At 38.2% G+C, this 72,089-nt stretch overlaps 1 protein-coding gene across 1 annotated transcript; it reads left to right on the forward strand.

The window, feature by feature from the left end:
- The first annotated feature begins 3,718 nt into the window (after positions 1–3,718).
- On the forward strand, positions 3,719–40,579 carry LOC126365833 (aldehyde dehydrogenase 1A1-like). Its single transcript, XM_050008464.1, has 12 exons — positions 3,719–3,927; positions 4,946–5,050; positions 5,147–5,248; positions 20,086–20,251; positions 21,999–22,189; positions 29,030–29,143; positions 32,620–32,722; positions 33,456–33,640; positions 36,041–36,205; positions 36,446–36,603; positions 40,220–40,294; positions 40,381–40,579. The coding sequence occupies exons 1-12, from the start codon at positions 3,895–3,897 to the stop codon at positions 40,448–40,450; spliced, it is 1,467 nt and encodes a 488-aa protein (XP_049864421.1). The 5' UTR covers positions 3,719–3,894; the 3' UTR covers positions 40,451–40,579.
- Positions 40,580–72,089: the final 31,510 nt, after the last annotated feature.

The following is a 72,089-nucleotide window of genomic DNA, read 5'->3' on the forward strand; positions in this document are numbered from 1 at the left end:
CCGTGATTCGTCACTCCACACAACGTTTTCCCACTGTTCAGTCGTCCAATGTTTACGCTCCTTACACCGAGCGAGGCGTCGTTTGGCATTTACCGGCGTGATGCGTGGCTTACGAGCAGCTGCTCGACCATGAAATCCAAGTTCTTTCACCTGCCGCTACTTGCAGTGGAATCTGATACATTTGGAATTCCTGTGTGATGATCTGGATAGATGTTACACATTACGACCCTCTTCAAATGTCGGCAGTCTCTGTCAGTCAACAGACGAGGTCGGACTGTACGTGTCCCTTCAAGCTTCCACTTCACTATCACATCGGAAACAGTGGATCTAGGGATGTTTAGGAGTGGAAATCTCGCGTACAGGCGTATGACACAAGTGACACCCCATCACCTGACAACGTTCTTGGTCCATGAGTTTCGCGGAGCGGACCCATTCTGCTTTCTCACGATGTCTAATGAATACTGAGGTCGCTTATATGGGGTACCTGGCAGTAGGTGGCAGCACGATGCACCTAATATGAAAAACATATGATTTTGGGAGTGTCCGTATACTTTTGATGACATAGTGTACATCTGGAAGCAACGCGCAGTGGATAAGTGGCTTAGGAGTAGACTATGTCCCTACGTGTAGAAAGTTTTGGCTCCCTTCTTTTCACTGTAGGGACGGATTCCTGACCCAACTAAGAAATATAAGGATCTTCCCATAAAAAAGAAAAAATACAAAATAAGTAACTAAAATGCTGTGTTGTATAAATTCTAACCGCCATTAACCACGGCTGTAAAATCAATACTCGGTCTCTTACAGCAATGGTAGTTCCCTGGTTTCATTCATTTACGTGAGATAAATTGCATTCGCATATTTGATTTAGCACTGTATGGTCATCATCCGGTTAGAATAAAACAGCAGTGTTATGATTCAGCACCGCCGAAGCAGTACTGGAGAGAACAATAATTGCGGCCCGAGACCACATGTAGCAACCAGCCATGTGAGACCTGTATTGCCGATAGTATCATCGGCGCCTCTGCTATACCAAGTGGAAGGTCACACGACAGCGATTGATTTACGTGTAAATGCTTTATTTGTTGAAAAAGGTGTATAAATCATCACTGCCTATTTAGTGTGTAGCTAGTATGCAAAGCAAGTCGGATATCGATTAAGCGTGCTTTCCGACGTATTACGACCACGATTTATGACTTAAGACAAGCAGTTTTGAAATATTTTCATTTCTTTTAGCGAAAAGTAACAGTTAAATCCTCAATGAAGTTGTTGGGACGCAAACGATGTAAAATACGACGGAACTGCATAAACAGTTCGTGTAGCACAATTTAGCTGCTTCAGCTCCAAAATAAAAATTGATAGGTTTTTCCCTTATGATTTAATATTATCTACTGATTATGGCTTCAATCTGAGAAATAAAAGGGAATGAGGGAGAACTTAAAATATGTTACAGAAAAAACAGAAGAAATTAATTGGGAGGTGCGTGGCATAGTATTAATGGTAGACGCACAGCACATAGAAGGATGTCATGCAGCTTTCCACGTGTAAACGCCACTTAATCACAATGTCAGGGTTCAAACGACTATGGCATGAGTCGGGCAGTGCTTATTTTACTTATTCTTTATTTATTACAAAGTGTTTTTATCAGCGATATTGTTATAGGAATTTAAGGTTGAATATCTTTAACATTTCGCGGCCCTGTCAGCAACTGTACAAATATTAATTTTGCACCGTTTACCTAGAATTTACCTAGGTTTCAGTCGAGATAACCCAGCTTTCTTCAGAATAACAGTATCTATTGTTTGTCCCTAGTGGACATCGTGACGCAAAAGCTACAAAACCATAAATTACCGTCAAACTGTAAATCTTATCTGGCACTTTCTAGTGCGGTACTCGTGGCTGCCGCATCGCGGTCGCGGAGTGTGGCCGAGGCAATGCCAGATAAGTTTAACACTTTGACGATAATTTATGGGTTTGTAGTTATAGCTTGATGATGTCCACTACGGACAAACAGTAGATACTGTTATTCTGAAGAAGTTTGGGTTATCCCGACTCAAACCTAGGTAAATTCTAGGTAAACGGTGCAACTGAGGTTGTTCATAATTAAAATTAAGTTTAAGGTTGCTTTATAGGAACTGTCAGGCCATCATAATACCGACATTTATCTTTATTTTCTTATTAAAAGTTTTTTCACATCTGTAGGGGCTTTCAAGCTGACGTAGGTACATTTCAAGTGGTTTGTAGGCGCACATGATATAAATTAAACTGTCAACACTGCCACTACAATCTTCGCTATTTTGAAGGACGCACCAAAGGGATCTGTTTCACAATATTGTAGATAATTTCCAGTACCGTAAGAAACTATATTTCATCAGGGATTTGTATTTCCAAATTATTTCCACACTTTCTCATTTAAGGAAAAATTTTATTGTGTTGTATAATTCATCCTTTGGGAACCATTTTAAAATTTAAGATTTTTTCGCCTCCCAAAAACCTACCACTCTGGATCGTGACAACCCCCCCCCCCCTTTTCTATCCCTAGATCATAGCATTGGCATTTTTTTTCCACGCTCTATAAACGGAAGAAGCCCGCGTAATTGTTACAATGGGATGTACCTTCTGCTATGCACTTAACAGTGGTTCGTAGAGTGTGGATATAAATGTAGAAACTTACTGGAGATCGTGAGGAAACGCGCCTGTACGATAGGGGTTGCCGAGGAAAAAGTTTGAGAAGCCGTGATCCACAGCGATAGTAGCCTACGTACTGAACAACAAAAAACTCGGGAGGGGGTTTAGGAGTCATTCTCACCCGTTGTCAGAGACGGCGAAGACGAAACGTATTTTGAGAATCCTCTGAAATTACAAACAGATTGTGACGCCTTCTTACCTCTACTCCCAAAGAGCCGAACCCTGGACCCGAGCCTGACTGCAAAGAACAAAATAATGTTTTGAAACTTCCTGGCAGATTAAAACTGTGTGCCCGACCGAGACTCGAACTCGGGCATGTGCTCTAACATCTTTTTTTTTTTTTTTTTAATTCTCATTTTGTTCGTTGTATGTGCTGGGGGCGGACGTCGTAGACATCCGTTTAAGTTCGTCTTTGATTGGTTAACTCAGTTTTTTTTTTTTTTTTTATTACAGAGCTGAGCTACCGTGTCGGCTTGCCATCTGAGCTTCCGAAGCACGACTCACGCCCGTTACCCACAGCTTTACTTCTGCCAGTACCTCGTCTCCTACCTTGCAAACTTTACAGAAGTTCTCCTGCGAACCTTGCAAAACTAGCACTCCTGAAAGAAAGGATACTGCCGAGACATAGCTTAGCCACAGCCTGGGGGATGTTTCCAGAATGAGATTTTCACTCTGCAGCGGAGTGTGCGCTGATATGAAACTTCCTGGCAGATTAAAACTGTGTGCCCGACCGAGACTCGAACTCGGGGTCCCGAAGTTTCATATCAGCGCACACTCCGCTGCAGAGTGAAAATCTCATCCTGAAATAAATGTTTACCTCTTCGCTTCCGGGTATACGGCCGAGTTGTTTCCATTGTATGCATACTGCGGAAACAACAGCTCAGCTGTATATCCTTACAGATCACACAAAATTATGGGAGTGGAAAAACAGACAATACGGTAACATTGTTACAGAAGGTTGCACAATGAAGCATACAGAGTGACTTGCAGTTTGATACAGCGTCACATTAGGACTCAAGGCTGCTAGCGAAGAGGGGAAGGTGCGTCTGCCTGGTATGGGAAGACGAAGGAGTGGGGGGCGTGCGAGTAGCGCAGGGGAAGAAGGCGGGTCCATGATAAATACTATGTTACGCCGCACGCCCTGTTTACATTGTGTCATCTGCTGGAGGCGGCCGGTACTGGAGAGAAGAGGACCAAGTTCTCAACATCATGGCGAAAAAAGTGGACATCAAGTACACACAGGTTAGTGCTCGATGTACGAAGTGTCAAGATCATAGTTGTCGCCAACAGTGCTTTCTTTTAACGTAGAAAATACCGCAAGAATGGACTACACAGAAGTTTGTATTGTCTGTAGGGAACTGTATTAATAATGATGTTATACTCTGGAACCCACTGTATGGTGCATGGCCGAGGGTACTTCGTACCAGTATTAGCGACAGTCATATACTATTTCATACGCGTATGGAACTAGGAAAGTTAACTGTCTTTATGCCGCTTTAAGTGCCTGATCTCTTTTGTTTTATTCTATTAGGCCCCACGCGATGTTGGCGACGGTGGAGTAGAATAAGTGATGCCTTCTTCGGGTACTATTTCTCTAAATTCGTCCCTAGACAGTTTCGCAAAAGCCTCATCTTTTATCCAAAAAATTCCCCTCGTTCCCTGGGCATCCGTTAAACTATCACATGGGTTGTACGGACTCGTTACAATTACATAATCACATCTCTGAATTCGTTTGATGTTTGCTTTGTTGACTCCCAGCGAATAGTGACCACTCCGAATCCGAAAACCGGTTTTTACAGATCTAGGAGATGTGGAAAAACGACGGCCAGGGGGTTGATACAGACGGCTAACTATGATGAAATTAGGAACGACTGGAAACATGTTGGCTGAAACAGAGAAACTGAAATAAGCCGCTGCACTTAGAGCAAGACAGATTTCGATTCGTTCCCGTAGATTGTTAACTAATAAACCATTGTTTGCACTCCTACAGTTGGTCGGATGAAGCGAAATAATTGCAGACTTAAAGCAATCTGGACATCGCTCATAGACACACAGCGTCAGTATGCTGTACGGTAGATCTGATTGTGGAACGAGAAAATGGGAAAGTGTGATACTTGTCATTCCCCATACTAAAAAAAAGTGTGCGTGTGTGTGCAATACCAGAGTGAATCCTTGAACAATTTTTGATTTTAGTTTTCATATTTTGTTGTTTTCTGTATTTTAGTCTGAAGGCAACGTAACAGACAATCCTTTTTTTCAGATATTCATCAACAATGAATTTGTTGATTCAGTTTCCGGGAAGAAATTTCCTGTTTACAACCCCACAAATGGAGAAAAAATAGCTGATGTTTCAGAGGGTGACAAGGTACAGAAATTTTATTTTTCTCATTCTTATTAATATGTGCTTAATCAACTCGTAAACACAGCTTTCTTTGATTGGTGATGGAATTGAATCTTACAGGCAGATGTAGACAAAGCAGTTGCTGCAGCCAAAGCAGCATTCAAGAGGGGTTCAGAATGGAGGACAATGGATGCTTCAAAGCGAGCAGTACTGATGCACAAGGTAAACATTACAATTCAGAACTATTGACATTTTCTACAACTCCTCTCCCAACATCAAGGTTTTGATTGTATAGCTGCCTTCAGCACAGTTCAAAAGCTGGTATTATACTGTGTAGTCCATAACTATGTCATACTGATTCACAAAGTGATAAACATCAGTTTTCCCCCTTCTTAATCTTCTTCTTCCCCAGTTCAACACTCAACTCAAATTGGTTGAGCAATTTTGTTTTAGTTGGTTCTCAACTGCACAGGAATAGAATCTTGTCATTAGGCCATTACAGCAATAGACAATGTCACACAGTAGGTACTATAATACAATTGATAAATCCTTCATTTTGTAGGATGGATGTGGGGATAATTAGTCATGAAGTGTTTGAATGCTTATTCAGATAAATCTGGTACAGTTTGTGGAAGCTTATTTAATAATTTGTGCTCCATGAGTTTATAAGTATTAGTTGTTTTTAAAAGTCTGCAGAAGGGATTATAATTTATCATTGTTGTAACATTGTAGATTCTCTCTGCATTTTGCTTTTGGAAACTGCTACTTCATATAAATTAAAACAAAAAACTGTTTTTGCCATGATTTTTTGTTCAAAAAGCAAAGATATACAGCGTGCCATTTTTTGTGTAACTATTACTCTAATTACATTTTCTGTAATGTTAGAGATGTCTTGCAAACAAACAGCTTCAGCACAGAATAATACCATATGATATTATGTTTTGGAAAAATAAAAAAAAGGAAGTGGTAACATAATTTCAGGGACAGCCCATAATGTGATTAGATCCTATTTGACATATAGGAGCAGGTTAGTGACTATTAGTACTACAGAGGGAGCATATAAATCAAACACTACTGGCATTAATTTTGCTCAATATTAGGACCATTTATTTTTATTATTTATGTTAATGATATTATTCAGTCTATAACAAATGTCACTGCAGCTATCTTATAAACAGATGATACCACACTAATATGCCATAATACTAGCTGTTCACAACTTGAAGTGGAATCCAATATTGCAGCAGGCATTACTCTGCAGTATTTTAATGAAAACAGACTAAAATTAAATATAAATAAATCAGACTATATTGAATTTTTTCTTGGAAGGCAAAAAACTCGTGGAAACCAAATTTTAATGGATGATGAATAGATTAAGAAAGACCTGACACTTGATGCAGAGTTAAATTGGTATAATCAAGTATATGATATTTGCAAGAAGCTATCTCATACCATGTATGCTGTAAGAAAACTAACCTTTTGCAGTGCTACCACTCTGAGGCAAACATATTTTGCTCTATTTGAATCCCATCTAAGCTATGGGATAGAGGTATGGGGATCTAAGATAATATGAAAAGAATACTTATCCTACAGAAGAAGGCATTTAGAATTATAGGAAAGAAATGTGCCAGGGAACCCTTCAGAAATTTGTTTAAAGAATCTAAAACACTGTATGATTATGGCAGTAACCAGTAAGAAAATACTTATAGAGAAATACCTGACCACAACAGTAGAGGTTGAGATAAACACCACAATATCTCTCATAGAACCACACTTTACAAGAAAAGCCTTCACTATGCAGGCATTAAATTACTGAATTGCTTCCACCATAATATCCACAAATTACCCATAACAGAATTAAAGAAGAAATTAAAATTGTGGCTCCCAATCAGTTATGTGTATTCAATAGATTAGTTTCTAGACTTAGTACAGTCGTACGATAGAAGCCTTTTTTTCTAAAAATATGTGAATCACATATCTGAAGACTGTGTCAGAAACTGTAAATTTCTTAATCTATGTATTGCAATAGCAAATTGTTTTTATGTATAGTTCATAAATGTAACATTATTCTCTTGACTAAACTGAGAAAAATTTGTGTAGATAATAATGCCAGGCATATAATATGTAACTCTAGTAAATAAGGCTCTGACTAATCCAGAAGGTGGAACATAAAAAAATTTGTAAAATGTAACATTATTCTCTTGACTAAACTGAGAAAAATTTGTGTAGATAATAATGCCAGGCATATAATATGTAACTCCAGTAAATAAGGCTCTCACTAATCCAGAAGGTGGAACATAAAAAAATTTGTTAACAGTTGATGCTGGATGAAAATAAAATAAATAAATAAATAAATAAGATACACAACCCAGAAGTTGCCTAAATGAATAAATCACTCTCAATAACTTGCCACTAACATATTTTATGTGCAGATCCCAAGATAATTCATAAACTAAAAATAACCTCAAAAATTTAACATAACTTAGATAATCTGATGGAAACCTGTCTTTGAGAGTAGAAAACCATCTTCAGAGTTTAGTTTTCTTTCAGCAAGATACCATTTCCTCCAAACCAGTAGAATGTTTGAGTGATGATCTTTACAACACAAGTTTTAAGTCTACTGATATTATTACTTACTCCTGCTCCTTCTCGTCACATGCCGATAATGACCATATAAATGAAGTGCAGTGCCTCAGCAGGGTGTACTGCTGTTGGGCTTATGCCACATTCTCTTGTGTTATGATGCCCGAGGAGATGGTGTATGCAGGGCAGTGAAGGAAATGGCTAACCATCTTCTCATCTTGGTTATCACAGAGTCCCCATTTTAACACGGCAGTTTTACTTCAGCCATTTCCCATTTGAAGACAACAGAGTGACGAGCAGACATTTCCTGGGGGTAGCTACTCGAGCAGTGGTATCCAATCACTTTTAGCTCTGATCTGCTGCAAAGACACTGAGAAACAGGTTCTAGTGCATGACGTGAGTGTTTTATCATAGGTGTGGATTTTGCTCCTTTTAGATTTTGCTGTTGCTATGTGTCTAATGTTTGGTGGTGCTCTTCCAGCCAGAATTTTGATCTTCTCAATTGGAACTGGTGTCAAGCATCCTGTCAGCTGGTGGCTAGTTTGATTAAGAGCAATGTCAACCTGTTTTGGGTGGCAGGATTGGTATTTTCCAGGGGAAGCCTAGTCTTCTGCCGAGTAACACAAGGCTAGAGCCAACATCTAAAGCACATGTCGGCTGGCTCCCCAAATTGTGCCTTTTATTTTTCTTAATACATTGTTTTGTGCTGTGTCCTTCATTCTGGTACTGTCACATTGCTACTTGAATGTCGATCTGCCATTAAGGGTAGAGCTGTGTTTGAGAGGAGTTCCGAGCTGTAGGACTTCTAACTGGTAGTTGGCTTGTTTGTTGCGGAGGTGGAAAGTGCTGACTACTGTTTTGGTTGGATTTGGCTTCAGGATGTTGACTTCCTAATACTGTCTCAGTTAGTTAAGAGCAGACAAAAGTTGTCTTTCGATGCCTCAAATGTCTTAGGTCGAGAGGGGTAGATTGCATGAATAAATGAGATGCAATCCTTATTACATGGCTGGTTACTGGTATAAAGGCTAAATGATGTGGGAGAAAGAAAGATTCCTTGGGAAAGACCATTTTTTTGCTTTCTACCACTAAATTTTGATGTTTTGAAAGCTAACATAGAAGTTACTGTTGCTCAGCAGCTCTGCAGTGATCTACATAAAGCTGTAATCTTTTGCTGTATTGTACACCTTTGGAAGCAGTCTCCCAATATTTACTGTGTCATAAGCTGCACTCAGATCAACTAAGGTGACACCATTAACAAGACCTTTCTCAAAGCCGGGCAAGCTGGGTACACCCACCCTGTGCAAAACCACCCTAGTCAAAAGCCAGCTTGTTCTCTAATGAACTTTTGTTTAATGAGTGGTATAAGCAAAGACAAAATAATTTGTTCAAATAGCCTGAATGAATGGCAATGTGAAGATATTGGCCAAAAATTTCTCAGGTCACCTGATGATTTTATGGGCTTGAGCAATACCCTTTCTCGGATGTAATAAGGAAGTTGGGTGAGGGACTAATGAAGAGAATAGGGTACACTCACAGAAGTGAGGATGTAATCTGATGATAGATCTTGACTCACTCACAATAGCAAGGAGGCCAGATCCACAGTAAAGAAATTGTATGATGACCTGCATGAATGTGTGCTGTTGTGCAACAGCACTGCAGAACAAACTGCTAATGGTATCTGAGCTCTGAAATAATGCAAAGCTGTTGGGGAACACAATGTACATTTAAAGTTGCTAAAACACATTGGCGAAGGAGGTACTGACTAGCACCACCAAATGTCCAACTACTTAGAAACATTTAACATTCCAGAGCTCTGGAGTCAAGCTCATGGTATCATTCTGATCATTGCCACTGTGAAGAAAAGTTGTCATCGGCATCAGAATGTTTGCACCAGTGCATTGTGCAGTGCAAAGTGCAGGAGATGGCTTTACTATGTTGATGAGAGCGCAAACTTCCACTCCTTGACTTTGCGCAATAGTGCTGACTCTCTCTTTCTTTATACTTGTCTCCCTCATTCCACCTATCCTACCATTACCAAAACTTTTTTTTATCTGCCGTTTTGCTGTTAAGATCTGGAATAGGGGATTGACTGACAGAAATTCTTGGAGCATTTTTTATATTACTATCAAAAATACTTGCTTGAAATCAAATTAAAAAAAAGCTTTCACGTACACATGTGGGTATAAAAATAAAAATAATCTTTATTTCACTGTGCAGATTAGGAAATTCGTCCTTCTCCAAATTCTGATAGAATTCGACCAAATCTTTGATATTGTAAAGTAAATTCTTTCTGCTATCGTCAGTTTGCAAATTGATTAGTTCAAAATGTATTCAAGAGGTGGTTTTTAAATTGCTTTCGAAAAGAGTGTTACAAACGCATCAAGTATTGGCTGCAAGTTAGTAATTTCCGGTAACACAAACAATACCAAATGTTAACAAATGAAAGTAATGTATAAAGTTGAAGTACTAAAAGAAGGTACGTTCTAAATACACAGGTAATGTGGACTATTGTTTTTCATGTATGTTACACATGTAAATTTAACAAAATCGACTTTACTTTGCTGTTGTCAATATACCGGTACATTATCTGGAATCTGTCATTAAATTAATTTTCAAGGGACTGTAGCACCACAATGTATTTATTAAAGTGTGCTCCTTCCCACTTACATAGCTCAGGAAAGTGTTGTGTACTTTTCTCTGAAAGGTTGTCTTCAAGGAGCTGAAGTTTATATTGCAAAGCTTTTATTTTGCCAACCATATCCTTGATGAGACTATTTTCATTTTGGAGTTTTTCAAATTTAAATATTTAGAAGAGCTGTAATGTCTGATAAAAATCCTAAATCAGTTACCTATTCAGGGACAGGCAAAAGTGGCTCCAGACATCGTTTGTCCTCCAAAAATGAGTCATGGTGTAGTAACTGAAAAATTTGGGAAATCTTTTTTGTTTGCTCAACCAGTGCACCTCAGCATGTTAGGGGATACCTGGATACTCCTCTTCAAATTAAGTAAAAAGATTCTTTGAACTGGTGAATGAGCATATGAGAATGAATATAGCCCATGATACACACCATTGCATTCATCACATATTAAGGATGTACAACTTTTGTACAAAGATCCTCTTCGTGTGCAAAACAATGAACATAAGGTAAATTTGGCATGTTAAGTTTTTTTCTGCATTAGGCCAATAAACCCTTTTACTTTACCGCACATTGCGGGCACTTCATACGCAGTTACAGAAAACAGTTTTTCCCAAGTGAGTCCTATTCCTTCAGCTGCCATTTCAATCACTTCTAAAATATCTGGTCCTGTGGCACTATCCTCATCAAAATCATAGAAATGTAGGAACTCTTCCATTACATGTAAGTCATCATACACAACATGGGGGAAAAGACACTGCTCACAGAAGCACAAAACACTTAAGAAATATCGAAAAGAGGAAAAAAAGCCTACAATATGTGAAAGCCACTTAGGATCTCAACAGCAATCACTGTCTTGGTCATCTGGCCATACTAACAGGAAAACCATAATCTGATGAGGGAAGAGACCAGTGAGAGTGCACACCACATGTGATGCAAAGAAAGTTGTGTGCAGCTGTGGTTGGTGGAAGGTTTAAAACCAGGAGTGGGGAAAGCAAATAAGAGTAAGCATGCCATTAAACACTAGGAGGAAGATAACCTGTACATCTAGATATAAAACACAAATATGTGTAACCAGCACATTAACAAATTTTGTAGAAAAAAATCAGATCTATTAACAAAAGTACAAATGGAAGAGGATATGTTCCATCACAGGCTAAACATAAGAAACAAAACTTAAGTGTATGTTGTAGGAAACATGTAAATGAAAGAGCAATGGTAGGTCCTGTAGGATTTGTTACACCTCTCAGGAGATGGGAAGAGAAATTTTGATAGCCAATATTGTTTTGATATTTTGTACCTTGAAGTTCAGGCACTAGGTTAATAAATTGTGAAGCATATAAGAAGGATCTGCTGTTTATCGTGTTGATTGTAATGCAGGACAAATGCAATGGTCATACACGAAGGAACTGTCATATTAGATTTCAAGAACATAAAGATGTTGCTAACTCCAGGTCGTCTCTGACTATGCATTTGATTAATAGCCAGGATGAATTACAACAGTTTAATGGTGACTTGGTAGTCTTGCACACTAGGTATAGGTTCCACACTTAATGTACTTACAGAGTCAGATATTCTAAGAAGCCCCCACTCTCACCCCTGTCAAACCATTAATAAGTGTATAATGGGGGAAACATTCCACGTGGGAAAAATATATCTAAAAACAAAGTTGATGTGACTTACGCTGGCAGGTCGATAGATACACAAACAAACACAAACATACACACAAAATTCAAGCTTTCGCAACCAACGGTTGCTTCTTCAGGAAAGAGGGAAGGAGAGGGAAAGATGAAAGGACGTGGGTTTTAAGGGAGAGGGTAAGGAGTCATTCCAATCCTGGGAGCGGAAAGACTTACCTTAAGGGGAAAAAAGGTCAGGTATACACTCGCACACACACACACACATATATCCATGCGCACATACACAGACACGAGCAGACATTTGCAAAGGCAAAGAGTTTGGGCAGAGATCAGCCCAAACTCTTTGCCTTTAAAAATGTCTGCTTGTATATATATATATATATATGCGTGTGTGTGTACCTGTCCTTTTTCCCCCTTAAGGTAAGTCTTTCCGCTCCCGGGATTGGAATAACTCCTTACCCTCTCCCTTAAAACCCACATCCTTTCGCCTTTCCCTCTCCTTCCCTCTTTCCTGAAGAAGCAACCATTGGTTGTGAAAGCTGGAATTTTGTGTTGTTGTTTGTGTTTGTTTGTGTATCTATCGACCTGCCAGCGCTTTTGTTTGGTAAGTCACATCAACTTTGTTTGTATATTAAAAACAAAGATTCCAAGACTTACCAAGCGGGAATGTGCCGGCAGACAGGCACAATGAACAAAACACACAAACACACACACAGAATTACTAGCTTTCGCAACCGATGGTTGCTTCTTCAGGAAGGAGAGGGAAAGACGAAAGGATGTGGGTTTTAAGGGAGAGGGTAAGGAGTCATTCCAATCCCGGGAGCGGAAAGACTTCCCTTAGGGGAAAAAAAGGACAGGTGTACACTCGCGCGCGCGCGCACACACACACACACACACACACACACACACACACACACACACATATCCATCTGCACATACACAGACACAACTGCTGAGGCACATGCTCTCACTGGTCTGTCCCATCAGCTGTTCAGTTTTCCTGTTAGTAAGAAAGACAAGCATGAGTGTGGTTGCTGTTGGGATCCTGTGTAAGTTTGACTCCCATATTGTGTGGTCCTTTTTCTACTCTTAATATTTCTTAGGTGTTTCATCATTCTGCAGATTGTGGCTTTTCAATGTTTGTTTTGGCAACTTATTAGGAACATTGTTTTATCCTGTGGGACAAAGAATTTTTGTTTGACAACTGCTTATCCAGAATTGTAATACATTGTTTCTAACATTACATTGTATGTCAGAAGATGGAATTATTTTGAAACCATCATAAACAACAAAATATTATTGGTTCAGCAACTATTGTGGTTTTTAATTGTTGTCCTGATACAATCTTCAAACCCTTCCACATTTGAAATTAGCTAACTCATGCAAGTAACTGGGTGTAACACTTTGTGGCGATATGAAACTGAATGAATGCATGGGCTCCTTCATGGCTAAAGCAGGTGGTAGACTTCAGTTTATTGGTAGAATAATGGAGAAGTGCAATCAGTCTACAAAGGAGATTGCTTACAAATCACTTGTGCGACCAGTTCTAGAATAATGCTCAAGTGTGTGGAACCCATGCCAAATAGGACTAACTGGGGATATTGAATATATACATAGAAGGGCAGCACAAATGGTTACAGGTTTGTTTGATCCATGTGAGTGTCACAGAGATACAGAAGAGATTGAACTGGCAGACTCTTGAAAATAGATGTAAACTATCCTGAGAAAGTTTACTAAGAAAGTTTACATCAACTGATTTTAAATGATGATTGTAGGAATATATTACAACCCCATATGTATCGTTCACAGCAGCTGCTTCGGGCGGCTACTTTGTCAGGTATAGGTTTTGATTCTTATTGATGGTATTGGTAGGTGGGAACTCACAAGACATGGCCTGCATCTCAATAGGAAAGGGAAGGGTAAACTGGCTGGGAAGATAGCAAAATCTTTAGGGGGGCACTGAAACACATGGGAGTACCATTATAGACTAAGATCAGTATCCGATCTTCCTACACTTATTGAAATAAAAATGAAAAGTTCAGAGAAGCAGGTACTAGAGATGTGAAAATATCATAAAACTCTCCTAACAGTACAGTGAAAAATAATGTTAGTATGTCACAAGATTCACATAAAAGCACAGTAAAAAAATAATGTTAGTATATTGCATCAAAATATCAGGGGATTAAAAAACAAAGTAGATGAGCTTCTTCTTTGTATAGAAGATTTAGAAACTGAGGGTGGAATAGATGTACTATGCCTGTCTGAACATCATATAGTCATAGGTATGGAAATGGTAAATGTAGGTGGATATAAGCTTTCAGCTCGTGTAAGTAGAGACGCTATTGAGAGAGGAGGCGTTGCCATAAAATCTGTTGTAGTGTGAAAAATTTGGAAACTAAAAAAAATTGTGTAGAGCAACACATAGAAGCATGTGATGTGACCTTAAACCAAATACAGGCACTTTTATAATTGCAGCCTCGTGTAAGTCACCATTGGGAAATTTTCAACTAGTTTTGAACAAAACTTGGATGCTTTTTTGTGCTACCTGTCAGGCAAAGGAAAACAAATTATTGTTTATGGGGATTTCATTGTAGATTTTCTGAGAGTGTCAGATAGAAAGCTTGACCTTGAAGTGTTACTTGGTTCTTTCAATTTGACATCAGTTATTCATTTTCCTACTCAGGTGGTACAGGAAAGCAGCACACCGATAGATAACGTTTTCATAGACCAAGATAAATTAAATCAAATGAAAACTTTTCCTGTTAAGAATGGTCTGTCTGATCATGCTGCACAGCTAGTTACAATATATGATATAGCTCCATACAGTAATACAAAACAGTCCTCCAAAATAGTGCATTCCATTAACAATTTAACACTTTAAAATTTTAGGGAAAGCTTGCAACAGTTAGACTGGGAAGAGGTGTACAGGGAACATGATGCTAATTTAAAATTTAACCTATTTCATGATACTCTTGTGAGTATATTTGAAAACAGTTTCCCTAAGAAAACAGTGAAATATAATTGTAAAAAAACCGTGTAAAAAGCCATGGCTTACTAAAGGGATAGATATCTTGTTAACAAAAAAGGGAAACATATCTTATAGCTAGGAGGACTAATGATCGCGAAACAATGAAACATTATAAAAACTACTGCACTGTATTAAGAAAATTTATTAAAAAGTCCAGAAGTATGTGCATTATGTCTGAGATTAACGCATCTGATAATAAAATTTCAACAATTTGTAATATTGTGAAAAGGGAAACAGGGCAACCGAGAGCTCAGGAAGACTGTATTTCTATCAAAAACAATGAAAAGTTTGTTAACAAGGAGTCAGAAGTAGAAAACATTTTTAATAATCATTTTTAAGTGTTGTAGAGAAAATAGGATCTAGCTATTCATTAGAAAATGCTAGGCACTATATGGAAGAGGCATTACGTACACAATTTGATAAAACTGAAATTCAACCCACCTCTCCTCCTCAAATTACGAAAATAATAAATTCACTCAAATGTAAAAGCTCACATGGAATTTATGGCATTTCTGACAGAGTACTAAAAGCTTGTACCCAACAAATAAGTAGGATTCTCAGTCACATACATAGTAACTCTTAGTTGCCCTGTTTCCAGATAGACTGAAATATGCTATTGTTAAACCATTGCATAAAAAGGGGGATAGATCTGATGCTGCCGGCCGGTGTGGCCGTGCGGTTCTAGGCGCTTCAGTCTGGAACCATGTGACGGCTACGGTCACAGTTTCGAATCCTGCCTTGGGCAGGGATGTGTGTGATGTCCTTAGGTTAGTTAGGTTTAAGTAGTTCTAAGTCCTATGGGACTGATGACCACAGATGTTAAGTGCCATGTGCTCAGAGCCATTTGAACCCATTTTTAGATCTGATGCTAACAACTACTGCCCAATCTCAATTCTGACAGCTTTATCCAAAACTCTTGAAAAAGTAATGTATTCAAGAGTAGCGTCATTTATTTGTAAAAGTGAAGTACTAACAAAATATCAATTTGGTTTTCGGAAAGACCTTTCAACAGAAAATGCTATATATGCTTTCACTGATCTAATATTAAACGCAGTGAATAGCTGAACATCACCCATTGGGATAGTTTGCGATCTTTCAAAGGCTTTTGATTGTGTGAATCATGAAATTCTTCTAGATAAGCTTAAGTTTTGTGGTATGAGTGGGACAGTGCACAAATGGTTTAATTCCTACTTAACTGGAAGAATGCAGAAGGTTGAAATTAACAGTACAGATAGTCTACAAAAACCAGCAGAGTCCTCTAACTGGGGCGGTATCAAGAATGGCGTCCCACAGGGTTCGGTCTTGGGTCCCTTTTGTTCTTAATATATCGTATTTACTCGAATCCAAGCCGCACTTCTTTTCCGGTTTTTGTAATACAAAAAACTGCCTGCGGCTTAGAATCGAGTGCAAAGTAAGCGGAAGTTATGAAAAATGTTGGTAGGTGCTGCCACAACTAACTTCTGCCATCGAATATATGTAGTGCTACACAGCCATGCTTTGCAAGCAAAATGATAAATACTGGCACCAAAACCTCTGCATCAGTAAATAAATTTAAAAAAAAAAAGGGTGGCAGACGAGCTTTTTTCTCCGCCTCGAGTTTCGACCACTGCATTTCCCTACATTATCCAACGAAGTAAATACAAATTCCTTATTGTTCATCTTCGAATGTCGCAGCATTTCAATGAACTACGAAAATCTGATGAGCAAGACTGTTTGGCATGTTCGTCAATATGGCCAACTCTACGTTCTGAAATTTTTCCTACCTGTGAGAAGAGATGGTTGCTAATAGGAACTTTTATGAATTGTGAATCACATGCAGTATTCTCTTCATCATAAGTATAACATAAATATACAATTTTGCCATGTATTCTTTCGTGTTTGGTGCTATCTCATTTAAATCCTGTCTGCCTAATAAACTACGAAATTCGAGTGAGACAACAGCAAACGCGGGAGAATATACATAACATGTCATGTTTATATTCGTATTATTCTTATGCCTAATAGTGATGCAGTCAGAAATGAAGCACAGCATTGACTACATTTTTAAATCTAAGATGACTCTAATTTCTGTGCAGAATGTAATGTACTAAAGAAGCGTCTGCAAAGATTTTCAGGCAGAGAAAATTTTTCGCTAAACTCTCGTCAGAATATCTTCTATCATACGCAGTCTATTATTTGGTTCTTGTTGATCATTATCAAAGAAAGCAGCAGTGTAAATAACAACAAATAGCAATCTCTTACCATTGTTTTGCTTATGAGACAATTCCTCTCTCTCTCTCTCTCTCTCTCTCTCTCTCTCTCTTTTTAATTGTAAGCGGCGGTAGCGCGCATAAAAGCAAGCCATGCCACAAGCGGCGACAAGCCATAAACACTCATTATCACACAATGCGACAAACGATGCATGACACAGTAGAGTAATGCATTTTGAGCTTAGAGTGACGTAAGCACTTATAACAAGAGAACGGCACTTATCGGATCAAAGAAAAATAATCAATCATTTCAAACCAGACAAAGCACTTGAAAAGGAAGGGTACCCGTATAAATACGGATGGAGCGCCTGACACATAGCAATGGCTACCTGGTAAAGCTTAACTGCTAAGCTTACAGCTCAAACCAAACTACTGTAGCTGTATCGTCATTCATTTGACCTAAATTGTGTCTCATATTACAATGGAACAACTATGTTTCGATTTGGAGGTGCGGCCTAAAACTTTTCTCCCCCCTTGAATTTCAAGTCTCAAATTTCAGGTCCGCCTTAGATTCGAGTGCGGCTTAGATTCGAGTAAATATGGTATATTAATGACTAGCCTCTCTATATTCATGAAGATACAAAGTTAGTTATTTTTGCTGATGATACAACTCTAGTAATCACACCCAAGAAGCAAGAATCAGCTGAGGAAATAGCAAATAATGTCTTTCAGAAAATTATTGAGTGGTTCTCTGCAAATGGGCACTCACCAAATTTTGAGAAAACACAGTTTATACAATTCTATACAGTAAAAGGCATAATACCATTGATAAATATAGACTATGAATGGAAGTCTGTTGCTAATGTAGTAATACTCAAAATTTCTGGGTGTGTACATTGATGAGAAATTGTATTGGAAGAAACACGTAAATGATCTGCTGAAATGATTCAGTTCAGCTACTTATGCTATTAGGGTTATTGCAAATTTTGGTGATAAATATATCAGTAAATTAGCCTGCTATGCCTATTTTCATTCACTGCTTTCATATGGCATCATATTTTGGGGAAATTTGTCATTAAGAGAGAAAGTATTCATTGCACAAAAGTGTGTAATCAGAATAATAGCTGGAGCCCACTTAAGATCACCTTTATTTAAGGAACTCGGGGTATTCACAGTACCTTCGCAATACATATATTCACTTATGAAATTTGTTGTTAATAACAAATCCCAATTAAAAACGACAGTGAAGTGCATAGCTGCAACACTAGAAGAAAGGATGATATTCACTATTCTGGATTAAATCTTACTTTGGCACAGAAAGGGGTGAATTACGCTGCCACAAAAATCTTTTGTCATTTGCCAGATAGTATAAAAAGTCTGACAGATAGCCAACCAATATTTAAAAGCAAATTAAAAGAGTTTCTGAATGACAACTCTTTCTGCTCAATAGATGAATTCTTAGATATGAAGTAGTAACTATAAAACAAATTAATTGTTTTGTGTAAAGAAAACTTACGTTAAAGTGACACGTTCCACATCATTACGAAATGTCATATTCATGATCTATGGAACAAAGATTAATGTATGTATGTGTGTATGTATGCATAGGTATTTTGAGGATGAGATAGAATAATTACAGCATACACAGCGGCATTCAGATATTTGCTCTTCCCACGCTCCAAACATGAATGGAATGAGAAGAAACCCTGATAATTGGTACAATGGGACATATCTCTGCCATGCACTTCACTGTGGTTTGCAGAGTATAGAAGTAGATGCAGATTTAGCATTTTGTTAAGTGCTGTAAGGTGACCACACTCCAACCACTGAAAACACTCCCATACCAACTGTAATGTTACGTCCTCCGTACTTCTTTGTTGGCACTACACATGGTCGCAAGTAACAATGTCCGAGCATTTGCCAAACACAAACCCTTTAATCAGATTGCCTCAAGGGAAAGTGTGATTCATCACTCATTTCCAATTAGTCATGGTGCACTGGTGTCACAGAGTGAAGTGGTACAGTGGGTTATCATGTTGGACTTGCATTCAGGAGGATGACAGTTCAGATCTGTGTCTAGCTGTCGTGATTTAGGTTTTCAGTGATTTCCCGAAATTGCTCCAGAAAAATGCTGGGATGGTTCCTTTCAAAGGGCTATGGCCGATTTCTTTCCCCATCCTTACATAATCTGAGCTTGTGTTCCATCTGTACTGACTTTGCTGTCTGATGGGACAATAAACTCCAGTCTAGTCTTTCTTTTTCCTTCCTCCTTCTCAGTGGCATTGCTCTTTACTCCGTCTCAAGTGTCGGTTAGTAATGATTACAGAAATGTGTCGCTTATTGCTCAATCATTCTACCCCATTTTGCTAACTGAGCTACTGGTAACACTTTGGAACTCATGATGGATTCCTTCTGCTGATTTCATGCAATTTTTTAAAACCACCTTCTGCAATTCTCAGTGCTCCCTATCTATTAGTACATAAGATCTGCCTGATCTTTGTTTAGCTGTTTGGATAACAATGTAGCCTTGTTTTACAAATCAATAAGATGTTTAGTATGCCATGGACTTTGTCTGTTTGGAAACTTAGTTTTGAAACCTTTGTTAAATACTTTGCATTTCTTTATGGGAATACTATTATTAAATTCACACAAACCCCCCCCCCCCCCCCACACACACACACACACACGCACATACAAGAGAAATGAACTACCGAAGTAGGAAAAAAATAATTATTTGTGCCATGTCGCAGCCTTGCTCCATTTATTCCTGTTTTGGTGGATAGTGAGAGGGTCCTACCATTCTTAGATGTATATTATTAGGCTAACTTACTAAGGTGTCATGTACCATGTAATGCAATATAATATCTAATAACACCAACTAACTGAAGATAGTGTGTTCCCTTCACTGGGCCATTAAAAGATGCAAGTTTATGATTCACACTTAATCTAGTTTTTTTGTTTTTTTGTTTTATTCTGTTTATAGCTAGCAGACTTGATAGAAAGAGATATTCACTATTTGGCTGTACTGCAGAGCATGGAAGGAGGGAAGATATTTCCAGCTTCATATGGTGAAATCATATTTTCTGCCAACTGTTTGCGTTACCTTGCTGGCTGGGCTGACAAAATCCATGGTCACACCATACCTACAGGTAATGAGAGTTCATATCTTTAACTAGAGTAGTGAATGATAACTACATACGAGTGTAAAAGGTCAAATGCAACAATTAATTGCTGTGTTTTGTCCATAAAAAGATAATAGAGAGAGAGAGAGAGAGAGAGAGAGAGAGAGAGAGAGAGAGAGAACACCTTTGTTATATGCAAATGACTAATTATTTCAGATGAAGAAAGAGAATTGGGAGGGGGTAGAGGAAAAATTTGGTAGCTCAGATACACTGCATGTGTGACCGTGCCAGTGCAGACTTAACTGGGGCATTGTCATGAGCCAAAAAGACACCCTTGGCAATCTTCTGCAAGTAGCCTGGAAATTATGGTAGTAACAAGCATACTCAGTTAACATCACAGCATGGCAATCCCAAAAAACTCATTATAGACTACTCTGGAGATGATTGGTTCTTCACCATTTTCAGTGGTGATGAATCCGTGTGCAACGTGCTTTATTCCTTTTCCTTAGGGTTGTAATGATACACCCAGTAATCACCCATGGTGATTAGGGAGCTAAAGAAGTAATCTTGAGTGGCCTAACACAGCTGCAACATTTCTGCTGCTGCCACAATTAGGTGGGCTTTCTGAATGGGGTTGGGCAATCACGGAACATAGTGTTCAGTGATCTCTGTCACGCTCATAATGTTGTGCCAGACACTGAAGTCTAAACTAGGACTTGTTTTCAGTTTTCCCATTCACACTTTGATTTTGGTATGATGGTTTTACAGCACATGGGCCTCCACTTGTCCTTTGATTCTCAACTCTTCTTTGCCTTTCAGGCTTTTTTGCCTTAATTGAAGTGTCTGTGCCATTTAACAGTTGTCCTATAATGCATTGTTAGCCATACATTTACACCAACTCTGCAAGAATTATTTGCTGGATTGATCTTCTTCAATTGCAGAAAACAAATTACCACACAATACTCCTCTATTCCACCAACAGGGTGCGCAATTTTTAATTCCTCTGGCAACATGTTACGGTACTGACACAACATGATGGAAGAAGGTTAACTGTCTCCATACCTGGAAAGAGGAAACAGACATGAAAAAAGAGTCAGAAGTAAAAATGACTGTTGCTCCTGAGGCAAAAAACATTCCAAGGCCTTACTATTGCTGTTTCTACAACAGCTTTTATGTACCATGAAGTTATCTCAGTCCATGGCATAGAACAACTTTCCTAACTCAACATCTATAAATCATTCCTTTTATCCTCCTTCCTCTTTCTTATCTACTGGTTCTTTCTAAAAGATGAACTTTTGAAAAAAAGTCTCTGAAATCTGTAGATTTAGCATATTTCTGTTTCTTTCTTGTATTTTTAGCCATATATCAGTTGATGTTGTTCCAATAAGAAAGAAAGAAATTTTTGACATGTTGCCTTTGGCACTCATCCTAGGATCTTCCACTGATGGTCATTTAGTGTTTTTTGTCATTTTTCCGGAATTAGTGGTTAGCATTTTCAAATAATCATCCAGAATTGTTAGTGGTAGACTAGAAGGTGAACCTTTAACAATACTACCCACTCATGCTGGAGAAATTGAGACCCCAAGATAAGTGCCAACAGGCTGTACATCAAGAAATGGCCATGAAAGTTTAAGCAGTTGTGTAAGTAAATGTTTATCTTTTGCCCAGGCATTGTTAACACTTCTAATAGTGTTTCTCATATCAATCAGTACTATATTTCAGTTGATCAAAGGATAAAGATAAAATAAGACAGTTGCGGTCTTTTAAATTTCAGATGGCCCTTACTTCACCTACACACGGAAAGAGCCTGTCGGAGTAGTTGGGCAGATAATACCATGGAATGCTCCTGTACTGATGGCTGTATGGAAATTAGCTCCAGCTTTTGCTACTGGGTGCACTGTAGTACTGAAGCCTGCTGAAGATACACCTATCAATGCTTTATACATTGCAGCTCTGTGCAAAGAAGTGAGTCTGGTTGCTTCTTTGTCTTTCTTTGAGACACAGACAGTGGTTGAAACTGTCTGGATACTATTACAGCAGATACGAATAGAGACATTGGTGTCACTTGCTGAGCAAAATTCCGAGTAATATCTGCAGTCACAATGAAGCAATAGCTTGCCAAACTCAGGGACTCCCAATTAGATTAGGAGATGGCTTCTCACAGACAAAATACGTCAGTTTGAGGTATGTAAGTGCCACTAATCACAACCAGGTGAAATATTTCTGATGTCATAGCAAACGGAAATTATGATCTGCTGTGGCTGGAGATAGTGGCTATGTGTGTGCATGTTTTCTATTTTTGAATTAGGACTTTTTAGCAGTCTTTCCATTGGGCCTGCCTGTGACTCAGTGCCTCCTCTATGTGGTGAACAGCAATCTATCTCTTTGGTAATTTGTAATATTGCTAGTGCTAGTAATTTATTCACACAAGGATAATTCTACGATGAATCGGTGTTTGGCAGGTTGATGCAAAAGAAAAACATTAGTCATAAACACAGATGTATGAATGTATATACAAGTTTTTAATGACGAGAGGAGAGTTGGTCAGCCCAGTCCTTGAGGGCATCATCTTGGTATTTCTTGAAGTGATTTAGGAGCACCATGGAAAACCTTCATCAGAATGGCTGCACGGAGCATGAGCCTCCATCCTTGTAAATCTGAGGCCAGTATTATAAAAAAATGCAGTACCTGATTCATTTATGTCTAGCTTATAATGATGGCTTTCATACATACCTGGAACAAGTTATTTTTATAACAGAAAAATATAATTGTAAGCTGTTCATTCAGTCACTTGGCCCTTATCAGCGGCACACCACACAGACTTGCAGCTGACTTTAGGGCCATGATCATGTTGTCATGTCTATGTAACATCTTTGCCTTTCTTTCTATCCTTCTGAAAAGCTAAACAACTTGAGTGAAATTTTAAGTTCGGAAGAATGATGGGACATTAGCATCATGTACTGCCTAACTTGTGTGTGTGGTTTTCCTGCAAAAAGCATTAAGTTTTAGATGTATAATATGGTTTGAAAGATATTATTTAGTTATTCCAATTTTTTATGAACCCATACTCAACAGTTCTGTAGCTAATCTTAAATTGTGTAGTGTGCATTATTTAAGTCCTACACTCTTCCTTTCTAAAGTATTTTAGTTATCTCTTTTGTTTCCTGGGGCAATCTCTGTTAGAAAATATTATTTAAGAGTTCTTATGTTTTATATTACTTAGTAAATGGTTCTTGCACCATGAGCAAGGGTAGAACTATTTATGACATAATTACTAATTTTTCTTCTCATGTGACAAGACCGGTACATTAACTCACTTGGCACCATAAGACACACAAAAAAAGGCATTTCCTTACAGTGAGCCTGACTACTACTTTTTCATTATTTGTATAGCCTGTTTTAGCAGATTTTCCCATTTTGCGTGCATTTGATACCCAGAAAAGAATTCCATAAATAAGAATTTAGTGTACATAGGAACAGTATGTTGCCATAAGTCAGTTCCTGCTAACAGTGGTGATAGGATCCTATGGATGGAACATTCTGTAGTATTCTCTTTGGCAATATCTTCATACATTCCTTCCATGTCAGATGACAATCAATATAAAAACATTGTTTTTGCTACACAATCTATAGATTTTCATGCATATTTAATGTGATAGAACAGTTTTCTGTCTTTACACTGAAGTTTATACTGTTTGTTTGCTATGATCAGAGTTAATTTATTACATGCTACCCCAACTGTAAACATCGTTAAGGGTTTCATGTACCTTCTAAACTAAGAGTTATGATGTTTTATCAACAACTATAATCTTGCTATCACGAGCAAGGAGAATTTTTTTTCGTGTCTTGTCTTGTCTAGATATTCATTTATACACGTTAAGAGCAGGCTTTTCCTAATATAATATCCTGAGGAACAGCTGGGTTTGATGCTTGCTTCACAAAAAAATTAGTATCTGAAGTGTGGGTTATCTCTATCTTTTGCAGTGTAATTTTCCAGGTTAAAGTGGCACCACTCATTAGCCTTATACCTACCGTTGTAACATCTTATACCTAGAACTAACACTTCATTTAGTAGTCTTTTATAGGCAACAGTGTTAAACACCTTGGACAGCTATAGAAATGTGTCTGTACACAGTTATCCCTGTTGAGACCTTCAAGACTACTTTTGTAAAATCTGTTATGGCCTACATTGTACTTACTTGCTTTGGATGCCAAAGAGTGCTTTGTTGAAAAGATTGTATTTATTCAGACAGATCATTACTCTTCCTTCCATAGTTGATTCTATTACTTTTGAGAGTGATTCCTCTTTTTTTCTGTAAATGGGGTGGTATTCCCACTCCAATAACTTTCTGTAATTGACATGAAGAACTAACTGTGCTTTCGAAAACTAGAGAGAGTTGTTTTGAAAATCTAATAATTAATAATTATTCATCCCATCTTACACTCATGGATTTGCACGTTGCATTGGGATTTATTCGTAATGCTAATTATTTTAGACAAAGTCAATTCACAAGGCTGAATAACAATTCATATGCCACACATATGAAAAAAAATTTAAAAAAATTGCCCCAAGCTGAATACTAATTACCTGTGGTAGAGTATGGATTTATAAAGACATCTAGTGTGGTTGCACATCATGATACATGCTGTGACATTCTATGTAAGAGTATGGGTGTAGAAAGTATTTACTGTGTGTACCTGCAGGGGTGTATCGTTAATTGACATTTTTCAGCTACTCATATATTATATACGGAAGAAGGGGAAAAAATAAGTAAAACTCTCTGTAAATACAACGGAGGACGCCATTTGTTACCACTGATTACAGAGTTTTATTTTTTTAAACTACATCAGTCCCTTCTTGAAAATGTTTCTTGAAGTTATACATTTGCCTCAATAGGTCCTCATCACTTGCTGCAACTTTGTCACCAGTGGCTTGCTTGAGTTCTTGAATACTCATGATGTGCCTTTGGAATGCACGGTCAGAAACACCCACAGGCCAAGCAAGTTCACCGAAATGAGAGAACAGTTCCAAACATTTTACGTACTACAGATGTATTGTATTATGTGATGTAGGCTGTTGCTCCATCCTGCTGGAATATAGGTTTTTAGGATCACTGCCAAGCTGCCTTACATTTATTTCAACAAAGCCTTCCAATATAGTCATATACTTTCTGAGTCAATGGTCACTGTCTGTTCATTTTCAAAGAAATAGAGGTATACAATTCCAAAAACACCAACCCCACATCAGTCACTTTAGGAGAGTGCAAGTGCTTTTTGTGCAGTTTGTTATGGTTCGCTGCAGTTTACCCAGCCAGAAAAATGAAAATCTGCTTCTTTGACCACGCGGACAAAAAATTTCATAAAGTCAGATGGCTATAAAGTTTATAGTACACAGCTGTAAAGGAAATAGACCTCCATCTCATTTTGACGGCAAGTTTCAGGTCAGATTCAGATATGCTCATCATCTTTTGTATGTAAAAATGTATCTAGATTGATAGCTTTATTTTCTTTGGTCTCAGACTTTTTTCTTTCAGTACTGTATTGAACAGCATTTTGAATGCTGTGCTGTCAAATTAAAACTGTAAAAGCCATCCCTCATAATAGTAAAAGTTTACAGGACACCTGTGGGAAACATTCATAAGTTTCTTTCCCCGCTAGAATCAGTTTTTACAAAACTATAAAGTAATAACAGTAATTTTATGGTATGCAGTAATTCTAACATAAATTTTCTTTCAAATAATAACAATCATAAGCAATTTGAATCATTGTCTCCTTTCAACATACTCTGTAGGGCAACATTTCCAACAAGAATAAATGGATATAGCAAGATCATGATTGACAATGTGTTCCTGAACCCCACAGATTAAAGTGAAGTAAAAACACAGACTGTAATAAGTGATTGTCTGACCACAATGTTAAAATGAGAGCTTCGAAACTTGCCTGCGGAAAAAACAGTGCATGGTCGTACCCAAGTTAAACATGTTAGAACAATAAATTTTGAATCTACTCAATTGTTTATAAATAGTTTACATCAGGAACAACAGGATGAAATATATCAGGCAGACACAGTGTATGAGAAATTGAATTCATTCTGGAACGTATTCGTCAAACACTTTGAAACCTACTTCCCCCAAGGACAAATTAAAATCAAAGCAACCTGTATTGGAAGCAGAAAGTGGTTAACAAATGACATTAAAATAGCGTTTGCGAGGATCTTTAGATTAGATTAGATTAGATTTACTTTCATTCCAATTGATCCGTAGTGAGGAGGTCCTCCAGAATGTGGAACATGTCAGAAAAACAACAATACATGACAAATATTTACAACTAAAACAAATAAGCTATTGTATCATTCCACAGGTCCCAAGTGGAATGATCGTAATTTTTTTAATGAACACTATATGAAAGTCATTTTACAAATACTAATGCACTGAATTTAAAATAAAAAAGTTTTTATTTATTTATAAAGTAATAAACATGTAATACAACTACTATAATACTTATTTACAATGAACACATTACTGCACTGAAATGGTGAAGAAGTTAGATTGTACTTACACACACACACACACACACACACACACACACACATATATATATATATATATATATATATATATATATATATATATATACACACACATATTTACAATGAACACATTACTGCACTGAAATTGTGCAGAAGTTAGATTATATATAAACAAAGATGATGGGACCCACCAAATAAAAGCGCTGGCAGGTCGATAGACACACAAAAATACACAAAAAATTCTAGCTTTCTCACCCAATGGTTGCTTCTTCAGGAAAGAGGGATATGAATATAATAGAGGGAAACATTCCACGCGGGAAAAATATATCTAAAAACAAAGATGATGTGACTTACCAAACAAAAGTGCTGGCAGGTCGATAGACACACAAAATTCGAGCTTTCAAAACCGGCGGTTGCTTCTTCAGGAAAGAGGGAAGGAGAGGGAAAGATGAAAGGATGTGGGTTTTAAGGGAGAGGGTAAGGAGTCATTCCAATCCCGGGAGTGGAAAGACTTACCTTAGGGGGAAAAAGGGATAGGTATACACTCGCGCGCGCACACACACACACACACACACACACACACACACACACACACATATCCAACCTCACATACACAGTGTATGTGCAGTAAGTCACATAATCTTTGTTAGAGGGAAACATTCCACGTGGGAAAAATATATCTAAAAACAAAGTTGATGTGACTTACCAAACAAAAGCGCTGGCAGGTCGATAGATACACAAACACACACACAAAATTCAAGCTTTCGCAACCAACGGTTGCTTCTTCAGGAAAGAGGGGAGGAGAGGGAAAGACGAAAGAATGTGGGTTTTAAGGGAGATGGTAAGGAGTCATTCCAATCCCGGGAGCGGAAAGACTTACCTTAAGGGGAAAAAAGGACAGGTATACACTTGTGCACACACACACATATCCATCCGCACATACACAGACACAAGCAGACATTTGTAAAGGCAAAGAGTTTGGGCAGAGATGTCAGTCAAGGCAGAAGTACACAGGCAAAGATGTTGTTGAAGTATGAGCGGCGGCAACTTGAAATTAGCGGAGGTTGAGGCCTGGCGGATAACAAGAAGAGAGGATATACTAAAGGGCAAGTTCCCATCTCTGGAGTTCTGACAGGTTGTTGTTAGTGGGAAGTATCCAGATAACGTGGACGGTGTAACACTGTGCCAAGATGTGCTGGCCATGCACCAAGGCATGTTTAGCCACAGGGTGATCCTCATTACCAACAAACACGGTCTGCCTGTGTCCATTCATGTGAATGGACAGTTTGTTGCTGGTCATTCAGTTAAGATGGAATGTGCAAATTGATCAACTGCTCAAAAAACTCAGCTCAGCATGCTTTGCACTGTAAATAATTTCTTACTTTGGTGACACAGAAATAATGCTATTGTCACATCTTGCCTTTTTTCCATTCTATAATTGCCTGTGGTATAATCTTCTGGGGAATGAAGTCGAAATTGAAAAGTTTTAAAATTAAAAATGAGCAGTAAGATGAACATATAAGGGTCTCTTCAAGTATCTCAGTATATATATTCACTGATGGTCTTTGCAGCCAATAACAAGGAACTGTTTTAGATAAAGTGTGACATTGACAACCAGGTCACAAGACAGGTGAAAAACTTCCACCGGGGTCTCCTCAACTCTCACGAAAGTATACAAGGGAGTTAGTGAGCCAGGTATAGAAGTAGCCAATAAGCTTTCCATCAATATAGAAAAGGAATTAATAATGTACAGGTATCCAGAAGAAAACTAACAAATATTCTTCATAGGTGAACCTGCTATAAAATGAAGTAATGAAGTAACACTTCGAGTTTGCAAGGCATCCCTTAGAGTAAGAATAGAGAAAAACCACTTAGGTAAAAACACTCTTAAAAGAAAAAGATATGATACTTCCACTCATCCCATAAAAACAAAAATATTTTATTTTAATTTGAATTATGATGTTAAAAATGTAATTTTATTATTTATTTATTTATTTATGTCATTAGGATAAGGTTGTGTTCTTTCATTGCATCTTACTTTTTAAGAACTCATTTAAAAGTATGTGAATAAATTGCAAGTTGCAGTGTTATATGCAACTAATTGCTCTTATAAAATAAGGAAAATATTGTGTATACGATATGTAAAATGCTCATGAAATACTGCATTGTTTCATTTGATGTGGTATGTATTATTGGCACACTACTTGTATAACATGTAATCAATAGGACTAAAAAGAAATTGGAACAGCAGGTGCCAACCATAATTTCTTTTGTAGGCTGGGTTTCCTGCTGGAGTTGTCAATGTTGTCCCAGGATATGGGCCAACTGCAGGATCTGCCATTGCATCACACCCTGAAATTTCAAAAGTGGCATTCACTGGTTCTGTTGCGGTAAGAAAATTATTTGTAGAATATAATTTAATATATGAGTGCTAATATTTGAGTGAAAGCCTGATTAAAAATATCATAATAAGTTTTTTTCTAAGAGTTTGGAAAATCATTGGAACATTGACAATGTTGTTGAAAACATACATGAACACTTCAAGCAACAGCCTAGATATGATACAGCCTTGTACCATTGTCCTACACAGCTTTGATGTGCTGGAACTGCAAACAGCTGAAAGCTAGGAGAAACTACTGCCATGAGCTTTCTCCTGAAGGCATGCAGCTCTAATTTATGGCTTAATGACATTGACACCTTCTTATGAAAAATATTTCGGAGTTAAAAATAGTCCCCCATACACGTCACTGGGTGAGGATTACCCAGGAGGATGTCTTCATCAGGAAAATAAAGACAGACATACCACAAGTTGGAGTGCGGAATGTTACGTCCCTCTGTAGATTAGAGAATTTAAAAAGGGAAATGGATAGGTTGGATACAGTGGGAATTAGCATAGTGTGCTGGCAGAAAGAAAGACTTTTGATTGGGTCAGTATAGCGTTATCATCACAAAATAAAATAGGAGTACTGTAAGAGTAAGCCTAATTATGAGTAAGAAAACAGCAGTGCAGGTAAGCAACTATGAACAGCATAGCAAATGCATTATCGAAGCCAAATAGATGTGAAGCCAACAACCACAACAGCAGTGGAAGTTTATAAGCCTACCAGCCTCACAGAGAATGAATGAGAAGTATGGAGAACAAATAAAAACTTTGATATTTGCCAATGACATTGTAATTGTCGGAGAAAGCAAAGGACTGAAGAACAGTTGAATGGAACAGATAACATCCTGAAAAGAGATTGTAACATGAAAATCGATAAGAAAAAAATAAGGGTAATGGTATGTGGTCGAGGTACACCAGGCTATGCCAAAGTAATTACCATAAATTAAGAAATGGCACATTGAAAGTAGTAGAACAGTTTTATTATTTAGGCAGCAAAGAGACTTATGATGACTGACTTAGGGAAGATATAAAATGCAGACTGGCATTAGCAACAAAAGAATGTCAGAGAAAGTGGAATTTGTGAACATCTAATACAAAATTTGCACCCAACAGTCTTCTCTGAAGGTATTTGTGTGAAATGTTGTATGGAAGTGAAATATGGGCAATATGCAATTCAGTCAAGAAGAAAATAGAAGCTTTTGACATGTGGTGTTACATAATAATACTAAACGTATTAGGTGAATAGATTGAATAACTGATGAGGTAATGAGTCAAATTGGAGAGAAAGAAATTTATGGCCCAACTTGACTAAGTGAACAGATTGAATGATAGGGCACATGCTGAGGCATCACCAAATTTTCAATTCGGTAGTGAAAGGAAGCCGGTGTGTGTGTGTGTGTGTGTGTGTGTGTGTGTGTGTGTGTGTGTGTGTGTGTGAGAGAGAGAGAGAGAGAGAGAGAGAGAGAGAGAGAGAGAGTGAGAGTGAGAGTGAGTGAAGGGAAGGAGATTTAAAGGGAGACTAAGGTTTGAAAACAGTAAGCAGGTTCAAATGGATGTAGATTGCAGTTGTTAGGCAGAGGCAGAGATGCAGTGGCTTGCAAAGGATAGGTTAGCATCAAGATGCGCATCAAACCAGTTTTCAGGTTGAAGACATGATGACAATGAGATGATGAGTTAACATATGGCGGGACCACCTAAGTATTGGAGTGCATGGTGTACAGGAATCTAAAGGTATACATAACATTCATGGTCTATTCTTTTAGAGCTGGTGACCTCATTCCATTTCTGAAAAGAACCTCCCCACACCCACCCCACCAAAAAAAGTACCATTTACTGCACTCATAATTATGTCTGGGCAACAATACAGGAGAGATGAAATCTGTTTCACTGGTGGATCTTTTTTTTTTTTTTTTTAGTTAGAAGACTTGAATAATTTCACTAACAGCTGTTTGTTCCTGTGACAGATTAGTCATAATGAACATTTACTGACAGAAGTCTGTAATGGATCTGGGAGATGTATTATTTTCAACTGAAGTTATCAATACAGAATCTAGTGGGCGAAGTGGTGAATGTTTTTCTCTTATATTTTTGTCGGAATTTTTATAAATTATAATCTACTTATTTTTTATGTTAATTTACTATTATGTTTAAAACATTGCAATATATTGATTGATATTGGTGGATATGACGAACAATATCAAAGATACTTATTACAAGCGGAAGTTTGGATGTCGAGTGGAATATCTTTGAAGCTAGAGTCATTCTTTGTCACTTGTAGAGTCTGCTGTGGTCGGTTGAGACGCAGTCGTGGAACAAAGTTGTACTTCCCTGTGAAATAATTCGAAAGTGAATGATGAACTTATGAGTTTTTTGTATTACTTTTTATATCAAGTAGCAGCAAGCAAGCACATCCAGAAAGAAAAAATGGTATTAGAAACACCCAAATTGAGACAGACACGGTGAACAGCGGAACTTCTGCATCCAACAAACGGCACTATTGGAATCATACTCATATTAGACAACTGAAGCCACCTGTAGGAATTTAACTAATATATATATACAAAAAGTGACTACTTTATTTGAACTATGCCAGGTTTTATTACAAAATAACAATAGTGGAACGACAGTTTCAGGTCATACTGGCTTTGGTATTCTACCGTTGGCTACGTGCAATCATTACCAATACTTTTTCATTGTTTTTGTTTCATTTTATTAATTGCAATAATCATAACTGAGAAACTGTCCCTATAAGAGAGACAAAATAATACATGCATAACAGGCAACATTGATAAGATATGTTGATAATACACCTCATCTAGAAATAAAACTTTAGAGGAAAAGCTCTCTCAAAAGATGAAATAAAATCTTACAAATTATTTTAAAAATATTAAACATCTCACTACTGCTTTCACTCCATCAGCAAATACAGGAATTCTGAGCAAACTTCATTAATGTGTAACTGTGAATAAGTAATGGTATACACAGTATTTAGGAGCATGTTGATAATATGCCAGTATTATATGAACATTTATGCAGTTACATAAAATTTTATCAAAAGTCCACTAAACATGAGAATTATTTGTAACCATATTGGACTATGTACCTGCAAATAGTTCACAGCAATAGCCTACTCCTAAATTTTTCAAAACCAATTATTTTACAGTTCCACACAACAAATAAACTTTATGTTCCTGAAATGAATATTAACAATCAGAAAATTAATGAAACAACACATATTAAAATTCCTAGGCATCCAGATGGGCAGTCAGTTAAAATTGAATGAGGAAATTGATAAGCTGCTCAAGAAACAGCTCAGCATGCTTTGCACTGTGAGAAATTTCTTACTTTGGTGACAGGGTCCACCAGTCCATCAACATGAACTTCTGATCACCCTTCACACTGGAAAATAAAACAAATCTTTCTTTTATGCCTGATATGTTGCAGTAATAACTGAGTATTAGGAAGTATTAAAATTGTGTCCAGGTTGGAAAAGCAGTTATGGCAGCAGCTGCACAGTCAAACTTGAAGAAAGTTTCACTGGAGCTGGGTGGGAAGAGTCCGCTGATAATACTTCCTGATGCTGACAGTAAGTAAACTAATTCAAATAGAAATATAAATGATACAAGTAGTTTAAAAACATTTATTGTGAGCATTGCATCATTGAAATTTAATAAGGAAAGACCTCCTGCTACCTTGCAAAGAGCGCTGCAGGGGAAACATGATTTTCAGATAAGTTTCCAGCTTTCTCTCTTAAAATAGTTATTGTAGAGAAGCCAAAAGATTAGTTTTCATACATAGATGTTTTATCTTGCATAAAAATTAAGTTGTGTGCTGCAAAAGCATGTATTTCTTCTACCCCCATCCAATAGTAGGGAAATAACTTTGTCTCCGAAATGATGTGTGGCTGCCCCCATTTTCTGTAAAATAAGAAACATTAATAGATGAATGTAACTTCTGTTTGTATGAAGTTTGCATATCAGGTTCCAAGTATGTACTTATCAATGACCAATGAGATATCATTAAGTGAAGTTGACTGTTACTGCATTATTTTCAACTTTTATCTTTCTGTATTCTATCACAGTTTTATGTTTTGACAAACAGTAAGTTTGGCTACTGAAGAAATTCTCTCCCAATTGTGGTAAAGCTAATTGTTTGCACAACCCAGTTGTGATTTCATTTATCTCTACATATGACTTCAGGTATACTGTTACATTTTTCAGATTGCCTTTTGCTGATAAAGCTTAGACTTGTAATGTAAAAAATAAATAAAATAAAAACTGTAATAATAGTAGTAATAACACAATAACCATATGTTTCAGTTGATGAAGCAGTACAGATAGCACATGATGCACTGTTCATCAACCAAGGACAAGTCTGCTGTGCAGGAACAAGAACTTTTGTGCATGAAGATATATATGATGAATTTGTTAAGAAAGCAAAAGCAAAAGCTGAAGCAAAGAAAGTTGGTGATCCTCTGGCAGATGGCATTCTTCAAGGTCCTCAGGTAACAAATAATAGTATTACATGAACAATGATACAGAATAAGTATAGTATTACATGAGCAATACTACAGAATAAGTATAGCATTACATTCTGGAACTCCCTGTGAATTTAATTCACCTTTTGGACAACAAATATATATTTTTACAATGAGGAACATTAAGTTCTAATAGGCCAAAATAATACAATAAAATTGCAAGAACAATGAATAGCTGACCAACACTTATCTTCCATGTAAGTTATCAGTTTCATCAGTGACTTGTGCGTTTGATGCAAATATTAAAATTATCAATAGCTGAAAACACTGTATGATATGGACAGATAAAAAGTCTGATCATCAACTTGCAGCAGGACAAAACACACAAAAAATGTTGAAAAGTGTGAGATTTCAGAGCCAGTTGCTTCTTCTTCTGGCAGAAGGGTGGAAGGGAAAAGAAGAGGGACGAAAGGAAAGCCTTTGAGAGGTTTAGGAAATGGGAAGAGTGATGAAAATTTTACTGGGACCTCAGTTCTGGGGAGACTTACTACACACATAAAAAAAAGATTTGCATCACGTCACTTCAAAGAGTTCCGGAACCTGTACAGAAAAAAGGAACAGAGTTCAACCTAAACATCATTTCTGCCCTTTTTATTGCACATGAAAACCACACATTGCATGTTGTACCACCATACAGTGAGACCTTTGGAGATGGTGATCCAGATTGCTGTACACACCTGTACCTCTAATACCCAGTAGTACGTCCTCTTGAGTTGATGCATGCCTGTATTCATCATGGCATACTATCCACAAGTTCATCAAGGCACTGTTGGTCCAGACTGTCCCACTCCTCAACGGCGATTCAGTGTAGATCCCTCAGAGTGATTGGGGGGTCATGTCCATAAACAGCCCTTTTCAATCTATGCCAGGCATGTTCGATAGGGTTCATGTCTGGATAACATGTCGGCCACTCTATTCGAGTGATGTCGTCATCGTGAAGGAAGTCATTGACAAGATGTGCGTGATGGGGGCGTGAATTGTCATCCGTGAAGACGAAGGCCTCACCAATATGCTGCCGATATAGTTGCACTATCAGTTGGAGGCAGACATTCATGTATCATATCCAACATAATGCCACCCTTGTTGAGAGCCCTTCCTGGCACAAAGTAATGATGTGGATGCGATCGAGCCGTGGTATTGACTGTCTAGGCATGCTTGAACTACAGACAACATGAGCCGTGTACCTCCTTCCTGGTGGAATGACTGGAACTGATCGGCTGTCGGACCCCCTCCATCATGCATGGTTGTTTACATCTTTTGGCGGGCTTAGTGACGTCTCTGAACAGTCAGGGGGAATGTTTCTGTGATACAATATCCACAGTGAACATCTGTCTTCAGGAGTTAGGGGAACTGGGGTGATGCAAAACTTTTTTTGATGTGTGCAGATGGGATCCTTCCGCATCATCTTATTCTATGGCATTTTCTTTATCTCTGTAAATGTTACATTGAATGTTATCATAATTTGTGACACATATATATCTTTTTAGCTCTTTCCAGAGAAAAGTTAACTATTGCTGCAAGTAGTGCAGTAATTCAGAAAACACAAACAATGGAAATTTTAGGTAGGAATATCAGCAATGGAGGGAAAGACAGATTGCTACTTACTGTAAAGAAGACGTGTCAAGTTGCAGACTGGCACAATTAAGAGATACTTACATAAAGCTTTTGGCCACAGCCTTCATCAGTTAAAAACACACACACACACACACACACACACACACACACACACACACACACACACACACACACACACACACACCGTTACCGTTTACACATACAAGCAAGCTGGAATGCCGCGGTACTGGAGTTGGCGGTTGTCTGTGCATGACTTTGTGTGTGTGTGTGTGTGTGTGTGTGTGTGTGTGTGTGTGTGTGTGTGTTTTATTGACGAAGGCTGTGGCAGCCTAAAGCTTTATGTAAGTGTCTTTTAACTGTGCCTGACTGCAATTTGACGTGTCTTCTTTACGGTAAGTAGCAATTCAGAAAATACTTTAACTTTTAAGTAAATGTTGATGTAGTTTTGATAGACCATTTCACTTTATTTGACTTGCATATATTATGAGATACGTAAATCACATTTCTTATGGTGATATGACACATGCTTTTAGTTAAATAAATCTGGGTTTTATCACTGTAATAATCACTAAGTGTTGCCAAATGCTGTAGTGTGTAGCATCATTAGGCATAATATTTGTGCCCTGTTTCAGTACATTGCAATGTATTTTTAAAGTATCAAGAAAAATTATCACAAATTATAACATGGAAACTGAGGAAATAAAAAAAAAAAAACAATTAAAGGTGAACTTTTTTGATAGAAAATTATGTTTGATAGAAACATTATGTTTCCTAAAAAAAAATTCTTTTCAGATTAATGAAAAGATGATGAATAAAGTTCTGAGCTACATTAAGGCAGGGAAGGAAGAAGGAGCTCGTGTTGAATGTGGTGGAGAACGTATAGGTACAAATGGCTACTTTGTCAAGCCAACAGTGTTCTCAAATGTTACTGATGACATGAAAATTGCAAAAGAGGAGGTAAGAACTTTATAACATTATCCTTTTTACTAGATGAAATTTGCTTATATGTGGACTGCTAAAATATGTTCTGTTTATTATTGCCAATATTTCCCTTTCTGTAAATTAATCTATAGGTTTTCATAAATTCTAACAATATTTACAAGACACTATAGAAAGTTCAAAAAAATATTAAATGTTTTACATTTGATCTTTGTATCTTTTATGTTTGAGTACAGTGCTTTACAAAAATTGTTTCAGATATTTGGCCCAGTACAAAGTATTCTAAAATTCAAAACTCTGGATGAAGCTATTGAAAGAGCTAACAATACAACTTATGGATTGGCATCTGGAATTGTGACTAAAAATATTAATAACGCCCTGGTGTATGCAAATGCTTTGGAAGCTGGCAATGTCTGGTTAGTCTTATTCTCACTATCAATACCTGTTGATATAATCAACGAATGCTGTTCTTGTCAATAATAGTGATGTTGATTGTGTTATTTATTAATATTATCATGCCAGTTTTATTCACTTCTTTCTGCACAACCTTGAGTGATAAACAAGTTGTTATGAGATTGAGATCTACCCAGAGTTTGTTTATTTTTGACAAGTCTTGGCACTGACTAACTGGTCTTGCTAGTAACAACAGGCCTCTACGTTAGAAGTTAGTTATACGTTCCATGGCTCATTAGCACGATGAATCATAATGACAAGTCATTTTACATACATATCACAACTTAATTTTTAAATATGGCTACATACTGAAAGTTTTTAATTTTTTAATTAACATGGTCTAGACTATTTTGTGTATTAAATAATAAAACAGATGAAACTTCCTGGCAGATTAAAACCGGTTGCCGGTCCGAGACTCGAACTCGGGACCTTTGCCTTTCGCGGGCAAGTGTTCTACCAACCTCTACCCAAGCACGACTCATGTCCCGTCCTCACAGCTTTACTTCCACCAGTACCTCGTCTCCTACCTTCCAAACTTTACAGCTCTCCTGCGAACCATGCAAGACTAGCACTCCTGAAAGAAAGGATATTGTGGAGACATGGCTTAGCCACAGCCTGGGGGATGTTTCCAGAATGAGATTTTCACTCTGCAGCGGAGTGTGCGCTGATATGAAACTTCCTGGCAGATTAAAACTGTGTGCTGGACCGAGACTTGAACTCTCATTCTGGAATAAAACAGAGAACTGTAATATTATGAAAAGACTAGATTGTTACTCTTCATAAGGCTGACACATTAGGGTTGCAGATAGGCAAAGTGAAAAGAGAATGCAACTGTTGCATTGCTGGAAAGCAGCAATCCTAAGTAGGGTGGGGAAGGGGGTTGAGACAGCAGGGTACAGGCACAAGGAGAGAAGAACACTTGGCTGGTGGAGCCTGCAAGGATTAAATGTCAGCAGGACAAGGGACAAGACCGCCAGGCACAGCGTTGGGAGGCTGTGGGGGAGTGGGAAACTGGGAGCAGAAAATAAGAGGAGTAGAGGAGGAGAAATGACCAGTGGGTGTGTTGACAGGTTGTGGCACACAGTGAGAATGAGAGGACATAAAATGGGGGAAGGTGATATGACACGGGGCAGAAACTGTTGGGTGGAGGGTGTGGGGATAATAGTGAAGGCCAGGATAATTTTGGGAATGGAGAATGGGTTGTAAGAACTCACATCTGTGCAGTTCAGAAAGTTGGTCGTGGAGGGGAGGATCCAGATGACCCAGTTTCTAAAACAGCCATTGAAATCAGGGATGTTATGTTCAACTATATGTTGTGTCGCAGGGTGGTCCACTTTGCTCTTGGCCACAATTTGGCAGTGGCTGTTACTTCAAGTGTAAAGTTGCTTGGTAGTTATACCAATATAAAAAGCTGTGCTATGTTTGCAGCAGAGCAGGTATTACATGACTGCTTTCACAGGTGGCCCAACCTCTGATTGGATAAGCTTGTGACAGGATTGGAATAGGAAGCACAGGGTGGACTGGATAGGTCTTGAACCTGGTCTTCCACAGAGATATGATTGCCGTGGCAAGGAGATTGGATTGGGAGTATCATAAGGATGGCTTTAAGAGCAATGAGAAGGGTGATGGTACTTAATGGTTACTACTAGAATCATTGCTCTTCCAAACAGCATCCCATATGAGCAAACCAGTGACATCTTTACCTGCAGTTACGTGTACTTTAGGTACTGGGCTGTGCATGGCTTTGTTGAAAAAGAATAGTCCAATTTAGTCATAGGGTTGAGCCATGCATGTCTGCTTTCAGGCCCTGCAATTAATTCACTGCAAATAATCTTTAGCTGTGATCCTGCAATCAAATAGTCTTTGAATTGGCTAGAATTGAGATTCAATGAAAAACACAGAAACAAAAAAAGAAAAGTTAAATAAATAATTTAATAACAAGAGTTCTATTTTAATGTCTGTAATTGATGTATTGAACTAAGTGTGTAGAATCAATGAGACTGCAAACACACTAACAGACTTCTTGGAAAATATCATCCACACATTTCTGAAGATAACAAGGGCAGATAAGTGCAGGAAGTAGTACACAATCACCTTAACAACTCATGCATCCAAGTTGCTGGCAAGAATAATATACAGAAGAATGAAAAAGATAATTGAGGATAACTTTGATGTTGTTTAGTTCTATGTGAGGAAAGGTAATGGCACAAGAGAGGCAGTTCTGATGTTATGCTTGAAAATGAAAGCAAGACTTCACAAATATCAAGACTCATTCATAGAATTTGTTGACCTAGAAAAAGCATTTGTCAATTTAAAATAGTGCAATAGGCTCAAAATTCTGTGAAAAATAAGAGCAAGCTTCGAGGAAAGATGGATGATATACAAAATGTTTACACAAGAATCAAGCTGGAAGAATATGAATGGAAGATCAAGAACAAAGAGCACAGATAGGATCTACAATGGGGGTGCAATGTTTCTCCCCTAATGTTCACTATATACATTGAAGAAGAAATGATGGAAATAAAAGAAAGTTTTAAGTGTGGGTTTAAAAATCTGGGTGAAAGGATATGAGCGATAAGATTCACTGATGACATCACCGTTCTTAGTACAGGTGAAGAATTACTACGGGATCTGTTTATTGCAATGAACAGTCTTAGAGTCAAGAAAATGAATTCAGAGTAAATGGAATTAGTGACCATAAAGTAGATGAAGATAAAGAACTCTGCTACCTTGGGAGCAAAATAACACATGGTGGATGAAGCAAGGAAGACAGGAAAAGTAGACTAGAACAGGCAATCAGTGCATTTCTTGCCAAAAAAAGTTTACTTGTTTCGAACATCAGCCCTCATTTGAGGAAATAATTTCTGAAGACATACATTTGGTGCGCAGCATTGTATGCTAGTGAAACATGGACTGTGGGAAAACTGGAAAAGAAAATAATTGAAGTGTTTGAGATGCGATGCTATAGAAAGTTGTTAAAAATTAGATGCACTGATAAAGAATAAAGAGGTTCTCAACAAAATGGCAAAGAAAGGAATGTATGAAAAACACTGATAAGAGGAAGTAACAAGATAATAGGACATGTGATTAGACATTAGGGAGTTCTTACGTGGCACTAGGAGGAGGTGCAGAAGGTAAAAACTATATGACAAGAATAACTGGTGACATATGGTGTAAGTGCTAATCTCAGATGAAGAGGGTGGCACAAAAGAAGAATTCATTTGTGGCTGCACAATACCAGTCAAAAGACTGATGACTCAAAAATAAATAAATAAATAAATATGAGCTGGCTGTGGTAGACTTAAAGAGATGAAATACTAAGGTGTTCCCATGACTTCTTAAAATTGTAATTGCACAAACTGTTTGTAAAATAGTTGACTAGCATTAGAGATACTACTTTCTTGACATACCATCATTGCTCTGTTCATCCACTGTAGTGTATTAAATCAGTAAGATACTTATCTGCTATATGATAGGTGTTCTACTACACTACCCACTTTCTTCATTTAGTTGTGTAATTAATTTAGCTTCAATAATGGAAGGTTTACCTACTCCATTTTTTTTTTCTTTTTAATATAGGATTAACTGCTACAACGTCATTTCACCACAAGCACCATTTGGTGGCTACAAGCAGTCTGGAATTGGCAGGGAACTGTAAGTAAATAGTATAGATTAAAAAGTAAAATGACATAACTAATAAAACAATTTTTGATTATGCTACAATGCCTAATATTTTTCAGGGGAGAAGACACACTGCAGGAATATCTGCAGGTAAAGACTGTGTCTGTGAAACTTCCAAGCAAATCGTAAGATCTTTCAGCCATCAAATAAGAATTTTGTTCTGTTGAACAAATCATTATTGTGAAGCTTTAACAAACTTTTGTGCTGATCATATTGTAAAACCAGTAATATGGAAATAAATTTACATATATTTTTTTATCAGAGTATTTACTTTCTTCGTAATTTGCACCTTTTGCTCATTTTGGCAATAAAACTATAACTATCATACGAGTTTTGTAGATCAGTTTACAAAAATAATGGTAATTGTTAATATGTACAGAAGAGATGAATAAACTTGGGGTAGAAAGCTAACCTAGTAAAACACAACAATTAAAAAAACTGAGTGTCACCCATTAAAACTGTAGTAAATAATGCAGAATACATTACAATTTTTCATTAATATGCACAGTTCAGCTAGCAGCACTCATGCAACATTTCTTAATAATTTAGATCTTGCATTAAATAGTTTAATAAATATAATTACAAAATAAGTGTGTTACAGGGAGACAAAATGGCTGACAAGTACTTGCCTTCAGGAGGAAAAATTTTAAGTACTGTGTGTGTGTGTGTGTGTGTGTGTGTGTGTGTGTGTGTGTGTGTGTGTGTGTGTGTGTGGAGAACGATCTGAGTTGAAAAATGGGAGGCATCAGAGAAAATCTGGGATAGTTTTTCATATTTTTGGGCATCTATCGACAGTATTTAAATTTCATCCCCAAAGAATAAGTTCTGGCCAGGCATTCTGTCTCCTTATAATTGTATATGGTTCTCTCCCTACAATTTTTTTTATACAAATAATATTGTGTTTTAATTTTAACAGTGATTACCTTAAAGAATAAGAATTGATAGATTTTCCTCATTTAACCCATATACCAAGAAAGTAATACATGTACATTACTGTCCATTTTCCGTGCAACAATTTTTGCATATGCTACAACTGCTGTAGATTATATATCATCAACACACAGGCAGATAAATAAACAGTAAAAGTGGTTGAAAATAATCTTACTGTAACAGAACAAATTAGCTTCATAGAACCAAAGCCGAACAGTGGAAAGCTCAATGTTAAGTGCCAACTGTTCCGTAATAATATATTGAAGTATAATCTTGCTAATGAAGGCTGGACATAAATCCTCAATGGGGAAGGCAGTATGAATATGTGAGTGTATACATAACTTGTAAAGTAAGACAAGAGAACAGAATTGCATAGGGAACCATTGTAACTAGCAAAGGTTTATAGTCTTGACAGAATTAGTAAATATAAAACTCACGTTCAGCATGGTATTTAAATGGTTCTGTGAGGAATACAGAAAAATCTACAATAGTCATAAAATGTTCAAAGGAAATAACCACTGTAACTTATCTCCATAAACAGAGCTAAGACTGTGTTACCTCATTTTTCTCCTGGAATCCTATTGTTTATGGTATACAGGAGAAAAGTAAACCTTTGTCCAAAACAATCATCTACATAGGCAACAGAACATCTCATCCATAGGACACATGGTCTTTTTATACAGTAGCTAGCTCTGTCTTCTCCACTGGCGATGGTGGCAATCAGTTGTAATTACTGAATAACAATTGACACTGGAAGACATTCCAACTACAGTTTGTCCGTGTACAGAGTCACGTTTGCTGCCAAAGGAATGGCCTAGTGGCAGGAGCTAGTGCCAATAACTTCCACACTTGGAAGAGTCATGGATGACATTTCTGTATACAGGCTCCCTCTACAACCCCTTGACATTTGTCGCAACATTTCTAGGGACACCCTCTATATATCTGAATAGAGTTAATACTTGTAAAATATTTGTGACATCCTATGTTTCATCTAGTAATGATAATAATGAGCGTATGGCATTGGTGGCCGGGAGACCCCTCACGGGGCGGTTCGACCCGCCGCTCAACAAGTTCTTTAATGCCACTATGGCGACTTGCGGGTGAATGAGAATGAGAATGAGATGATGATGATGAAAGACACACAACACCCAGTCATCTCGAGACAGAGAAAATCCCTGACCCCACTGGGAATCAAACCCAGGACCCCGTGCTCGGGAAGCGAGAACGCTACCACAAGACCACGAGCCGCGGACTTTCGTCTAGTAAAATAGCAACAGATGTCTCTTCTTTGATTGGAGTTTATATATTGGAAGGTTTGAAAGGAGGTAATCTGGTGAACACAAAGACTGTAGATAAGTGCATCGTCAGTGTGTCGTCAAACTCTCTTGATGTCCTAAGATTCAGGTGGCCGCTGTCAGTCTCTTTAGTATTTCCCAATTCTGTTTCACTGCTTCATTGTGTTTTAAAATGCTTGCACACTTTTTTTCATCTAATTGCAAATAATTCCTACTTTTCCCAAGTGTACGTAGGGCAATCCATGCACGAATACGTGATTATGACTTTTCTCACATTGAAACTGCAGTGTGCAGATTATTAAGTTCCAAATAACCAAGGAGTTTTGTCCTTTCTGAGCAATAAACATGGACTACAGTCAAGTTTCGACACTATTTCATTGTCTCATAACCAAATTATTTTGTCATAAATAAAAGAATTAAATGTTCATATGAAATTTCTGGATTTGTTCTCTGCATTTTAATTGCTGACATGAGGAGTAGATCAATCATTTTTAACAAGTACTAACTTTTCAGTTTATGGTTGTGAGCGGAAGCATTTATTAAAAATGGTTACTATAACACTACTATTCAATCATTCAGTTTGCGAAACTACTCGTGAAAATATTATTTAGACACAGAAAGAATGATGCACTCCCCTATCACTAATTTCACTAATGCACACTTAATTCCGTCCAGCAGAAGAGAAAATGTGGTGAATGCAATCTTGCTATTGCATGCATCCACCTATGTTACATGTGAGTTCGGTGTGACGTCACAAACAGTCAAATGTTAGTTGAGAGTACCACCAGTTTCTTGTGTAACTGTTAAGAACTATTACAAGGAAGTGCCTAATCAGGTGCACCATCTCTTGTGCAGCACAGAAACTAGCTGTCGGTTGAAAGGAAAGAAAATATGAACTGTGAAATATGTATCATAATATGATTTAATTATTATGCATGGACTTTCAATGAAAATTTGTGCCTTAATGATTCATATATTTAGCATGCAATGCGAGCATTGCATTTGTAGAGAATAAACCCGTGGATGATGCAACTATTTCAACAACAGAAACAAATCTGGAAGAAGTGACTAAATAAGCAGAAAAAATATTATTTACACTAGAAAAATGGTTTAGGTATAACAAATTTATACTAAAAAATGAAGAACAAGAAAACAATAACTTCATGAGTTTTGAAAACAAGAAACTAGGCACTCAGACTTTAATAAAAAGAAAGTAGTGTGATATGAAAATTTCAATACTTACGACCTTCACGTGGATTATAAATGGACACAGGAAGAACACATCAGTAACATAAGCCATCCATTAAAGTTAGTCTACTATTTATTGTGGAAGCTAGCCCAGATAGTTAGTACTCAAATCCTAAAATCATTCTACTTTACACACTTCATCTCCACCAAAGGAGGTGGTACAGTGGTAAGGTAGGAGCCTTGTATTCAGGAGGACGGTGTGTCAAATCTCTGTAAGACCACAGAATTTAGGTGTCCTGTGATAAACCTAAATCACTTAAGGGAAATTCTATGGTGTTTTTTTTTTTTTAAAAAAATCTCGCGGCCAATTTCCTTTCCCATCTTTTCGCAATCTGAGCTTGTACTCTTTATTGATGAGACATTAAATCCTAATCTTGCCTCTGCTTGTGCTACTGCTGTGTTACATTGTATGGAATAGAGGTATGTGTGATCTCAATGAATATGAAAAAAATAATCATTATGCAGAAAACGACTATCTTCATGTTGACCAGCAAGTTGCAGACTAAAATTCAATATAAACTTGATCCCTCTGGTTACTGTTTATTCAAAATGGCAGTAATCTGAGCATCACTAATAACATAACTTCCCAAAATCCACAACACTTATCCTTTAGCCATTTGTTGTCCAGGGTTCCGTTCCACAGCTTTTATGTATGTTTGACATGATATTTTTTAACATTACATAAATCAAAAACAAAAGTTTTGTATAATCTTGGTTTATTATTCTTCTGTGCATAAACAACAGCACAGTGGTTAACGCACTGTACTCTCATTCAGGAGGATGACTTCAAACCTGTGTCCAGACATCCTGATTTAGGTTTTCTGTGATTTCCCCACATCTCTTAAGGCAAATGCCAGGATGGTTCTGTTGTGTATCCCCATGCACATTGATTTTATATACAGTTTATGTTGCATGGCACTTTTAAGTGAACTATACGTTGATTATTGTTGATGATCATGATCATGTCCCATACTCTGAGGAGCGTAGGGAACGATGCGGGACACCCGCACCGCTGACTAGGCAAGGTCCTAGCGGAGGTGGTTTGCCATTGCCTTCCTCCAACCTCAATGGGGATGAATGATGATGATGGAGACGACACAACATCCAGTCATCTTGAGGCAGAGAAAGTCCCTGACCCCGCCGGGAATCGAACCCGGAACCCTGTGCGCGGGAAGCGAGAACGCTACTGCAAGACTACGATCTGCGGACTGCGAATGCAAAAAATAAAATGCGGTTGTTGCTACGGGTTTCTGTAGTTGAAAATTTTAACTTTTTGCCCTCTGATCTTTTATGTGGGGATATGCATAACACTAAAAGATTTCCTGCTGTGAATGTACGATCTTTAATTTGTAGGACTATGTTCTAATAATTCTGATCTGGCTTGTTAGAAATGGAACACTGTATCATTACTGTAACTGATTACGAAATTAAACATGTCTTTCTCTACTTTCGTCTCTGAAATGCACTGAAAATTACTCTTATTATATGCACAGAAGTTACAGTATGCAGTGTTTGACAAACATAAAAGCTGAAGTGGATTTTTTAATATTTGAACACTATTGATTGCCACAGCTAACACGAGAACATGGAACTAAAATGAAAATTGATTTTAATGTTATTAGCCAGACCAGATTTCAACACAGCAGTCTTTCATATCACACAAGTAAAGTTTTAACACGCTGATTTACATAAATTATTTATGCCACTGATATTGTACTAGTAGTTGGCCATGTCCATCTGAAAATAACATAACAAAATCTACAATACTCCTCTGGGGTCACCAGGAAGCTGAAAGAAATATTTTAATGTAACATCACCTGCCCGCTTAGTTGGGGGAAAACTGCTTTCCTTCAATTATAATTTGAATTTGCAGCGGCTCCTGCAATCGTGGCGCAGTACTGCGTTACAGAAAATTCTAAATTCGCTGAAAGCGGCTAAAAATGTGGAATGAAATACTGGGCAAGCTAGCTACAAATTATTACAAGCATTTTTAACAATTTCTATATTAAAAATCAACATGAAATTCAAAGAATACACCTTTTTTATACATTAGTATCCATCTTTCTCGATAAAAGAACAAAAGAAAGCTAACTAAGCATTCAAGAGAGCGTCACAGGCTCTTACAACATTCACAGCTACAAGAACACACAGACATTAATGTATAAAGCTTCACTATTTATAAGCAATTTAATATGATAATATATATCCTTGTTATATTTTTAATTATTGTCGTCTGCTTTGGTTTCCACACTTGCCGACCGCAAACGTGATTTGCAAAATGGGCATACGTAATATTACACAAACATAAAAATGAAAAATAATTATTTCCTTTTTTACAGAATCCATATAGTCAATAACTTTTCATACAGAAATGAATTATAATAACACATATAATTTTTTTTTCACATTTATTACACTGATTTTACAAATGCCCTCTGGCAGCATGTGACTGACGTTGCCAAATGTTTGTCAATATGATCCCATTGTTGTCAACGCAGTCACTGTATATCACTTTACATTTTGTACATAATGCTTACTTTGTTCACTTTGTCACATGTTAGTCTATTTACATTGTCCAATGCTTTCCCAAGGAATGTATGTGTCTCTTTCACTTTGCTAGCTGACCATATGCTTAGTCCCAGGATCATTGCAGTTTTGGCTCCACCATCCAAGCTATGTGCGTTCAGGAAACCTGGGAAAACTGCCCTGGAGCTGCAGTCATCTCACTTGCTTCACAGTTTAACACAGTTCTATTGGTTCACAAATGAAGTTCGACCCTTGTCAAGTGTTCAAAATTGAACATAAAACATGAGAGTTATTCGTCAAAAAGTTAAAATTCGGTCCTTTTCGAAAATGTATATTTACGAAAGTCCAGATCAGTGGTAATGTTCAAGTGCATGTTTTGGGGAAAGCTAATATTAATCATTAAATAATTTAACAGTAGTGTTACGACTTTGTCTCGCAATTGTTCATTATAGACATTCTACAGTGGCAATGTACTCATGTAAGTTTGTGTTGCTAATATGAAGAAAATATCTAACATAAAGTGTCTAACAGGTTCATAGTTTGAGTTCATGATTTGAATTAATTAAAGTGTTTGTATTAAATAAATCATTCTGATGTTTAGTTCATCGACACTGAAGTTTTGTTGTTGTTGTTGTTGTTGTGGTCTTCAGTCGTGTGACTGGTTTGATGCAGCTCTCCATGCTACTCTATCCTGTGCAAGCTTCTTCATCTCCCAGTACCCACTGCAACCTACATCCTTCTGAATCTGCTTGGTGTATTCATCTCTTGGTCTCCCTCTACAATTTTTACCCTCCACGCTGCCCTCCAATACTAAACTGGTGATCCATTGATGCCTGACAACATGTCCTACCAACTGATCCCTTCTTCTAGTCAAGTTGTGCCACAAACTTCTCTTCTCCCCAATCCTATTCAATATCTCCTCATTAGTTATGTGATCAACCCATCTGATCTTCAGCATTCTTCTGTAGCACCACATTTCGAAAGCTTCTTGTCTAAACTATTTATTGTCCATGTTTCACTTCTATACATGCTACAGTCCATACAAATACTTTCAGAAACGACTTCCTGACACTTAAATCTATACTCGATGTTAACAAATTTCTCTTCTTCAGAAACGCTTTCCTTGCCATTGCCAGTCTACATTTTATATCCTCTCTACTTTGACTAACATCAGTTATTTTGCTCCCCAAATAGCAAAACTCCTTTATTACTTTAAGTGTCTCGTTTCCTAATCTAATTCCCTCAGCATCACCCGACTTAATTCAACTACATTCCATTATCCTCGTTTTGCTTTTGTTGATGTTCATCTTATATCCTCCTTTCAACACACTGACCATTCCGTTCAACTGCTCTTCCAAGTCCTTTTCTGTCTCTGACAGAATTACATTACATTAGACGAAATGTTGATGATGACGTTAGACGGTGCGTGCGGTGGGGTGAGGTAAATGTTGTGTCTCGGAGCATCGGCTGGAACACGATATATTAGCGACTGACGGGATCGACGCCTCGTACCCGCAGTAGCAACGACGGTGCAGTGGTTGGTGGCACCTGCGCTATTGCGGACTGTTCAGCTGTTCTGGCGTGTCGTGGATGTTTCACCCGCAATCAGCTGACTGGAGGTGGCACTGCAACCCATTGCTGCTTCTCCGCATGGATCTTCGTCGCAATACATGTAACAAACTTTCCACCACAGTGTATTATCTTTAAGGATACAGATTATAAGCTGTGAGAATAAAATGCAATTTCATTAATCAGCGTTTGTTGTCCAGTAAGCCGTCATTTTGCTGGTTTGCACAGAATATGTTGGGGTGATAACGGTTTTCATGGCTTGATGACTGAACTGCACTGTGACACTGCTATTAAGAGTTTATCACGCGCAAGTTGCACTGCACACTTTTACTTCGTTCTCACAGTCGATGCACTGCCAGAACATCTCTTCAACACATGAAATCATTTCGGTTCACACACACTAATTGTTTATTGTTATCATCTCTGAACGAATTACTAACTACTCACTTACAAAAGGTAAGTTCATTATTATTTGAGAACTGTGTTATGACAGTTTGTAACTTGACATTCAGTTTACTTCAATGTATATATTGGTGCAGTTCCAACAGTCACTCTCTGTCCCTTCTACACACAATATTCTGTCTGCAAGATTGTGTATGCACACACAGTCTATCTGGAATGCATGTTAACCCTTCCTTCTCTATTACTTTAACTTATGATGAGTCTATTACATTTACAATGTTCATTGCACTTTTCTTAACATTCTTACAATGCATAAATGACCTTTTTCACAATTACTTGAAGGTGTATGACTTTGTGCATTAGTTTTTTCGGTGTAGCTTACCCAGTTCTCACTCCTCTAATAAACAGATCTCATCATGTGCATATCAGGTGGACTTGGGCATATTGTTCAATAAATACTTTATTTGGTGACAGAATTTGCATGAATAATCTGTCCTATGGGACTACAGTGTAGTTTCCACGTAGAATGAATTAATTCGAATAATGCGCAGTTAATGCTCAAAGATGTGTACAAAATACATAGGCTTCAATTGAAGCATTGGTACGTGAAAAGTGTACGTCACATAAAGAGGGTTTGGTTCTGACTGAATTTATTCCAGTGTCACTCTTAAATCACTACTGGTGGTAACACTGGTATACATAATTATTCTATGACTCATAGTTACTTTAATTTAAATAGAGACCCCCAAAGGCTTTAATTTAACCTAACACACTTAAATGTATTATAGTACTATATGAAACTGAATCACTGTAATGGAAAATGACTCAAGAAATTGTTCAATGCTTTTGAAACAAGAAATTGTTCACTGCTTGATGAGCATGAAATATTTGTACTGACACTAATCTGGCTGTAAGCAAATCTTCATCTCGCATATTATTGCACTTTCTATTGAGTCTACGCTAACACCATAAATATTCCTTAACTGTCTCGGTTTTTCAAAACTGAATATACACAAATTCTTACTTAAAACTAAACACCTTTATATTCTAAGATACAAATATGAAATTTTATTACAGCTGCTATTTACAAATTATTGTAAAAATAGTTTCACGTCTTTTCTTGGGTATAGTCCTTTGATTTTTTCAGTTTGAGGATGTGCCAACAGCTAACTACATCCATGTGACACCTTAACCACTTCAAATATAGCTCCATTCTTATCCGCCATCTATCAGAGATCATTCGAACGGCGGAAAGCTCCACGGGACTGGAAGAAGGACCAGGTCATAGCACTCTATAAAAAGGGTAGAAAATCGGATGCACATAGTTACCGGCCAATTTCACTGACATCGATTTGTTGTAGAATCATGGAACATATTTTGTGTTCAGACATAATGACCTTTCTATACTCTGAGAAGCTCATCTGCAGAAACCAGCACGGTTTTAGGACACAGCGGTCATGCGAGACACAACTGGCCCTCTTTGTGCATGATATACAACAGGCTCTAGATACCGTCTCCCAGGTTGATGCCACATTTCTCGACTTTAGAAAGGCGTCAGAATCAGTTCCGCACTGTCGCTTGCCCCAAAAAGTGCGCGCTTACGGTCTATCCAATCACATATGCGGTTGGATAGAAAGTTTTCTAACGGACAGGGAGCGGTATGTCATCCTGAACGGGGTAACTACAACAAAACAAGAGTAACTTCAGGTGTGCCCCAGGGCAGCGTAATATGTTCTCTGCTTTTTACGATTTACATAAACGATCTGGTTGATGGTATTGACAGCGGCCTTAGACAGTTTGCCGATGATGCTGTAGTCTATAGGAAAGTAGTATCACACGAAAGTTGTGAACAAATCAATGAGGATTTGCGGAAAATAAATATGTGGTGTAACGACTGGCAGCTATCTCTCAATATAAGTAAGTGTAACTTACTGCGTATAACAAGGCGTAAATCCCCATTAATGTATGAGTAAAAAATAAATGATTAGTCTTTGGAAGCGGTAACATCCGTCAAATATCTGGGTGTGGCTATTCGGAATGATCTCAAATGGAAAGATCAGATTACACAAGTAACGGGTAAGGCGCACTCTACATCTACATGACTACTCTGCAATTCACATTTAAGTGCTTGGCACTGCGGTGTATTGGTAGAAACCTGAAGTGATGCAGTCCTTCAACAAAGGAAATAGCTTACAATACGTTAGTTCGTCCAGTCTTAGATTATTGTGCGTCTGTATGGGACCCTTACCAGTTGGGTCTGATTAAAGAGATTCAGAAGGTCCAAAGTACAGCGGTAAGATTCTTGACTGGCACATTTAGCCATCGCGAGAGCGTTACAAAGCTCATAGAAAGTTTGAAGTGGGACACATTTGCAGATAGACGACGCGCTAAACAGAAGGGGCTGCTCACTAAATTCCGAAATCCAATCTTCACCGAGGATGTTGAGCATATATTATTACCACCAACTTTCAAATCGCGTAATGATCATTGTTCAACGATAAGGCAAATAAGAGCTCGTAATGAGGCGTTCAGACAGTCGTTTTTCCGTCGCGCAATCCGCTAGTGGAACAGGGAGGGAATATGACTTAGGCGCGAACTGTGCCCTCCGCCACACACCACTTGGTGGCATGCGGAGTATATATGTAAATGTAGAAAGGGCCCTGAATATATCAATTGCCACTTACTGTTTTGTTTCAGCGTGGCTGGCGATTTGGGATGGTTACGAAATAGTACCAAGTTCCCTATATTGTATTTCTGTGTGTTCCTCACACCCCATCGCATTTTTGCTTTCTCCTGGCGGCATCTAGATTTTCCGGGCATGTTCTTACGGGTACAATAATTTCGTTGATGTCGCGTGCGTCTAATACAAGACGAATTTTTCCATTGGCTTTCGCCACTGCTACAAGAGGGGTGCTATACGGTGAGAGAGAGAGGGTTCGATGATATCCCACTGTAACATCTTTCGGACCTTTTTCGCCACTTTCTCCCTTCTCAACCATGGGATGGAGTGAGACGCTCGGCAGTAAGTTTTGGGAGTCGTCACCTCTAAATGACATTTGTAACTGTTGTGAATTCTGAGAGCAGCTGCGTTAGCTGTTGTTTTTGCATGGGACTTAGACATTCAGATTCCTGAAATTTATTCTGGAATGCATCTACATTTACTTCAAAATAATTACTTTCCTTGTTGGGATAGTAAAGATCCGTTGTTGGTGAATTATTATCTAAGTGCAGTACACACAGGTTCCTACATCTGATATTTATCCTGTAACAGCATGGAACAAGTACCTCTTTCGTTAGCATCATTGACAGTTCAACTCTTCTGCTTTTATTAATTGTGCTTAGCTTTCTTGCGGAGGGGTCGATCACTGCGTCCCTCTTACGGAGAAAATCTACTCTCAGTATGCAGGCCACCCTTAACTACGAGGAACGAGCTCACTATGGCTTCGCCCTCTTTACAAATTTCTGCCTGCACCTGGTGCTTGATTAACTGGCTCTGTGCGCTTATGGCTCCAGGCACCTTGCAGTTGTTCACTGGGAAAGTCAGTACACTTCGTCCCTTCCCAAGTGCTTTAAAAAGTTCTACACTCATCACACTGACCGAGGTACCTGTGTCAATAATTATCATTATATTTACAATAACATCATAGATTTTTGCTTCTATGATTGCTTGTATGCATTCATTATTATTCTCTGCACATTCGTGGGGTTCTGTCTGGAGATCATGCTCCATACTAATTCCGTCATTATAATGAAGCCGGCGAAAAGGAATACAAATGTCTCAAAAATGAGATTGACAGGAAGTGCAAAATGGCTAAGCAGGCATGGCTAGAGGACAAATGTAAGGATATAGAGGCTTATCTCACTAGGGGTAAGATAGATGCTGCCTACAGGAAAATTAAAGAGACCTTTGGGGAAAGGAGAACCACTTGTATGAATATCAAGAGCTCAGATGGAAACTACTTGTATGAATATCAAGAGCTCAGATGGAAACTCAGTTCTAAGCAAAGAAGGGAAAGCAGAAAGGTGGGAGGAGTATATAGAGAGTCTATACAAAGGCGATGTACTTGACGACAATATTATGGAAATGGAAGAGGATGTAGATGAAGATGAAATGGGAGATATGATTTTCCGTGAAGAGTTTTATAGAGCACTGAAAGACCTAAGTCGAAACAAGGCCACGGGAGTAGACAACATTCCATTAGAACTACTGACAGTCTTGGGAAAGCCAGTCCCGACAAAACTCTACCATCTGGTGAGCAAAATTTATGAGACATGCGAAATACCCTCAGACTTCAAGATGAATATAATAAGTCCAATCCCAAAGAAAGCAGGCGTTGACAGATGTGAAAATTACCGAACTACCAGTTTAATAAGTCACGGCTGCAAAATGCTAACGCGAATTCTTTACAGACGAATGCAAAAACTGGTAGAAGCCGACCTCGGGGAAGATCAGTTTGGATTCCGTAGAAATACTGGAACACGTGAGGCAATACTGACCCTACGACTCATTTTACAAGCTAGATTAAGAAAAGGCAAATCAACGTTTCTAGCATTTGTAGACTTAGAGAAAGCTTTTGACAATGTTGACTGGAATACTCTCTTTCAAATTCTGAAGGTGGCAGGGGTAAAATACAAGGAGTGAAAGGCTATTTACCATTTGTACAGAAACCAGATGGCAGTTATAAGAGTCGAGGGACATGAAACGGAAGCAGTGGTTGGGAAGTGAGTGAGACAGGATTGTAGCCTCTCCCTGATGTTATTCAATCTGTATATTGAGCAAGCAGTGAAGGAAACAAAAGAAAAGTTCGGAGTAGGTATTAAAATCCATGGAGAAGAAATAAAAAGTCTGAGGTTCGCCGATGACATTGTAATTCTGTCAGAGCCAGCAAAGGACTGTGAAGAGCAGTTGAACGGAATGGACAGTGTCTTGAAAGGAGGATATAAGATGAACATCAACAAAAGTAAAACGAGGATAATGGAATGTAGTCGAATTAAATCAGGTGATGTTGAGGGAATTAGATTAGGAAATGAGACACTTAAAGCAGTAAAGGAGTTTTGCTATTTGGGGAGCTAAATAACTGATGATAGTTAAAGTAGAGAGGATATAAAATGTAGACTTCCAATGGCAAGGAAAGCGTTTTTGAAGAAGAGAAATTTGTTAACATCGAGTATAGATTTAAGTGTCTGGAAGTCGTTTCTGAAAGTGTTTGTATGCAGTGTAGCCATGTATGGAAGTGAAACGTGGACGATAAATAGTTTAGACAAGAAGAGAATAGAAGCTTTCGAAATGTGGTGCTACAGAAGGAAGCTAAAGATTAGATGCGTAGATCACATAACTATTGAGGAGGTACTGAATACGATTGAGGAGAAGAGGAGTCTGTAGCACAACTTGACTAGAAGAAGGGATCGGTTGGTAGGACATGTTCTGAAGCATAAAGGGATCACCAACGTAGTGCTGGAGGGCAGCGTGGAGGGTAAAAATCGTAGAGGGAGACCAAGAGATGAATACACCAAGCAGATTCAGAAGGATGTAGGTTGCAGTGGGTACTGGGAGATGAAGAAGCTTGCACAGGATAGAGTAGCATGGAGAGGTGCATCAAACCAGTCTCACCACTGAAGACAACAACAACAACAACAACAACAACAACGCAGCATGTTGATTGCAGGTATACTATCATTTGTGGTGCTCTCACTCCACCCCACGGCCATCGACGGAGAGCATATCGTGGCCGATTTTAGTTTGCTGAACTATTTTCGTTCTAGGAGCTCGGACGGTTGTTGTCCGTGACCTCTATAATATGCACATTTTGATTTGCAGGCCGCCACGGCTGCGGTGGTCTGCTGTTATCGTACCTCTCATTATTTTGCTGGTCTTGTTTCGGTTGCACTAACTTCGCCTGATAATTCAGCATGTGCTCTTATATGGCCTGAACCGAATATCCACCAGCCAGATTACCAATATCTGGTTCCTGCTCTGCTGGTGGTTGTAGTACTTCGTTTTCTGCGTCTGCCTGGGCACTGGTGGACGGTAGCACCACTTCCTGTACCCCCCGCCCCCACAGTTTCACAGGGTATTTCCTCAAACAGATTGCTTGTGCTGTCTAAAGCACTCGCTTCTACGTTTACTGCACTGGTTGGTTGCTGTTCCTCAGTATACTTGTTGCCTGTACGTTGCCTATGCAGTTTGGCCATATTTATGGTTTACGAACTTGGATACAGTATCTATGAACTTACTCGTTACACACAAAATATATGAACTTGTATACAACAGACCACACAATGAAATCTTCTATCTACACTCGAACTCTGTTCTGTCGCAAACAACTATCCTTAAACTACACATATTCCACTAGTGACATGAAATGACTTCACTGAAATTCATACTCTACTGACCGGACAACTACACTGTAGTCTTACCTTTAATTTGCATGGCTCTGAGTTCGGCTGCCCCAGGACGATGTTGTTGTTACAATTTCTCTGTAGCATCGAGTTCTACTCGTTCGGTTTGCTAGTAGTGGTGTAGTTTTCATGAAAGAATTTTATATGCATTAACACATGGCATTTGTTACAAAATACACATGTACATTTATCAGTAAACATACATACAGTATCTATTCTGAAACACAAAGTTGTTAGTACACTTTCGTGGCCACTGCTCATTCGGGCCCCACGCTTCTGGGCGCCAAATTGTTGCGTATCCCCGTCCACTTTGATTTTATATACAGTTTATGTTGCATGGCGCTTTTAAGTAAACTATGTGTTGATTATTGTTAGAAACACAAAAGATAAAATGCGGTTCTCGCTACTGCTTTCTGTAGTTGAAAATTTTAACTTTTTTTATGTGGGGGTACGCACAACACTAAAAGATTTCCTGCTGCGAATGTATGATCTTTAATTTGTAAGACTATGTTCTCATAATTCTGATCTGGCTTGGTAGAAATGGATCACTGTATCATTACTGTAATTGATTAGGAAATTAAACATGTCTCTCTCTATTTTGGTCTTTGAAGAGCACTGAAAATTACTCTTATTATACGCACAGAAGGTACAGTATGCAAGGTTTGTCAAACATAGAAGGTGCAGTGGATTTTTTAATTTTTGAAGATTATTGATTGCCACGGCTAACACGAGAACATGGAACTAAAATGAAAATTGATTTTAATATTATTAGCCACACCAGATTTCAACACAGCACTCTTAGATATCACACAAGTAAAGTATTAATACTCTGATTTACATAAATTATTTACTACAGGGATATTGTACTAGCAGTTGCCCATGTCCATCTGAAAAAACATAATAAAATCTACAGTTCTCCTATAGGGTCTCCGCAAGCTGAAAGAAATAATTTTAATCTACCATTGCCTGCCCGCTTAGTTGCGGGAAAACTGCTTTCATTCAATTATAGTTTGAATTTGCAGCGGCAGCGGCTTCCGTGATCGTGACGCAGCATTTCGTCACGGAAAATTCTAAATTCATTGAAAACAGCTAAAAATGTGGAATGAAATACTGGGCAAGCTAGCTACAAATTATTACAAGCATTTTTAACAATTTCTATATTAAAAATAAACATTAAATTCAAAGAACACACCTTTTTTATACATTAGTATCCAATGGCATCTTTCTCAATAAAAGAACAAAAGATAGCTAACTAAGCATTCAAGAGAGCGTCACAGGCTCTTACAACATTCACAGCTACAAGGACACACATACATTAATGTATAAGGCTTCAGTATTTATAAGCAATTTAATATGATAATATATATCCTTGTTATATTTTTAATTATTGTCGTCTGCTTTGGTTTCCACACTTGCCGACCGCAAACGTGATTTGCAAAATGGGCATACGTAATATTACACAAACATAAAAATGAAAAATAATTATTTCCTTTTTTACAGAATCCATATAGTCAATAACTTTTCATACAGAAATGAATTATAATAACACAGATGAAATTTGTTTCACATATATTACAACAATTTTACAAATGTCTTGCCAGGAGACGTCACAGTTCCTTCTCCATTCTTCCCTAATTGGAGCTTGTGCTCTGTCTATAATGACCTCGTTGTCGAGGGGACCTTAAATACTAATCTCCTCCTCCCTCCTCCTCCATAAACAACAACATTAAATTGGTGCACTGAAATATCTAGCTGCTTCCGTGAGTAACCTTCATCCTCTTGGAAAAATAAGCATTTTTGTCATCTGCTAAAGGGTCTGCCGAGACTTTTACCACAACTGCCATCCACATAGGTGATACTGCCAAAAGATGCGCCTCAGCCCTGTCATCTGTGGCTGGTACTTTTATTCTAGTGGCTAGTGACATCACTCCTATGGCTACTGTCTGGTTTAATTATTATGACATCGTCTCAGATAAAATATTCTGGAGGTAAAGGAGCCTCCCATTTAGTTCTCTGGCTGGGAACTATTCAGGACGAAGTCATTATAGAAAACAAAAGCTTATATTGGTCAGAGTGTGAAAGTTAGTTCATTTAATCAGCTTTTTAGGTTACAGTGTTTAAAAAGGTAAGTAGATAAGTTGATCATACATATATGGGGAATTAGTGAAGTGTGGTGATAGGAAGAACAGGACCTCTTGTAACATCAGGCAAGGTTATCAACAGAAATGAAGTAGGGGTATTGCAGTGGTAGACGTAATAATAAAATAGGAATGTGTGTAAGCTACGTTGAACAGCAAAGTGAATGCATTTTCATAGCAGAGAGACATATTGGCAACACCCATCATAGTAGTACAAGTTTATATACCAACTATCTTTGTAAATGGTGAAGAGATTGATTGTCTGAGGACTTAAAAGAATTTAGGTAGTTAAGGGAGTACAAAATTTAATTGTGTTGGGGGACTGGAATTTGAGAGCAGAGAAAGGAAAAGAAGGGAAAAAAAGGAGAATATGGACTGAGAGAAAGGAAAATGAGAAACTCGCCTTCTAGAATTTTGCACAGAGCATAATTTAATCATTGCTAACACTTGGTTCAAGATTCATGAAAGAAGGTTGTTAATGTGAAAGAGATGTGGCAGCATTTGAAGATTTCAGATTGGTTATATAATCTCAATTCAGAAATTTTGAAATCAGATTTTAAACTGTAAGAAATTTCCAGGGACAGATGTGGACTGCAACCATAATTTACTGATTATGAACTGCAGATTAAAACTGAAGACATTGTAAAAAGGTAACAAACTGAGGAGATAGGATCTGGGTAAATTGAAGGAATCAGAGGTCGTTGTTAGTTTCAGAGGGAGCATTTGTCAATGCTGAACTGACATGGCAAGCTACATGTCACGAATCCTGTTGCTTCAAAAAAGAATTGTTAGAAAAATGTGTGCTGCCTCTCCAAGAACATTCTGCCACCCATTATTCAAGAACTTAATAATATTACCTCTCTCTGCATTGTACATATTTGGAATTATCTTTTTACATAGTAACCATACTCTAATGGAAGGAAACCATTTATGACATAAATACAGCACTAGACACAAAGAAAATTTCATGCTGCCACAGTATCACTTAAAACTTTACCAGCAGACGCCACAGTACATGGGAATGAAAATTTACAATAAACTCAAGGGTGGAGATGTACTGAGCAAGGAGATAGGTTCACTGAAGAGAAAACTATATGATCTCCTGATGGAGAAATGCTACTACTCAGTTGAGGAATTTATGAATGATGAAATTATCATTTGAATGGCATGACTGTTTAATACTATAGCATTGCGTATAACATTGTATAGACATATAAAGATAATGTACTGTTACATCATGAGAAAACCAATTTAATAATATTACTGTATCCAATATTAACCTATACTGGTAAAAAGTAGTGTTAGGGAACTATGTAATTCTGTATATCATAAGGCTAAAATTGATGTGTCTCCTGTACAGTGAGATTGGATGATCTGTAAATGTATGTTATGAGATGAATAAAATACAAATAGAAACCTGAAATATAGGAGATGAATGGCCAGCTGTGAGAAAAGTAATGGGGAATGAGGTAGAGTCATAGCAATAGCATAGTAATAGCAGAAACTCTGGCCAAGAGTGTGTGACAGCGATTGCAGCATACTCTGGTGGTTGGGAGTGAATACTAACAGATTGGCATATGTAAACAAACATAGGAAAGCTTACTTGAAAGATAGTTTGTTTGTTCATGAGCTGAAAGACGTTGTTAGAGGTGTTATTTGTGCCATATATGGTTGCAATAATTACTGGCAACAAAGTGATCGAAAGTCTTTCTAAAGATTTCTGAGGAATAAAGAAATGTAAGTAGTATTGTAAATTTGATGATAGTGTCTTTTAGTGAGTGAGTTGTACTTCTTGTAATTGAGAAAGTTGTTATTTCTAGCTTGACTTTTGTTATTTTTAGATGTAAACAGTCGGTTATTTGTAGTAAGAGTGCAGATCTTGCCGAAATATTTAGAATCGAATGGCCAGAGCATTTAAATAGGAATCATGTAGTACGCTCTGATCATTTTGTAAAGATGGATTTCAGGAACAAGAATTTACTAAGCCAAGGGCATGAGTTATTTGTAAAGCAATACAATGGCTATATTTAACGCCTGTCCATCGATTTGTTACATTATTGCTGTTACATATAACATTTTTGCTCCTCGTTTCAGTATTTGGCCTGGCACTGTTCCTTCAGTTTTGCCCTGTAGAAAGGAAAGTAATTTCAGATGAAGCCCTAAGAAGAGTGGAGCAACAAAAAACAGTCGCTGATATTCAGGCTGAAGTGGATGATAGTGTTATCTCCAAAGTGGGAAAAAAGTGTGAAATATGTTTTCCATTAATTTGAAAGTGTAGAATGTTACAGAAAAGAGTATTGAGATAGAAAGCAGTGATTTGTGCTCTAAGATCCCGGTTGTGTATTTTAAAATGCAAAATAATGAAGTGTTATGACGTGGTAAGCAACATAAAAATGCACTTTTTGACTGTGAGACTCCCACAAGATCCGATGAGTATGACATTTATTACATCGTAGTATGTTGTTAAATATGTACTGTGTTTCAAGAGCTTTTAATACAGCGTTAATTTCTTATTTTGCTTTACAGACTGAAGAAGTTATGCTTTGCGTGAAGAACTATAGTACTTGCAGAACTTCTTAATATATTACAACTAATTTCACTATAAATACTAACAACATTTTCATGTAGTAATAATCCCTTAAATATGTATGCATTTATGCACGAAAAATCTAAAATATGCGCATAGAAGGCACATAAACTATGTGCATAAAATAATATAAAAACTGAATTGGCATCGTTTTAGTACAAAAAGGACTTATTCAAATGCCCGCGAATCATTCACAAAGAAACGTTAACAAAACATGCAAGAAAACTGGTAGGCCTACTTTATACTAATTTACGAAAAGCTGTTATACTCACAATTAGTTTTCCACTTACCTTCTGTTACAGTTCACGGTTGCTATGTCTTTCAGGTGTTCGAAAGTAAGCAATTCTCCTTTTGTCTAACAATATGGGCTTGTAGCGGGAGGAACTTCTCTTCTAGCTCACAGGAACTTAGAGGTGTATCTGCAAAAGCAGCTACATTCTCCACTGGTACCGACGTTTTAGTTTCAGTGTGCTTACTGGTTAAAATTTCTTTAGTTTCAAAAATTTGTTGATATCATGGATTTTTTGAAAGAATGCCCTGAACGTTTTCCTTCACTACTTCGCCAACTCTTCAAGAACAGACTCAAGTTTAGAGACTGCAGTTCTGAACACACTTAATAAACCACAAATAGTAGAACTGTCTGACACCATAGAAACAGTTTCCGCCATAAGATGAGAAAAATGAGCAGATATTTACGCAAGCTTAACCCCAATTTCTGGACAGTCTGAACTGAAGCTGCGCTTTTAGTATTAAATATAGAAATGATGCTCTTAACAGTTTCTAAATGTTTGTTCGGTGTAGTAAATCAAAGCATACAACCATGTGCCCCTGCGCGTTATGATTGGTTCTGTAGGCAGGTGAAAGTCGGGTGCTGCTGCTCTGAAGGATTGTTTTCTGTAAGCTGCTTTAACAAACGCTTTCTTCACAGCAGACACCACTTGCCGACACGATAAAAATTTAAACGAATAGTGGAAGTCCTCCACTATATGTTTCTGCATCAAATTTAGCCCAAATTTACCTCCCTCTCCATAAAAAATTCTAAGTAATAGCAAAACTATGTATCCACAAACTGTTATCCAGCCTCTATAGCTCATAAAAAGTGGTACATAATGTTTTACGTCACTGTATTATCATCACTGTGTACGGCCAAAAAATTTCTCAAATGAACAACACATGGCTGAAAACCTGTGTATCCTCTCAGAACTAGTTTAAAAATACTGTCAATGTTCATTTTATTAGAAATTATTTGTTTTTATTCTGATTCTAGATGCAATTTCGAAGTTCGTAGCAGTTTAGTTAGCGCATGCGTCCTGACAGCAAATCGCTCGATTTGTTACGTGATAAATAAAGTCTGTTCGTGACTATAGTCGCCCGATTACTGTCAAGTTTCCTGCAGCGCGATGGGATTCGCTCTGGCATGAGGCGCAATAGCATTGTTTATCGCTTACTGTTGTTATGCGCTGTGATGCAAAAAATATTTTCGAAATAGGTGACATGTAGTTCTATCATCTGGGTGTAACTTTAATAAATAGAACTACTCTGTTTATGGTTTGATAAGCGAAATATGAAATCCCTTGCTCTTGTGTGTCAGAAAAGTTTCAGTTTCCACAATATTGCCATGTCAATTCTATGAATCCCGTAAGATCCCTTAAATACCAGAATGGATGTGTGACTCAGACGCTTACTTTTACAAGATAGAAGGTGAGATTTAACCAGAATTTTCTGTCCAAGTTATAGCTTCTTGATGTTTACCTGTGCTTGTGGAGATTTCTTCCATCCGTCTGGCTGGGCTTGCTCTTCCAAAATTTTGTCACTCTGAATTATAATTTTGATCACTGTGGCTGTGTTGGGTGCTATTTGCATAATTGTTGTTGTGCAGTGCATTTTGCGGATTTGATGTACCTGATTGGCATGATTACCATGTAAGTCCGAGTATTGTCTGTGATTATTTTGATTGTTGGAATAGTTATGGTTACGCCTGTCTGATTACCGTAATTCCTGTGATTAGCTCCAGAAATTACTTGTGTCACAATAATCATTATCCAACTGCGAGAATTGTGCGTTATACAGACGATGTCGCTCTTCCCGTTTGTAACTGTTCCTGTGATTGTGTTTGTTATGCGAGTTCCCATAGTTTTTGCTTCCGTGCGGAAGAAAAGCATATAGCATTACATAGTTTCTGTTGTGTTAGTTTTGTGTCTTTTCATTGAACCGTTGTCACTATCCAGTTCCAAGTCCTGAAGTAATGTTTGAAATGCTTCTAAATCATCTGTACATCGGCTGACCAAAATTACGTAGGGGACTGATGACCTCAGATGTTAAGTCCCATAGTGCTTAGCGCCATTTGAACCATTTTTTCTGTTGATTTATCTGTTTAACTATCGCACTCGGAACTACAGTGTTGATTTTTGTTCACAATTCGCCCTTGTCATTACGCTGGTTTGTTTTCATGTATTCGTGCTCTGTTTCCAGGTCATGTAATATAGTTGTAAAACTGCTAATTATTGGTTCAAGGTCATTTTTAATTTCTTCACTAATTTCAACTCTTAAGTTTTATATTTCCAGTTTCAATCCTTCGGGTGATTTTTTTCCCTTCCTTAAGTGATTTACCATTTTCTTCCTGTGATTTGTCGATTTTCTTACTAGTGGCATATTGCGTTTCCTCGATTTTCTTACTCATTTCATCTTGTGTTTCTTTAAGCACCTGATGAACCGATTCTAGAAAATTTGTCGGATTAGCGCAGTGTGTTCACAGAAGGTGATGTGGGTTGCGTTCGTCCAAAAGACATTGACGCAAAACCTGATTCTAATGCGTCCGTTACCAGTTGTAAAATTTCGCATGATTGTCGTCACTTCAGTAAGTTTTTGCTAGACTGTATCAACTTACCGCCGACCGACTCAACTTCAGAAATTACGCGTTCGTTACCCATCGTTTGTTCTGTTTCCTTATTGTTCGCCAAATTGGTTAATAATCCTGGATTCGCGCAATTTCTTGCAGTCTCATGTAAACTTTTGGTAGTTGATAATTGCTCAGTGCGGTTTATCTCATTCTGTACCGCTTCGATATTTTGTAACACCCTCTGTTGTCTAGCGCTACGACCAATTTTCATATTGTTTTCTGTTGCACCAAACATGATGAAATACAATTTCTTGGAAAAACAAAATTGCTACAATGACCAGAGAAGCAAAAACGAAACCAGTAATTTCGTGCACACAAGTACCTAACAATCAAATAAATAGAAATTCACACAGAACCTGTACTGCTACGCCAACTGTTTATGTAATAAAGTAATCGATAATCGTCACGCGACACAAAATTTCACGAATTTAACACATAATTATAAATGAACTGCCTAAAGATGTACACCCTTGGTAAAATCATCCCAGCGCTTTTTTTTTTTTTTTTTTTTTTTTGAGAAATCCGACACTATCTGCCTGCGTATTACCAAAAGAACTAATGAACTATCCTGGCATAAAATACTGACATATGTAAGCTTACCACTATGTGCTTCTGTATGAAATTTAGCCCAAATTTACCGCCCACTCTATAAACAATTCTAAGTAATACCAAAACTGTTTACCCACAAACTGTTATCCAACTTAAGCTCGTATGCTTACCTTTAACTAAATAGAACCTAATTTGAACTGAAACGTAACTGGTCTGAGTACAACTTGTCTTTATATTAAAGACGCAACTGAAGTAAAACAATTATTTGGCCCCAATTTAAATTTCCACTTACCTCGCGTCTGAACAACATTCAGATTTCTCGAAAGCACAACGGCAAACAGCAAGCAGGCTGTTTTAAAAATAAAATTTCCAAACAATATTCGTACTGTTGCATACCAAATGGTGCAATGTGATAAAGCTTAATGATAAACCTTCTTTAAACAGTGGGGTGGGGCGCCTAACTATACCTATGAAATGATATTCCAAGACAAATATATTAGAATGAAGTATGTATTCAAAAAGACAGAGTAAAGTTTCACGTGATCTTCTCACATAACATTGGTCTGAACAATACTATGTTTAACAAAGTGAACAATGATTTGAAAAAGATAAAATGTTAACAGAGAATTGCTATAAAAACCAAACAGCTTAATCAGTTGATATCTTAATGCATGATTCAGGTAGGTGGAGCGGTGTTTATCTCAGCTATTAGAAGTTAACTAGCTGATAGTAATTATTCCCACAAACTAGCTGTGCAACGCTACAGTCTTACCTCAAACTTCTTCTCTTCAAAAATAACAACAAATAACAACATTATTCAAAATTTATATTGTCTTCACTTTTTTAATATATACATTTTACTCATCCTTGATGTCTTTTACAATAAATGTTTCTTCATCTAACAGACACAGTTATAAGTCCACAGAATACATCCATCACCTACCACGTTTCAACTACGAATGTATGATTGCGCAGAGACAAAGTCAGCACCACAACAAGACCAAAGATGGTTTAGCAGTAGCGTAACTTGATCTCTCTCTAACGTGCACATCTATAACTTACAAGAATAAAAAATGACGTGCCTACCTTATAATAGCTTCAGCAACAAGCTGTAACCCATGAACATGACAACCCATATGTATCATATCTGTAAATCCAACTTTGAAAACAGTGCCATCTTTCATCATGTAACTTACTGCACCAGTCACGACATCAATACACGCTTGTATTGAATGCCATTTGGCCATAGTACATTCATGGATTCGATAAAAAAGAGGAAACTACGGAGCTATCTGTCATTTGAAAGTGCTCTATTGCAAGTAGATATGGCGTAGATTATACATTTTTTAAGAGACCCAATTTCCCTATTTGAAACAAACCATCCGTCAGTCTTGTGTTTCGTCGATTGACACCCATACAGAATTATTTTGAATCTGATTTCTCATTTTTTTGTGGTTTGGTTGTAACACTGCTGCATGTTATTTTCAGGCGTATTATACTTTGTATACTTCTCAATGAAGTTTCTCAGAACAGGATTAGTTAATTTCCACAGTGTAATATCTGCCGACATAAAGGCTTCCCACAAATTATAAGAAAACTGCGAAAAAGTGTTGTTAGAACATACACCTAGCAATAACTGTGGGAGCACTTTTCATGGATTTACGTCTTTAGGCGGGTCCACACTTATAAATATTTGGGCCGACAGTGACGCACGGCATAAAATTTTTCATGTGCGCATAGATGTGGACCTGACAACGCAGGCAAGAATTATTTCTAGGTTCAGTGCACCAGGTTGTGTCGGTTTCCTGACGAATATCGCGGGAATGTGCGGCGCATCGAGCTCTCCATGTGGACGCTTCTATTTGTTTTTGGCGCACTAATTGAATCTCAATGTAGCGAAGTGTAATGTGATGCGAATACATAGAAAGATAGGTCCCTTATCATTTAGCTACAAAATAGCAGGTCAGCAACTGGAAGCAGTTAATTCCATAAATTATCTGGGAGTACGCATTAGGAGTGATTTAAAATGGAATGATCATATAAAGTTGATCGTCGGTAAAGCAGATGCCAGACTGAGATTCATTGGAAGAATCCTAAGGAAATGCAATCCGACAACAAAGGAAGTAGGTTACAGTACGCTTGTTCGCCCAATGCTTGAATACTGCTCAGCAGTGTGGGATCCGCACCAGGTAGGGTTGATAGAAGAGATAGAGAAGATCCAACGGAGAGCAGCGCGCTTCGTTACAGGATCATTTAGTAATTGCGAGAGCGTTACGGAGATGATAGATAAACTCCAGTGGAAGACTCTGCAGGAGAGACGCTCAGTAGCTCGGTACGGGCTTTTGTTGAAGTTTCGAGAACATACCTTCACCGAAGAGTCAAGCAGTATATTGCTCCCTCCTACGTATATCTCGCGAAGAGACCATGAGTATAAAATCAGAGAGATTAGAGCCCACACAGAAGCATACCGACAATCCTTCTTTCCACGTGCAATACGAGACTGGAATAGAAGGGAGAACCGATAGAGGTACTCAGGGTACCCTCCGCCACACACCGTCAGGTGGCTTGCGGAGTACGGATGTAGATGTAGATGTAATACATCTGTACCTCATTATTTACGAACTTAAGTCCGAGTTAACTATGTTTGAAGTAGGGAGAAAGTGTACTGCCTTATTGTGTTGTGTGATGTACTTAAACAGAAGACAGAGAAGAAAGAGACTGTACTGAGTTAAGGATATATACAGAAGAAGAAGATATGAAGCTTGGCTATGGACGAAACTGGTGTTATGTGTATCTGGAGAAGATTTTGAATATCTTTTGTAGAGTGAACCTCAGTTTCAGTAAAGGAAATTCTGGCTTTTCCATTACGATTTCTAGTAGCAGGAGATTCGTACTCTTGGCTTCCGTATCTCTTCAAAATATCGAAACAAAGTTTTGCAGAGCACTAACTGAAGCACTAAAGGATTACATAGAGATGAGCAATAGTCAGTTATACTTTTATAAGTTTCATCTAACATTTTCGCGAAGATGGCAAACCCACAAACTCCTCTAATTGTAATAAAATATTCTCTTGCAAGCTTGTCGGTGAAAAAGAAGCTGCAGTCGACGAACTCACAAATTCTTCAGCACTCGCTGTGTTCAAACCAGTTGTTGAATTTGATGACGCGCCGGCACTTGAAAATGGGGAATTTGAATACATGTTCACCTCAGCTTCTTATATTCTAAATAATTGAATTTATGAATCAAAATTAACTTGTCACAGAATCAAAATTAATTAGTGTTTCGGCAAGGTCTTTAGCGTATTTTGTTACGGCACCTTGTGATTCCACAGACTATTGCAAAACTTTATATGCCAACTCTACATCTACATCTACATCTTCATCTACATGCTTACTTTGCAAATCACACTTCAGCGCCAGGCAGAAGGTTCATCGAACCACCTTCACAATAATTCTCTGTTGTGCTGTTTGAGACTTTCCCAACGAAATAACTGCTTCATTGGTTCACGAGATTCGCGTCGGACGCTGCAGAATATTTTAACGAGACAGGTGCTCGTCATCTTCAGTTACTGATGTGTTGCTGCAGTGGCTCGCCAATAGGTACGCTGCCTCGCTACAAAAGCACAGGCGCCCAAGGGGTGGGGCTAGAGCTCCTACTTAGCAGTCTGAATCGTCCACCATGTTTTCTCTATCTCTGAGGATTCAGCAACGTTTACCTCGTGAGTGATTAACCTATAGCGCAAATTTTTACTGTATTTCGTACAAAAAAATTGATATTGCATGTATGAAGTGTAGTAATTAATGGTTCAAATGGCTCTGAGCACCATGGGACTTAACATCGATGGTCATCAGTCCCCTAGAACTTAGAACTATTTAAACCTAAGTAACCTAAGGACATCACACAACACCCAGCCATCACGAGGCAAAGAAAATCCCGGACCCTGCCGGGAATCGAACCCGGGAACCCGGGCGTAGGAAGCCGGAACGCTACCGCACGACCACGAGATGCGGGCGCAGTAATTAATGTTTACATAGAACTTCTAAACATTCATGTTGGTGTCTGTTTGTACTACATCGTGTCTCCCTACCACTTTCGCGCAACGACGCTCTGAGCGTGTTTTTTAGGGAATTAACTAGTTTGAACCTGGGACCTGTTGGTGGTAAGGAGACGCCAGACCACACATGACATGTAGAATTCAGAAGAGTTCAGTGAGACTAGCGATGATATAACCAAATACTAAATGATCTCAGCGTCAGCTCCACTGCACTCCCTGTAAAAGAATCTTAATACTAACTAAATTTAGTGGAAAGGGTTCAAGGCTTTCCTATTTTTAGTTAGCTGGTAAAATAACGTCGAAAAAGCAGTTAAGTTTACCATTGGAAATTTTATTCCACTCACAAAACATCGTTTATAACTTGCAACATAGATAAAAGGAAATGTTTTAATACAGGATGGTAAAAACCAACTGCGTTCAACAAAAATGTGAACGAATATTCCCTGAGTGGTTTTCCAAGTTCTACAATTGATCGAAGGATGACCTATGCCTTATCACATCTACAATCTATGTTTAAATTAAGTTTCACAAAAGAGAAAACTATCAAAATGGTCTACAGTGACCCTCAATTATCTTTAATTACTTATCTAACTTGTCGTAAATTACAGTGGCTGATGTGGCTTCTCAATAACTATATAACAGAAAAATTATCGCGTTTCAGATTTTTACTTCAAGTGGCAAATGTGGACACCGTGAGTTTTAATTAACGATCGACACTAGTATTACGCAAAAAGGGGTTGTAACAGATGAGTCTTCTGCAGTTCTGAGTGAAGCCTTATGCGCTCAAAAATGCGGCATCGCGTGCGTTCATTACCTTGTCGGTGTCTAAGCAGCGTCAGGGCGGCAGCGGCCGGCGCAGTAGCCATCCAGCCCGCCGTCTCGGAACTAACTCTCTCTTAACTTCTCCTTACTACAATTTTCCGAAGTTAGTTTAAAAAAACTATTTGGCTGTGTTTTAATCTGACCAATCAGGGTCTCAATGTTAACCTTAAGCTCCGCCTACAAAAATTCTGTCTATCCAATGAGAAACGTTATACTTTTCGTGGTGGGGCAATGTTTTTAAAGTTTGCAACGTAACAGAGACGCTAAAAAGTCTCACGCTAAAACCTGCAGCTAGTGTGGTCCTTTTAGCGTTATCGTAAGATCTATACTGCTCTTCTGGAGGGCTCTATCTTTTAACATGGGCTGGGGAGTGATCCCAATGTAACAGACACGCGAAAAAGTCTCACGCTAAAACTTGCGAGTGGTAGTGGCCCTTTTTGTGTTATCGTAAGATCTATACTGCTTTTCTGGAGGGCTCTAGCTTTTAACATGGGCTGGGGGTGATCCTTGACGTACCTGAGACGCGAAAAAGCCTCACGCTAAAACGTGCGGGTTGTATAGTCGTACAGGTAGGCTCGCAGCGTGGGTGCCCAGCCCCTCCCTTATCTAGCTTAACACGGTTCTGCTGTCGGCTTCTGTCCTCGTTTCTCCCCTCGGAACTGCGTCTGCCTCACGGGGGGAAGGTACGACATGCATTTAGGCATTCTTGTGTTAGTCTATGGTATTCCATTTGCTCACTCGTTACTCGTATTACTTTGGTTAATTTAATGTCACGATTTATTCGGAGCTATGTGACATACTACAGGATTTGCTTATCATGTCAGGGTTATCATGTAAGGTGTTGGATTTGCCTGACACCTTACAAACTTAGACAGTTCTTTTCATACAACAGAAAAATTGAAATGTAATCTTACTTGGCTATAGATAGTAGACTAAGAACTTACGTGGTATTTCGTAAATATTAAATGTAATTAGTTAAAAACTCGGTACCAATGTCTTCGAATATGGGTATTACATGGTAAAAACCTGTGGCTGTTGATTAATTTTGATTTAATTATTGTTTATTCAATAGGAGGTACTTTAAGATATGCCACCTTTTTTGTATACAAGTGGGGGAAAGTATAGTTTCATTTTACAGTGAAATGAGCCCGCCAGGCTAGCCGCGCGGTCTACCACGCTGTTTCCCGAGCGGGAAGGCATGCCGGTCCCTGGCACAAATCCGTTCGGCAGATTAGTGTCGAGGTCCGGTGTGCCGACCAGCCTGTGGATGGTTTTTAAGGCGGTTTTCCATCTGCATCGGCGAAAGCCGGCTGGTTGGTTCCCCTTATCTCGCCACAGTTACAATTTGTCGGCAGCTGCTTCGCAAACACTGTCTCCACGAACACGTACACCATACTTACTCTACCATGCAAACATTTGGGGTTACACTCGTCTGATATGAGACGTTCCGGGAAGGGGGGGGGGGGGGCAGAGGGGGTCCACTGGGGGCCGAACCGCACAATAATCCTGGGCTCGGTGTGGGGCGGCGGTGGGGTGAGTGGACTGCTGTGGCCTGTTGTGGGGTTGTGAACCAGTGATGAAGCTTCACCGTCGTTTATAGCTCTCTGGTTCAACACACAATACACACAGTGAAACGAATTTTTATTAATAGTTTCACGTATCATTTAACTGGCATTCATTTTATGTACTAAATGATAGGTTTGTTGCTTGTTGAGTTCTGGTAAAAAGTTTATGCTTTGAAGGTTATGTTACTTGTGCAGGTTCACTCACAATGACCAATCCACTATACAAAATCGGAGTTTTCACTCGTTATACCAGGCCTACATAAGAAATGGGGTTAAGTGTTATTCAGTTAGTGTATGTTAGTGTATGATAAGACGTATAAAAACATCGAAAATTTTCCTCTCCATTTTGACAATTGTTAAATATCTCAGGAAACGAAAAATTTTGAGACCAATTGCTTCAGTACAGTTTTCCACTGGGAAGAAACGCAGTTGCGTACAACTGGTTTCATGCTTATAATTACTTTTATTAATGTATATTTATAATACACAACTGAGCGCCGGGCGGTTCCAGTTGTCTCTCCGGGCGTCTACGGCCCATCTTTTTCGTCATTTAGGATCACTAGGAAATCTATACTTGCACACTATTTTTTGCAGTAGTTGATGCGATTCTTAGCTGCGCAGGCACCCATATTTACGACAAATTCTTCAATAATTTACTTGAAGTCTCCATTCGCATCGTGACTCGTATGTGAACAAGTATGAATATCCTACACTATATTAGGCACGTGTAGCAGTTTCATTGGCTCTTCAGTGTATGTATCACGTCATAAATTCAGTAATGCATCTGATTTCATTGTGATAGTCCTCTCTCTCTGTGCAGAAGGGACATTGAAACTTCGTTAAAAGATATCGCCACAACAACAACAAAATTCCTGATTACCACTCCAACTCAAGAATCATATCCAGTACACCAGCCATTACTTCCATCCACTAGGGGGCCGTCATTGACATCAAATTAATAGGCTAATTAATTAAATTGGTCATGAGAGTCATTTTACATGGTGAGTATTTTTTTTTGTTTCAGCAGTCGGATTATACTTACGAGGTGGCTCGAACGGGAATTCCTAGTGGGAAGCCGATGTTCTTTTTCACAAACGCTATTGAGAACCGACATTGAAGGTCACTGCAGAAGGATTCTATTGCCGGCAACATACATTTTGCGAAAGGACCGAGCTATTAAAGACACTATCACAATGACTGGGCCCCCTACCCTGTGCAAAATTCGGCCTTGGTGCTGCAGGCATACACGAGAGTTGCTGTTATCGTTATGCTTTCTGGCAGAAATCCTGTCTGCGATTTGGAATCAAGTCTATCCTTTCAACCACATACTTGCATTGGATCGTATGGAGACGTCTTTTAATGATCTCAGCCACTGGTGAATCGTAGTCGTGACATGCTGGTATCTCGAAACCATTCATCTTTTTCTGAACCTATCTACTACAGGAAAACGCCAGAGCGGTTTTTTTAGACAGTCCCTCTGCATCTGCAGCTGTTCCTCAGTCTCTGCCGTGTCCTCCCTGCAGCTTTATCTATGTGACCATTCTAATTTAAGTCCGAATTGAACAGAAGCTGGGAAGAGCTATATTTTAGACCGTCTGCATCCCTTAGGGAAACAGGGAAGCTGAGGTATTGCGGTAGGACCATGTTTTGACCACTCAGTGGGAATGGGTGCATGTTGTTGTAGCTCCACCAACTGTGTGTAATTTGTAACGCCAGTACCAAACGAAGCTTTATCCTGCAACACGAGGTAGTAGAAAAGACAGTACAAGCAGTTATGGTGGTCTTTCTTATTGGGAAAATTAGAAGGAATCTGCATCATACAGGAACTGGAAAGAGAATGAAGATTTTGCTACTGCATTATGGTACTGCAGTTCGAAGGAGATTTGCGTCTCTGAAGGTGCATTCATGTCTGTCTGACAAACATTCTCTCCCTCCTCGTTATTTTGTACCATTCAACAGAGAAAAATACGAACTATAATAACCCAGCTAATGTCACCCGGTAGACAACTCGATAATATATTGCCGCTGCCCTCTATCCTGTATATATCAAAAACAAATACTGTGTACATTCTGACATTTAAACTCATTTCGATTAATTCCTCACATTGCAGTCATGTATGTACGTACGTGTTTTGAACAGGCCATCCCCAGAAGGCGCTGCTTCCACCAAGGCTCTCACCATCTCAAACAAGTCTTATCAGTCAATCATTATGTGGTAATCAACAGTGTACCAGTGGATGGATGGGATGGGAAAGACACCTTCGATACTGGGTGATCTACTGTAATAAAGTCCACAGTCGATAACGCAATCAATTTAACAATTTTACCAGTTTTTCGGTAATTTCAATGACGACCAGTGACGTGACAGCATGCTTCTAAGTTTTTGTATCATCGCTAAACGACCCTTCCACTACATTACATGTACCATACAAAGATTATGAATGTAGATAGATGACTGTGCAGTACATGCATTCATGGTTATTCTCGAACATATACGCCATAGTATACCAGACAGCGCCCTATGGCGGTGCAGTTAGGTTTCTACACATTTCTAGCACTTGGATCAGAGTGCATAATTTACGGTTATAATTGGCAATCCTTCCCTCTGTGGAAGGTGTCACAGAGCATTCTCATATTCGTAGCATAAAGCTGAAGACTGAAAGATTTTCCCTCATTGTCTATGACCAATCCCCCCTACAACATTTAATCTGCAGCTGATCAGACGTACGAGGGACTATACCTGTTACAAGCCAGGTCTCGTGAAGGAACAGACCAAGCCGAGACT

The sequence above is a fragment of the Schistocerca gregaria genome, chromosome 4, assembly GCF_023897955.1.
Source record: "Schistocerca gregaria isolate iqSchGreg1 chromosome 4, iqSchGreg1.2, whole genome shotgun sequence".
NCBI classification, from domain to species: domain Eukaryota; kingdom Metazoa; phylum Arthropoda; class Insecta; order Orthoptera; family Acrididae; genus Schistocerca; species Schistocerca gregaria.

Coding starts and splice junctions, on each gene's coding strand:
- LOC126365833 (XM_050008464.1), top strand. CDS start 3,895: ATGGCGAAAAAAGTGGACATCAAGTACACACAG. Junction 29,144..32,619: donor CATTCACTGGTTCTGTTGCG/GTAAGAAAATTA, acceptor AATTGTGTCCAG/GTTGGAAAAGCAGTTATGGC. Junction 36,604..40,219: donor TTGGAAGCTGGCAATGTCTG/GTTAGTCTTATT, acceptor TTTTTAATATAG/GATTAACTGCTACAACGTCA.